Source organism: Stylophora pistillata, chromosome 2, assembly GCF_964205215.1.
Source record: "Stylophora pistillata chromosome 2, jaStyPist1.2, whole genome shotgun sequence".
NCBI lineage: Eukaryota > Metazoa > Cnidaria > Anthozoa > Scleractinia > Pocilloporidae > Stylophora > Stylophora pistillata.
Genome location: NC_142520.1, coordinates 52304557 through 52375137, shown reverse-complemented (window position 1 = coordinate 52375137; position 70581 = coordinate 52304557). Strand labels below are relative to the sequence as shown.

Genomic DNA, 70581 nt, shown 5'->3' with positions numbered 1-70581 from the left:
TTCTATTTTTATTTACTATTTCTATTTTTAATTGTTATCTCATTGTTAATCAAATAAGTATTACGTATTTTCGCTATTACATTATACAGCTATCTAAGTACCATCTTAATTCTATGTCAATTCCCACCGCACCTGAAGAAGGCTGGTTTGGCCAGCCGAAATATAGTGCTCCGTCTTAAAAGTTATCTACGCTGTATTGGTCTTGCCTCTATATTTATATTCGTTATTTTGGGCCGATTAGATCACTCCTGATCCAACGTACAAGAGTATTATTATCGTCCACGGTTGCTTGCTGAACACTTTACAGTTACCTCAATAACACCGACTTTTCTACTGACGGTCAGTTTTAAAGCTTTTGAGGGACAATGGGAATACTGGGCCGGATTCGATTCGGATTCTTCTACTTTGCATTACTCCCTTCAATTTCTTTATTTTAGTGAAAGCTGTTTTCTCTTCTCCATAGCAACCAATTTCTACGCATAGCAATCATTTCTGATCACAGAAATGATTGTTATAACGGATACACTGTTGTTACATAAATCTCATTTTTCGGAAACACCAATAGGCTAATCATGAAAAATACGTCTCAACAGTGTTTGGTGTAGGAAATCAGCTTTTCCTCATTTCATGCATAACTTGCAAGCACGGCAATGCAAGGAATCTTTTTGGCACGATCCAGATTTGTTCAAAATAAACAAGCTGGCGAATGTAAACCGTTAGAGAGCAATGACTGTCTTTGTTTCGAAAGGATTACTTCAAATGATTAATCTAATCCTGTTGGCCTTAAGATGTCTGGTTTTTCCGACGCTAAAACAATTAATTAACATTTCATGTGACAAGCAGGCAGTGTCTTTGGACTGCGAGCTGATTGTCTTTCAGAAATGTTTTAATCCCAAGAGCTTAAAACGTAGAGCTAGGTTCTCTTTTCCTTTAGCTCAATATTTCTGGTTTCAAAACAAATGAGAACTATCACGACAGTTTTTGTGTAGTATGACATTGACTTCTTTGGGAACAATGAAGTGCCCTTAATATTTTCAATTTCCTTTCGACTTATTAACATTGATGGCTGATAATTGAGTGATGACTTTTCCCTTTTGACAAACTGTTTGTGATGAAAGTTGCTTTGAAACATAAATTTCAGAAGTGCCATTTGAACTGAAAACAAGGGATCGTTCTAGCGGCGCTACGGGCATTGAAGATGTTCAAGAAATATCGTACGATCGTCTCTGCTAATGTTTACTGTAGTCAAGGCAGTGAAGGTTTTTTCGAAGCCTTGCTTCATTAATTTAAACGCCAGAAACTCGTATGAATATAAAATATGAGAAATGCAAGCACGCGAACAAATTGATATTCAATTTGTTTGAAGAGATATAATTATATCAAGTTTAATAGCAAGAGATTGATTAGTAATACAAATAGTGTAAGTTTGTTGATTTTTTGTTAGGAGAGACGGTTTTGACTTTTTAGGAGCTGCCTTAAAGCATTGTCCATGTACTGCTGCACACGATTTTGATTATTCAACAAAAAATTCAAGGCAAAAACCGTTAAGACTTTATTTCGCTCTTGTCAAAAGTTGTGACCTGACAACGTACGCTATTAGTGAAACAATTTCGATGCGATCGGCCGAGTTGGATGACTTTGAGCTTTCGACCTCACTGAAGCACCGCCAGAAAAAGAATTAAAACAAGAGCTTTAATCGCAAAAGGAACAACACTGTGATCTCCATTGACCCGCTTGCGGTTCCTATTTGGTGATTAAGTATTACTACTGAGCTCTTGTATTCGATCAAAACACAAGAAAGGGTTTAAAACATTTGTGAGGCGTAATCTACAAGGTTTAAACCCTCATCCGTGTAATCAAGGTCTCGTCTTTTGTGTTCAGTGCCCAAGGCTAAAGCATTTGCTCACTGGTCGACAATGTTCAGGTATTGCTTTTTTAATTGAAGCAAAAATACTTGCAATAAGGTAAGGCGGGAGGAATAAAATGAAATGTATTCCACGTATCGTTGCGTCGATATTTTGCGAATAAGCTACCAAGATTATTCTGCATGCGGGCGACGAAGAAAATTGTAGCTTAATAACTTTGAAAGTTTCGGTAACCGATTTGACGAGTATATGCTTGTGTTTTCATTTAATTTTCTGTCAACTTTTGACCTGTGCAACATCTTCGGCATTAGCGAGATAGCCCTTTCCTCTGGGAAAAAATTACGATATATACCGGTCACGCACGCAAGTAAGTTGAACTTGGCTCACGCACGCAAGTAAGTTGAACTTGGCTCAAGGCCATGGAAGCCAAGTTTAATATAAAGCCATTGTACAAATGTACGTAAGGAATAAGCCGTGAATTAATTGTTGTGCATAAAATTCTGATGCCCCCTTCAAGTTGAATAAAATCCTATCAGCTAGACGATCAATGGAATCAACGAAAATCTTTTATGAAAACTAGATATATCGACTTTTCAGGAAGATGCGATGATAAACATCTAGGCTGCCAAATTACTTCTCCGTCACAATACTCACTGAGCACGGTTTACTACAATAAATGCCAGTAATTACTGATTTGTTTTCGCCTAAGGTTGGACGCGTAATTTTTTTGCTGTCTTTTTGTAGAAATTTGAATCTTGAGTTTTAACATAGATCGTAACATGTCGGTTGTGAGATCCAAACAAATTGAGTGCCTTGTAAATATTTATTTCTATTGTTTTGAGGGCCTGTCGTTCTTGTTAAGAGGCAGTAAATGAACTGTTATAAAGCCACAACAATCCCATATTATAAATGTTACAGGATTTTCCTTCCGTCGTCGCTCACACGCTGCATTCACTTGTCTTATTCGTCTGTCTGTCCGAGAAATTTGTCGAAATCGCTAAGCGCGCGTAGAGTATTCCATTGGCTAGAAAAACAGTGATTGTTCCCTCCGTAGTTTGTATAGAACTACGATGAATACAAAAATCAACAACTTCTTAATACGATACCAAGATATAGTGAGATCAAGAGAAGGGTTATGAGGCGTGTAGAATTTCACGTACATCGAGACTGAGTCAATTACAAAATTGTCAATTGTTGATATTTTTCATAAGGGTAAAATAAGTAAGGAAATATCAGAATTATTTACTTGTTATGTAATCAATTAAATAGTGTATCCAGCTATGATTTGATGCTTTTTTTTGTAGTCTGAAGGTTTTAGCGGCGCTACGTGATGTTCTGTGAAAACCAGCTCAAGCGCATCAAGGAAAAAAAACGCGTCGTGCGTCAAACAGGATTGCAGGCAGTTTTGTACGTTTCGATCGGAAAATGGCCCGGTTTCCTTTTGCTTGAGGTGTCGTTATGATTCCAAAAAACGACATTAGCATAACATAAGTTCATTGTGTCTAAAAGGTGTAGTGGAGAATCTTGTTAAGTGTGGCCTCAGGGAAGAGTAGCTATTACGACACTTAATACCAGGCTTTTCATTTACTGAGGCCATCGAGGCGCTCGCAGCAGAAGTCTTCGTCACAATTATCGCCTGTCCTGTAAGGCTGTGTAAAAAAACTAAACTTGTCAAAGAGGATTTAAAACTGTTAATTAGCTTGGTTTTCGACACTCCATCAATCACACGTCCCGCAGGACTCGTTTGTGGAAATCAACCCCAGGACATCATTGGCTTAACAGTTAATCTCCTAATACAGACCCGAGGGACTCAGTAGACAAGCAGTATTATAACACATCATACACGTGCAAATTAGTGATATGTACACACTGGAACTGTAGTCTGCATATTTAACAAAGACCCCTGACAGGGCCAGTGATCAGTCACTCCAAAAGCCAGTAATCTCTCGCCTAGAGTCATCCAAGACCGGACGGCGGGTTTTCTAACTAACAGTGCGCGCGTATAACACGGAAGGAGAGACACCGACTGTAGATGATCCGACACGAAGACACCAAGTTTAAAAAACTCTTTGTCGGAGGTATTCCGTACGGTACAAACGATGAAGCGCTACGGGAATTTTTCTTGAAATTCGGGGCAATCAAGGAGGCTGTTGTGATTCGAGACAGAATCACTCAAGAGTCTAAAGGTTATGGATTTGTGAGTATGACTGCGTTTAGTTTCGCGCGCGTCGCTAGCAACGAAGCGATTTCTCATATGAGATTCACTGATTATGAAATGATTTCATTTCCAGGTTACGTTTCATGACAAAGATTGCGCAGAAAAGGCGTGTGAAAACACGAATCCCATCATTGATGGTAGACGAGCGAATGTCAACTTCGCCTATCTCGGTGCCAAACCGAAACCTTTCAAAGGTTAGTTTTACAACGATCTCCGTTCAGAACTGCATGCGATCAGTGATCGATTTTACCCGAGAAAACTCTGTAGACATTTCATAACTTCTTATCCCATTATTGACTGATTTCTCGCTTGAATAGCGTTGAATCGAAACGAGACCGTATCAATAACTCAGGAAGACTGTTAAAGTAAATATTTCTGTTTGGCTACAAATGCCAACACACGTAATTTTTCCTCTTTGTTTTTAGGAAATGGAAAGAATGCCATCGCCAGTCAGGGATTTGTCTACAAACCGAATACGATAATGGGGTAAGGTTGCCAGCGATTTCAATATCATTCAGTTGAGACTAGCTGTCAGCAACTCTAATGGACAATGAGTACTTTACGAATTTTTTTCTTTAATCTTAGTGACCTTTTTATCACAAGAGTCGGTTATCTTAGTATGGTATAGAACTCTTTCACCAGACTTGAGATTCTTCAATAGACCTTTAGGATTCGTCGACCGGAAAAAACCTAGGCCGAAGTTAACGTCTACTTGGAAAGAATTCTGAAGAACTTTTGTGTTGCTGTTAATGAAACCACTTTTCATAGCCTTAAAAACGTTTCTTCGAAAAGAATGGAACTAATAGCTGGCGACCTTTCAGCATTGCAAACGGACCACGCAGTTCACAAATGGCTCATAATGCTATAAAGGAAAACAAAGATCACTAAATTACATGGTGTAACACAGAAGACAAATCAAAGGGTCCGACAAGAATTCTCTTATTGTGGTATTCAACAATTATCTGGGTGGTTTGTCAATTATTTACTCGAAAGTCTTGATAATACAAGCACAGTTATTGACCCCCCTTCAAAATAGCGAGTCTACATAAGTCTGATAGCTTTCCGGAATATGGCATTGTGGTTATGTCGAAGTCCTAGAAAGTGTTTGTAAAATGAGACAACCGCGAATAATGTCAGTTCTTTTATTTTGTGAATCAAGTCAACAAATAATAACTACAAACTTTACAAAGGTTGATTAATAAGCGCTAAGTATCTCATCAGTCAGACACTTGTAAACAGCCATGTTCGACATGAAGCCTCTCCAAAGCTTCAAACTGCCTTTTCATCTAAGAAACATGGAAAAGGGTCTTTTCCCTCTTTTCATTTCAAATCGATTTATCTTAGGAAACAAAGAGAGTTAACTTTCATTCAAGACAAATGATTTGAATATTATATCTTATTCTTAAAATGTTTACTTTTGTAAGTGAACAAAATTGAACCTAGGTCTTCTGCAGACCTAGAATAAATGCAGTTCACTAGCCGATAGAATAATTTTTTTCGGAAATTTGAACGCAATTCTTGGGTTAATAACTGGGTTTCAAACACTTTAAATTAAGCCGGCCTCTAATAATGTAGCTGCTCGTTGCACAAACATAATAACAAACAAGTGCTTGTTTTGATCTCCAGGTCACAGCCATTCCCTTCCAATTTCACCAACGGCTTCTCGGCTGGTTTTCCCGGTCAACAGTTTCAAACAGTACCCTTGATCTCGCCTGTACCTCAGTCACCAAACGGACAGATTCCATCCATGCAGCCTTCGGTACAACCAGTACAACTTGTCGAATACAATGGCGTTCCAACAATTGTCTTAGGCGCTGTTTACGACACGGTTTATTACTCACCTCCTCCGTCTTACGTTCCGTCACCAACTCTCTCCGCCAATTCGGTGGCGCCGTCCTTCACATATCAAACCATAGCACCACCAACGCCACCGCTCAGCGCCCCTTCGTTACAGGGACAGCATTTCTTTCCAACACACGTCGAACTAATTGGACAACCACAAATATAAACTTGGTTCCTACTTAGATGCAGCGACTTAATGAAAAAAACTTCCTGGCTATTTTGGGCAAATAACTCATACATAGTATTGATACATTACGTTAGTTGGTAGGCCAGTTTAAACAAGGAAAAAAAAAAACAAAAACATAAAATCATAGGAGTCCTGATCATTCTAATGCTCGGACACTAGCAATATAACTCCCGGCAAGCAGTAGAGTTAAGGATATTATAAACTAAGAAACAAGAAATCAGAAAAAAGATATTTTAAATCGAGTTTTCTAATTTATTATCAGTTCTTAGCGAAATAAGAACTTAATATTTTGCGATCAACTAGGAACTGTTTTATTGCTGTAGATTACAATCAAAACATGTATACAGTTATCAAGAGGAAAGCTAGCAATTAATTGTACAAAGAAACACATCTCTAAGCAAATTGCTCTAAATTCAGGCTGCGTAGATAGGAAGATAGAAACTCTAGCATAGAACTGTGCAAGAATGTAGCAGCATAACCGATGTAGAAAAACAGTAGCAAATTGCACTGTTTAAAAGGCCAAAGAGTCTTAATAAATCACATTCACTTATTAAAATAGAAAAGCAAATATACTTATAAACCACATTATTATTTGTGTGTCTTGCTAGTAAATCCATGTTTGTTGTCTTTAGCAGTAAATTTTTCTACGGAAGTTTCTTTTCACACAGCAAAGACCGAAAAGGTTGTTTTATCTGAACATGTGGTGTATCGGTATATTTTATTCGACAAAATTAGTGATGAAAGCTCTGACCAGTGTTGAAAGTTTCATTGCTGTTCTGGAGCGTGCTATTCTATCGATGCCAACTTGTCTGAAATATAATTCAGTGAACACAAAATCTCCAAAGAGATGTATTTGAGAATTGCGTCACCCAATTTATCAAGGATTATTACATTATTACTACGTCCGGTTGGTGCTTTGATGTTAAGTCATTTCCGATGAAAAACTCTTTACCTTATTATCAGTATCCGGACTAAAAGATACCTGATCTGAACGGTTTGAATTTTTTCACGATTACTTGGGAACTCATGTGTGGGCAAACGTTGGACTACCCATTTCCTCATGTTTTTTTCAGCCGGCAAATAATGCAAGATCATTAACCAAAAAATCCAGCTATAACCTGGCTTATGTTTTATAAAATGCGCGAGTTAGTTCTACAGTGAAAATGCATCGTCACTGACGGTATTCAGAGCACAGGTGATTACGCGTAAATTAGTCTTTTGCAATGTAGACAGATAGACCACAAGAAGGATTACCTCTTAACATTTTAGTTCCTAAGTCACTTAATACTCTTGTGCGTTGAAGTATACAAATTATCATGGCAGGTGTTCGGGAATGCCTTATACATAAAATAGAATAAAATAGATTTCACATACGGGAACAATTGACTCCGACTTGAAGCACGCTGCCTCGCTTTTACAACGCGGCATTTGACGTTAAGTTGTCGTGAACAGAACGCGCTTTTATTATCATCATTACATATTATTTTCTGCCATTTATCAAGGCTGAGACGGAGATAATTAAGAGTTAATTCTTTCATTTGTGTTTGGTAAAAAAGTGCAGCTCTTTAGGCGTATGTGAATACGTGAGTACTTAACTGCACCGATGAAAAACATGATGGTGATATTAATAATAAGAATGGTTCATGCCGGTGCCGGAGGGCTTGTGTCTCCAAACCATGACATTTAATATCTGTATCTAACCTTCACAATTTGCAATGACGCCTTTTACCTTTCTCTCTTTGATGGTAATCATATCCAGTGTTTTAGTGAAGGTGAAATGTTCTTGTCATAGATAATTGGTCCGAAATGTCATTCAGGAGAAAGTTTTCTGATGCAGCGGTTGAGCGGAATCGTGCGTTCTCTCATGCACTGTGCAAGAACCGTGTCAAAAGTTAAGTCTAGAAAGCCGCCTTGATTTCTAAGTGGAAAGACGATAAAGTAATACGATTTTATTTTTTAAAACAAGCTATCCAAGACCGCTTTCTGGCTTATCTTATTGAATATTACTTTACTCAGAGGAACCGAGTAACCGGCTAAAACCACTTTGACAATGTACGTGTCGCCTGCATTCATACGCGTGCTGCATGTTTCTAAATTATTTCCTCACTCCACTCTCAGAACGTGACAAGAGACAAATGGCAACGTAACAGAACCCGCAGGTTTTAAGGCGTTTAAAGAAAGGTTTTTCCGTTACCATGGTAATTTTTGTCATTGAGTGAATCTTTAGCTTTGAAGCAAATCGGTTCCAGGTTTGAGACAAACTTCTTGCATTACTTCGACAATTCATTGTCTGACCGGGAAACAAAAGGTTAAAATTGCGGGTTAGTTCCATACCATTGCCACGAGGCGTACGTGTCTGCATTAACTACAACTACTCTTTTTTGTTCCAGATGAACTTTGTGGACTTTGCACTACGAAACATTGCTTCTTTCACATCAAAGATATAAATATCGCTTCTCTGCTTTGCTTGTGACACATTTCTTATAATTTAAGCTCAAGGAGTTTTGTGTTAAATCAACATTATTTGCTTTATGATAGCTGTCTTTCTCCTTTCTGCTTGAAAATGTATCGATGCTGGGGGAAGAAATATATTTTTTGGACGTTCCTGGAAGTGAAAGGGATAAAGAACAAACAGATTAAGGCCTTACATCTAGTCGGTTTGATCAAAAATACGTTTGATGTTTGACCAGACCACTCGAAAAAAAATTACTTGGCAATTCATGGAGCGCAGGAATTTTAATAGGTCTCGTTTCAATTGATCACCGCAACCACCTGTAACGTTCGTTTCTGCCCAAACCGCTTATTTCTCGAATAATTTGAGAAGTATTGCCTTGAGGCTTTCAGAATGCTTTACTTGCTCAAGTTGACCAGGCTGGTTTTAAATACGTGGAAGGTTCGAGGAAAACAAAATGTTTGGCTTTAGTTTTCTTTTTTTTTTTTTTTTTACTCCATTTGTATAGTCTAGATTGTCCTATTCAAGTCTCTTTTCGCATAGGTTTGTTGACATTGGTAAATGAAAGGGTCTAAGGTTACAGTGATCCAGTATTGAATATGTCCGCCCAGAAATTTCGAGTGTTCTCTTGCTTTCTTTAACCCTTTGGCTCCTGCGAGAGGCAAGCAAAATGATTTCTCCTTACTTCTCCAACTAATTTCGCTCGACGAAGGGCTAACGCTCGAAACATCAGCTTTTAAACCTTTACAGTGGCCAATTACATCATCAACTTGGTTGATAAAACAAAATTACCTAATTTCTCCTCACACGATTCCCCTGAATCAAACGGTAAGGTCATGAGAGTAAGGGAAATGGTCACTAACTAAAGAAGCGTTTAATTGTTAAACAAATTCTCCTTGCCAGCACCTTGGGAAATGTATAGAGAACAGTATGGAGAATATACACACTAAAGTTAGAATGGAAAGAGTTACACAGTGTATTTCTGTTTTCACGCCACGAATACGTGTTGGCCAAAGGTTGTAGACTACAGAATCGCAAAATTAGCGGCGGCAACTTCGAAACAGTTTATCCTTTGAGAAATACTAAACTAACCGCATTACCGGATCTAATTTCCATGACAAAAGTTTCCTTTACGTGAGTTCTACTTTTACAAAACCGACTAGACAGTTCTTCAAGTGGAATGGCCTTGACACGAGCAGTCATCAAGAGGGTTGAATAAAACGGAAATGAAAATTTAACTCAGAAAATTTTCTTAATGAGTGCTATTGACATATAACCTTTGTTAAGATACAACGACTTGAGGGTAAGTTTTTTCTTTAACAAATTGTTTCCATGGAAAACTCGTCAATCAGCAATTTTCAATTGACTGTCGAAATTGATCCGAGACTGGATTGGTTTTGCTTTACTTCGCTCTGTGATTGGTGTAGAAAATCGTGCCTCTTCTCAACCAATCAGGTGCAACACGGCAACCAATCACGACTCGGTCGCCTGCGTTTTCCCGCGCTTTAAGCGCTTTGGTGTGCTATCATTGGCGCTTGAATATAATTTTATTTCTCCTAATTAGCCGCAGTAACAACTCTGATTTCGGGTTTACAACACATCAATCGAAAAGCGCTCTCTCAAAGATAAGTTTTGATATGCCGATTGAAATTCTATCGTGATTAAAGAGGTCAATTAATTTTTTCGTTCCATTTTTTGAGATATACAAAATCTAAAGAAGGAAAGCGTGTTCCAAAGTGGCTGTTATGTTGCCGTGCGATGATACGAACGATGAGCCAAATTGAACGACCTCTTAGCGGGAGTCTAATTTGTGGTGTCATTCACTAATGTTATTACCGAAAGAATTGGAAACAAAATACCCATCCGTTAAACGTCTTCTTAAGAAAAAAAACCTTTGCCTTTTTACCCAAGAGATAATAAACCTAAGACTCTTAGTTAAATGAAATAAATAATATTTTACGCAGATACAAAAATAAGGAACGATCTTCGAAGCAATTAGCATCTGCAGAAATTAGAAAAGAGGCCTGGAAAAATTAAAAATCAGACCTCGACGGTGAGCGAGCACAATTGGTTTCCAGGAGGCATGAGTTAAAGTCTTGCAATAAGCATGGATTCCTTTTCAGGCTTTTTTGTCCGCAAAATTTTCCTTCAGATGGAGCTAACCTGCAAAGGTCATTTCTCTACTTCTAAGTCTCTGAATAACAGCCTCGCAAATGACGCGTATCGTCCAATTAAACTGGAATGACGCTCAAATTGTCCAATTAGTTCTCAAATCGAGGGGCTGATATTCAGCCACATTCTAGAAAGCTCTGATAGTTTTGATCAAGTGGAACTTAAGTGAACTATTTGAAACTCCACGAAAGTACATTCAGTTGAGTCTTGATTGCGAAATAACAGACTCACTTGCCCACGCACACAGATAAGCTATAGTTTAGCGTTTCTATGAGGAGGCAGTTCTGCGGAAGTCAACACTTAAACAGCGTTGCAGATGACAATTCATATTTGAGTCACGTACAACCCTAATGTATTATTTACACAGCTGGTTGATTACGGCCAGTATTATTGATTGCCTGTATACATTTAACAGAATCTTCTTGTATGTCAGTTTTCAAGTGAAAATAGCCTTAAGGCAAAGCGACATATCATTAATGCGGTGAGTAATATTGTTTCTCGTGATTAATGAAACAAAGAAGTTAGCAAATTTATATACCTTTCTTACTGCCTGAAGAGACGTGATATCTTTAAATTAAAGAATTTTGTTTCAGATTCACATACTGTGGACAATTTTCAAAGGTTACTTCATTATCATTTCGCATCTTCACTTACAATGAAAACTGCATTGTAACACTCCACCATCTTTTACGACGGCTATAAAAGGTGGCGGAACTTAACAATGAAGTTTTCCTTTCATTTAAATTTTAAACAACTGGCTTTGCCTGATGTAGATATGCAAACAACTGAAACTTCTAGTATAAGAGTCCTGTTCATTTAAAGGTGTTGGGCTATTCAAATATATTTCAAAAGAGTTTTTACAACTAAATCTATTGTTAATGGACTTTAGCCAATATGTTTAACACGGATTTTGCTGGACAATTCCCAAAATTGGCATAAGAACATCTGTTCTTAACAATAGGTCAGGGTTAAAACTTTCTTAAGTGATTTCTTTTATAGCGCAGTTAGTTTTGTAAATAAATACTTTTAATATCAGCCATTCTTTGACAAGCCAGAGTTCCACATGGCGCATGCGTTGTTCACGTTTAACCTTTTAAGTCTTAAGATCAAAATACAACTTCTTCTTACCGCTTGCGATACGTTTCTCTTCAGTTTATTTCAAAGAATCTGGGTTTGAATCAAACAATGATCCCTTATTTGATAAAATTCTTTCTTCTTGTCAGTCACCTGTTCAGAGAAATTCAGTTTTGGTCCCACAAGGAAACGAATTATAGGGTAATTCGAATGGGGTAATTCGACTTTGAATAAAGGCGTTTAGTTTCTAGAGAAACTGTGGTGCTGCGTCGGTGGGGGTAACAAGGCAAATTGGTAAAATCAACTAAGTTGAAATTGTAAGTTGGCCACCGTAAAGAGTTAAAAAGCTGACGTTTCGAGCGTTAGCCCTTCGTTAATAACCTTTGTTTAATAGATCCGAGGGGATGATGAAATTTCAAACATTGCAGCTAAAAGTCGGGGTTTAAACAGGTGATTTTTAGATACGAGAAATTAAAGGTTTACAGATTTTTATGAAGAATGCTCATTCAGTCTTACACAGGAGAATTCATAGTCAGAATCACAGTTCCCGTTCAGAACAGCCTATCTTACGCAAAATTTACGACCAAAAAAAAAAAAAATTAAAGGGTTAAAGAAGAAATGTGCGAAAGAATACTGAGGAAAATTGGTGCGTTTCCGAACACAAAAATTATTGATACTCTTTCGATTTACCATTTTTTTTTTTGAGCTTTACCAAAGAAGTTATGCGCTTTTAGATGACTCTGAGTCTTACCCGCCCGTGTGTGAGACAACTTGGCTATGACGGCCTGAATAGAGGGTCCCCTTTACTTTTACGTACATACATACATACATACATACATACATACAGACAGACAGACAGACAGACAGACAGACATACATACATACATATATACATACATACATACAGACATACATACATACATACATACATACATACAGACATACAGACATACAGACATACATACAGACATACATACATACAGACATAGACATACATACAGACATACATACATACATACACACATACATACATACAAACATACATAGATACATGCATAGATACATACATACATACATACTTACTTACAGGTATAAATACATACATACATACATACATACTTACTTACTTACTTACAGGTATACATACATAGATACATACATAGATACATACTTTATTAACGATACATACATACAAACATACATAGATACATGCATAGATACATACATACATACATACTTACTTACAGGTATAAATACATACATACATACATACATACATACATACATACTTACTTACAGGTATACATACCTACATACATACATACATACTTACTTACTTACAGGTATGCATACATACATACATACATACATACATACACACATACATATACACTTACATACAGACATACATACATACAGGCATACATACATACAGGCATACATACATACATACATACATACATACAGACATACATACATACAGACATACATACAGACATACATACAGACATAGACATACATACAGACATACATACATACATACACACATACATACATACAAACATACATAGATACATGCATAGATACATACATACATACATACTTACTTACAGGTATAAATACATACATACATACATACATACTTACTTACTTACTTACAGGTATACATACATAGATACATACATAGATACATACATAGATACATACTTTATTAACGTTGTGAGGAGTTAGTGAGGAACCCACACTGTCACTATTCTCTTTTAGAATTTATTTCTCAAAAAACTGAGCAGACAACGAAGTCTACACGAAGTTACACGAAGTCTCTGACCGACTGAAAACTACTCACAATGATTTTCTTATCTCACGAACACACCTTGATCAAAACGTAAGTTGATTGGCTACAAAGTTCTTCCCAACAAAGACAAACAAACTGATTTATCGGAGCGGACAGATCTTGACACTCGATTTCCGGCAGATAATTTTGAATCGTTACAATACTAATTATGTATATGAGAACGATCCTTCGCAGTAAAGCACTATTTGAGCAATAGTGAAAATCAGACCTGAAAAAAATTTCAGGCCTGTACGGGATTCGATAAATCATCTACGGGTTTATATAGAATTAATTTGATAGCCTGCTCCCAGTTGGCTTGTTAGCTCAATTGGTAGAGCGCTGCACTAGTATCGCAGAGGTCAGTGGTTCGAATCCCGTACAGGCCTGAAATTTTTTTTTTTTTTTTTTTTTTTCAGGTCTGATTTTCACTATTGCTCAAATAGTGCTTTACTGCGAAGGATCGTTCTCATATACGTCTCATAACCGCAGTTCACACATATGTTTCATATGTTTGTTGTTGTTTAATACTAATTATCCTGTTTCCGACAACGTGGCTGATACTTATCTATTTTAAGCTAGTTTACAGGTCAGTCACGAAACAAGAGATAAATAAATAAACCTAGAAGCTATATAAAAGTGTTTAAAATGGTTTAGTATTATGGAACTACATAAAATTGTAGAACTATTAAACTTGTAAAAACTAGGTGAAGTTGCGAATAAGGTCTACAAACTTACAACTATATAAAAGGGCTTAAAATGATGTAGTATATGGAGTTACGTGAGACGCGATTACGCGGTATTTTCTCATGAATCGTGGTCAGTGAATTTTTCGTTATTCACGAATCGTGATTAAAAGTGATAGGATCTTTTCATGTCCACGTAAACTACTTTTTTTTTTTACTGAAACGTGACTCGTGAATGAAGAGCTTAATTAAACGTGATTCGAGAACCATTTTGGTTTGCGTGATAAGTCCCGGGTACTTTATTTAATTGTTTTGAAAATATACGTATTATTCTCGAACGGACTTCATATGAATCGACACAAGATAATATAAGACTAGAAAAAAGTAAAGATATAAATTCGTGATTGTGACTTTATTTTTGTGTAATGTGATCGTCTCAAATTTCGCGTGAACGTCAACGAAATCTGAATATTATTCGTGAAGTGTGAAATGACAAAATATCTTTACGTCAAGCTGAGTTTTACAAAGGGTTTAGGGGACCCTTTGAATACTGCGTTCACAATGCGCAGATGTTTGACCTCTGTGTCTGTCAACTTTGTTAAATATTAATAGAATCGTGACTTTTATTCTTAACTATAACTTCCTTAACCTTTGACTCCCATGAGTGATCAGGACAGAATTTCTCCTTACGATTTACAATATAATATCAAGCAGACAAGTGATGAGAATAAAGAAAAATATCAGTAAGGGTCTTATTAGTTGATTCAATACCAAATTCTCAACACTGATATCATAAAAATTGTATGGCAGACACTTAGGAGAATTACTGGTGAGATATTCAGAGTAAAAGGATTAAAACGCTCTGGAAACCTTCCCGCTGGGCTCGTAGACCAGAGCATAATCACATGGTGGGAAGTTGTTTTATCGCTTAGCTGCAATGAATACAGTACACGGTACGCATTTGATTGATTGAAAAACCAACGCAAACTGAAGGAGGCTAACGGGAGTTTTTAAAGACAAGCATAATTTTGTAACCATTTACGTAGTAGCAACCTTAAAGGACTATCATCTTAACGCGTTTAAGCTACAGTTTTTTTTTCTCAAAGAGGTGTAAAAGGGGCACTGATACTGGAGATTGAGGGGGGAGGGGAAAGATAAGGTTGTCGTTTACGCATCTTCTCCTCCCGTAGATTCGTTTTCGGAGGGCTGCTGATAAGAAACTGAAGTTATCCTAAATAACAGAAAAGAAAAACAAGTCGTAGGTATACATGGGAGATGATTTGCAAAAGGGGCTTATCGTAGCTTTTACGATCTGCAAAAGCATCCTGTTCATTACTCATTGTTTCAGGCAACACGATTATTTTTGGGAAAATAAAGTTTTCATATCTTGACAGAGATAATCTAGTTGATAATTCTCTTGTTTTCTGAGGCCGTGTCTACTTTCTTAGGCAACGAGGCTTGCTGGGCTCCAGCATTGTTGACTGCGTCAACTCAGGGGAGGCCAGTTAGCTGAGATAAAACCATTACATTTAAATATTCATCTACACGAAACTTCGAACTCCCAACGAGATGTGCGTCCTTGACCTAATGTTCTTTGAATTTTTATCAGGTAGCTATCATTTCAACCGGAAAAATTTCGTCTTGAATTTGATAAAAATGCAGACGTTTGTTATGTTGGGTGTAATTAACATACAAACGTTTTTAGTGTGAATAGAATGCATGGATTATATTGGCTTGGAGTTCTTACTGCGAGCTCTTTGGAATGTATGTCTTATTTCAGTCTTCGAGCTGGCTTTTTTTGATGAAAAGTTTTACAGTCCAACCTTTGAGGCTGTTTAATACAGGTTCCACAGTTCAGGGGTATCATAAAAAATGATGAACAACGCCATTTTATGCCATAATTGACTATTCATTGCATAGAATTTCCCTGGAAAATACTACTTAATTTTATCTTTGGAGAGAAACATGGCTTAAAAATTACTTGAGAGACTCTTCTTAGTTTTATATGAGTGGTTCAGTATTCAGTGATCGTTCAATACAGGTGGAGGACAATACAAAGAGGCCTTTGGGACTTAGTAAAGGGTGACCGCGACCGCTAAATAGAGGTGAAATTACAGTGTTAATGGGAAAAAACTCGGGACTTTGACAACTGACCGCTTAATATAGGTTTGACTGTAATTTCATTTCCCATTTTCGCCGAGAAGAGGTAGTTATTGTGTCATAGCCGCTGTTTCACTTGTTAAAGATGAACCGCTAAATGTTATTCAGTAGCTTTCGTGGAATTTTCTTTTCATTTTGTGATATTTGAGATGATAATGTCTTGAGCTGCCATTCAACTGCGAAAACGTAATTTTACCTCTCACCAGGAAAGCAAACATCGATTATTTATGTCAAAATACGGCAAACGTGACATAACTACTAAAACAAGTTGTCGTAATCATAAATACTGCCTTGTGTTCATCACTGCATTTCCTCAGTGCGCACAAAAGGACTTAGATTGGAGAGGCAACGTGTTCTTCTCGTTTTTTCTAAGAAAGAACCACGACAGAAGTATGTGAAATAATTCTGTTGCCGATACTTGGAGTAATATTTTTTCCTTATGGTGGAACAACTGATCACGGCTTTTTCTCTTTTCACGATTTTAATTTATTCGGTTCTTTCCGAAGGTGAGTTTAAAAATAGATCGTATCAGCGAAATGCTCGGCTAAGTTGATGATTTATTCTATGCGTTTGGTACTGTTTTCTCAAAGACAAATTTCAATGATCAACGCTTATTTTTAGTTCTTCCTTTAATTCGAGTGACTAAAAAAAAAAATCTTCTATGTTTCTATTGGAAAAATGTATATTCGCGTTGAGTATAATGTTCGTACTTGGCCCGGCTTCTGTGAAAAATGTACGAAAAATCGAGTTGGTCAACACCTCCTTGCCTCTTTGAACAGCATTCATCTCCTTCTGTAAATAATGTGGGAGAGATGTGTCATTTCTTGAGTAGCTGGTACAGAATTTATTTTTCATCTGTTCTTGTGAAACCAACAAGTCGCGATGCATTAAAAACCGCGTAAATTTTGAACATTTTAATTTTGAAACATTTTAAGACAATTAGTCTGAAAAAAAGATTTTTTTTTAATCCGAAGATCCGCATATTAAAAGATATGGCAAATATATATTTTGTTTTACTTATAAGTCGTAGTTAAATTAGCAGGTTAGGTCCTCTTATTATTTCAAGCCATGTTATCATTGCTGTCATTTTCTTGGTAATTTTTGTCCTTTCAAATGTAAATGAATCGAATCTCAGGTTTCATCATGAAGGCACTCTATCAAAAAAAGGGTCATCCTCGGTGTAAAAACCTGACGAGGTTTTCTTTGTTTCATGAGGTATTGTTTTGCTATACGCTATTGTTTATAGTGTTTTGTTGTCTTTGTTTTACGTCACTCGTGAGCTTCACAGGTTTTTACACCGAGGATGAGCTAAAAAAAATCTATATGGCTTTCGGTGATGGTCTTTCTAATGTGCAGCGTCTGCCATATCTCAGCCGAAGTCTTTTTCCTGGTCCTTTTTTTTTCCCGGAATTCTGAAATAACGTCCTGTTATCGTTTAGAGCAAAAGGAACCCGCCGTTAAATAATAAATAGCAAGATCTTAACGATATTTACTTCAAAACATATCTTTTACTACAGATAATTGCCGAATACTACAGTTTTTGAATGCCAAAGATGGCTTAGCGCTGGAAAAACACATCATAACAACAATTGCCTTGAACACGGAGCATTCGTGCAGAGTTCAGTGTTATCTGGAGAACTCGTGCGTATCGTACAATTTTGGAAAGAGAGCTGGAGACGAGGTCTGTGAATTAAACAATTCGACAGATATACAACATCCGGATGATTTAAAGCCGAGGGTGAATTTCATTTACCGTGGAGCTGAGGTATATAATAGTTTCCTTTAATTCAACAATTGTCTTTATGTACCCAGTTCTTAGTACACGATGCCTCTTTCTATCAGTATACTTTGCAGCTATGTGTAGGGGAAAGCTTCAGGACTAGAATTGATTTCACTTCACCACAGGTTTTCCCTCATTGAAAGTAAAAAAGTCACAGCAGTCGGACTAAATTTTTTCTGAGTGGAAGTGCTCCCCACATAGAGATGTCTTCCAAGAGCGGTTCAATCTTGTACTTCCTTAGTGTTTCAAACGCTGTAATCAGCAAATGTCTGCCCTGGACGGGTCACTGAGTTGCAATTATGGACACGACACTTTATTCTCTCTTTCCATCCGGGAACATAAAGGACTGACAGCTGTCAGAGCAGGATCTCAGACAGGAGTAACCCTTTTCCAGTCTTTTCAGACAGATTTAATGTCTATTGCAAAGTTGCCATTTATTGCTCTTCAGAATTCCTGTGGAACCACGCCTTGCGTGAATGGTGGGACATGTCAATCCGGGTTTTTACCACACGGATACCGCTGTTTTTGTGCTGCAGGCTTTACTGGGTTAAAATGCGAAACAGGTAAGATACTTGACAGGAGCTTGGTAACGTCACTTGAAATCTAAGTTATTTTTCACAGTACTTAGCTATTCTGGCTCATTTTGGATCACTCTCTCATTTCATTCCATTTCTAGGAGCCTCTGAAGTCTTTAGGGTATCTTTAAACACCAGTCTTCTCTCGCGAGTATACCAACGTCACGTTCGAGCGACACGCGAGGGACTCTACCTTGCGTGTCACATGCATCGATCATTCCCATGAGACCTAGAACCTTGAGTAATAACTTCAGAGGGGTTACTTTTCTAAGGATATCTGTAGAACTTTTGGTCCCTTATCCTGATCCTTTCTTATTTCAACCATTCACAATTTAAACTGCAGATATTAACGACTGCGCCACTAATCCTTGTCTCAATGGAGGATCATGCCAAGATCTTGTCAATGGATTCAAGTGCACCTGCTCAGAGGGGTACTCTGGAACTCTGTGTGATATAGGTTGGTGATTCTTAGACCCGTTCTTATCATTGAAGAATGAACGGAATATTTTGAAAACGTTCTTTACACGATGAAGGCGGACGTGGTCTCCAAAAGTGGATATTGTCGAGCCGTCAGACATTTGGGATGGGGGGCTAGGGAGGATTCGTTCAACAGCCCGGAACACGGAGGATATTGTACAGAGGGATCTTCTGCATCTAGTGACCCCTTCACTTGGATGACAGGGCGTAAATATTTCTTTTAAATTCCTGTTGTGTTTTACTATTACCAGTACAAATACCTTGTTGTCGATTCTATTGTTGTCTGGTAGGATGTTTTTCCCCCATTATCATTTTTGCTCTCTTGATGTCATAAGCTGGCATGAATGTTTAAATAGTCTTCTTATATTGAGGATTTGAGTGCCTCCGATTGATAATTTTTGTCAACCATATATTTTTCTGATTTAAATTACCCTGGTGTTTTAGTCGTTGATGTTTCTCTTGAGTGCTTATGCTTACACCATCTTTCAAAGGATATTGTCATTGACAATGCCACGTACGTGCTTGAGTTTTTTAAACATATTTTCGTGTCTAGGTGTCCCAGAGTGCAATCAGTACAAGATTCTGAATGACTCTGATCGACACAGCAATTTTGGCCGAGGTGACCGGAAATGTGATAGAAATTTGACTGAAGACTGGTACCGATTCTCCGCTGGGGCTGGAACAAGGATGCCTACACACTGCATACCAGACAGACGTTGTGGAACGGACTTGTCGGGGTGGATGCACGGAGCACACCCAACATTTGACGAAGGAGTTGTTACAAGAAGAGTTTGTTTTCATGGTTTTAGAAATTGTTGTAACAGAAACATTATGATAGACGTACGGAATTGCAGCTCTTTCTTTGTGTACAGACTGAAACCGCTTCCTTTTTGTGCCAGCCGGTATTGCGGAATAAACTAGAGATTGAAACACAAATCTTTGTTTTTTAGGATACTATATATCATTATGTCTTGAGCTTTGGTGGTTTGTTTAACCAGCTGTTAGAGAGAACTAAAGGCGAATTACACAAACACGTCCGTCAAGAAAGGAACGTAACTTTAGAACACTTCGTCACTTTTGAGAATTTTCATTAATAACACTCAGAAGGCCTGATCAAGACTTTGCAGAATAAAACGCGTATAATTTATGAAAAATGTCATTATTTGAGTATGTATTACACTTTCTCCAGTTACTTCAGTTTACAACTCTAACCCAATCAGTATACTGTGAACAACGATACTCACACTAAGAAATTGTCCTTGAAGGTAGAAGTGGCTGTAAATGTAATAAAGTGCCACTATATCAACTTTGCAATGTCTTTGAGTTTTACTGTCGCTAGAGTTATTCTCAATGAATTCCCTTAAGAACGTTGGAATAATTTGTGATACATTTGTATGTATGTATGTATTTACGATATTTAGACAGGCCAGCCCAGTTCAGCTTGAAGCTGGTTTAAGATGTACATCCCACCATCCCACCCCAGGGGAGGACATCCATCACACAGTTATCTCGTGTGTGGGAAAATAACGTCTCCTACCCCCAACCCTGCAGGAGACGGGACCTCCATTTATTCGTCTCTATCCGAGAAGACTAGAATATCCAACCATTTCTTGATGTTATAGAAAGGTAGCAAATTCTTCTCAATTATTTTAAGACCTTGAGTGTTGGTCCGGCCGGAGCTCGAACCCTCAACCTCCTGCACAACAGTCCAGAGCACCGTGATCCATTGGGCTAACTTGGGCGAAAATTATACAGAAAGTATCGCACCTGCTCTGAGCCCACGAGCTATTTGTCTCATTAATTCCTTTTATAGTTTAAGGAAAACGCCACAGGGAGTGTGAAATCGGCTTACAAATGGAGACTAGTTTCTCATAGCGGATGTGAGAGATAGGGTGCATAATGGCATTTTATAGAAGTGTATTATTCCTATCGGGGAGGTCTGCCCTTTCTCACACAACATATCGTATTTCTTCGTTGTCTTTGCCTTTCAACAGTGAAGGCCTGAAGTTTTACAAACTTCTTTTTATGCAGTGACCTAAACAACATTTAAGCCGTTTAATTGCTGGCTATCTTCGACGGACTGGTTCAGTACTCGATCGGTCAGTATTCGAATATCGGCTCTTTACTGCTACAGGTTAAAATTCTCAGGCCATACAACTTCCTAAAATCGAAAACAGAAAACAAAAAAAAGGAAAGAGCGTTTTACGCTGGACAATTTAAATCAGATGATTTGAATATATCAACAAAGTTGAAATGGTAAATTGGCCACCGTTACGATTATAAAAGCTGACGTTTTGAGCGTTAGCCCTTCGTTGGAGCGAATAGAGGAATTGTGAGTTATGTGTGCTTTAAAGGCAGAAAATGGAGCTACGTGATTGGTGGGTACATGGCAACGAGAAAAACAGACTGAATAAGTGGAACGAAAAGAGTTCGTTGATCCCTGTGGGATTTAGACTGCCGGTTTGAAAGATGAGCTTTTGTTCCAGAGTTTTACGGCTTTCCGTGCTACCTAAGTGTAAGGAAAGACCACAGATTGCCATATCTTGCTTAGAATGATTAGGTAAATTAAAATGTCTAGCGACTGGTTTCGATGTGTCCTTGTCATTCCTCTCCACGTTGCGAAGGTGTTCTCGGAATCGGTCACCTAGTCTTCTGTCTGTTTCGCCGATGTAAATCTTTTTGCAATAAGTGCAAGTTATGCAATAGATTACATTGGCGGAGGTGCATGTGAAGTGATCGGTCATCTTAATGGATCGTTTGGGTCCCATTTGAGACTCTTGACCAACCAGGCGCATTTAAAAGTGCTTGGTTGGTCATTAGTCTGAAAAGAACTTCTGACCAAAAATTTCCTATGTTTTTGTCGCGTTTGAATCAAATGAGCGGAGGCTGCGAAAAGATAGTGCTTGTCTCTGGGTCGAAGTAATTTAAAGTTTTTAAGAATGATGAATTTAACTGAGTGGTTGTAAAGGTGAAACGTGAGGGTGAATGGAGTGCGGTCGGAATCTTCCTTTTGTGACGTTTGTAGTGCTGAATGTCGATCAATAAGTTGGGCGCGGTAGTAACCTGCTTGAACGACAGAATCAGGGTAACCACGTTTATCGAAAAACTGGTACATTGACTATGATTTGTGGTGGAAATCAGAGTCATCACTACATAAACGACGAAGTCTTAGAAACTAACCAACCAGGCACTTTTAAATGCGCTCGTGCACGATGCAAAACGTGTCCTTTCATTCACAACACTGAGAAAATATCGGGACGGAAACGATCCATTAAGATGGCCGATCACTTCACGTGCACCTCCGTCAATGTAATCTATTGCATAACTTGCACTTATTGCAAAAAGTTTTACATCGGCGAAACAGACAGAAGACTAAGTGACCGATTCTGAGAACACCTTCGCAACGTGGAGAGGAATGACAAGGACACATCGAAACCAGTCGCTAGACATTTTAATTTACCTTATCATTCTAAGCAACATATGGCAATCTGCGGTCTTTCCTTACACTTAGGTAGCACGGAAAGCCGTAAAATTCTGGAACAAAAGCTCATCTTTCAAACCGGCAGTCTAAATCCCACAGGTATCAACGAACGCTTTTCGTTCCACTAATTTATTCGTGTTTTTCTCGTTGCCATGTACCCACCAATCACGTAGCTCCATTTTCTGCCTTTAAAAGCACACCTAACCCACAATTCCTCTAGTCGCTCCGACGAAGGGCTAACGCACGAAATGTCAGCTTTTATAATCGTAACGGTGGCCAATTTACCATTTCAACTTTGTTGATATATTCAAATTATTTCGTTACCCCCACCGACGCAGCCCCAAACAGTTTCTTTAGAAACTATCAGGCTTTATTCAATTTAAATCAGTTGTTTTTTCTCTCTCCTCTTCCTTTCTCGTTTCCTTACTCTTGTTCCAAAATGTTCAACGGGAAAAACCTTACGAAAACTGCACGCCCGGTTAGCTCAATGGATTGCAATGGATAGAGCGCCGGACTGTTGTACGGGAGTTCAAGCCCTGGCCGGACCAACACTCAAGGTTGTGCTACCTTTCTATAACATCAAGAAATGGTTAGATATTCTGGTCTTCTCGGATAGGGACGAATAAATGGAGGTCCCGTCTCCTACAGGGTTAGGGATAGGAGACGTTAATTTCCGACGCACGAGATTACTGTGTGATGGATGTCCTCCCCTGGGGTGGGATGGGTGGGATTTATTGGGTGGATTACTCGCATGGTTCGTATATGTTCTCTTGTCCTACCCTACTGCGGTAATGCAGTAGCAAAAAAAAATGGTTAGAATGGCATTCACTCAACAGTATTGATTTGATAGCACTCTCGTGTTTGCAAAGTAGAAATTGAGTGATGATTCGTACGCCCATGAGGCGAGAGCGTGTTCACGAATGCCTTTTGCAAGCCAAATAGAACATTTACAGGACGCGTAATACTATAACTATCTGCTGAAATTATACAAGACACTAATGAGGCATGCTTTACTTTAGGCTATAGCGCCCTAATTTTAGTGAGTATTTCAGTCACTCTAATTTTTAGTAGAGGCTATTTCCCAATGATTTGTTTGTGCAATGTAGTCAGTAAACATCTGATATTAAATATGCCACTTAACGTGTCTATCGAAAGACAGAAAGAGGAAAGGGGTTGATTAGAAAGGTGGGCGGCCTATTAAAAACTTATACAATACTGGTCATTATTTTCCTTGCAGTTTACATTTCTTTGGGTGGAAAACTTACAAAGGTTTTTAAATGTTAACCTCACCTCTGGTAAACAGCTACAATACAACACTCAGTTGAGTGATTAACAAGGACAACTCACCTCCGAGTTGCCGAAGACACAAAATGCGCATCAAAGGTTTAATTTCCGACCAGTTTTTGGTATTTTGGTAGAATTGAACTAATGTTTTGGTTTCTTTGTGGCATATTCTGGATAAGAAATTATTCACCTTAATGTCGGGAAAAGCGCTGCATACATATTTCCCCTCATTTCGGTAGACATTTAAATATTGAAGTAATTCGTCAGGCCACAACACAGTAACACCTGAAAATTTTTGTTTGTACAAAGCCCGCAGATTGTCACTACCGTCGACAGTTTCCATAGCTGTCGCCCATCTTTTTCGAAAGTAATGAAACTCAAAGAGTTTCGGTAGATTTAAAAAAAAAGTGGTTGACAGCTATTATTACTTTCAATTATAGTGAAAACCTCGAGGGAAAAGTTTTGTTTGAACAAAACCTGCAGATTGTAACTACCGCGACAGTGTCCATAGTTGTCGCCCATCTTTTTCAAGATGGGCGACAACTAAGGTAGATTTGTTTCGGTAGATTTGGGCTATGCTCAAAGAAAATTGTTCCAGTGGTGCAATAATATCTTTAATAATTCAGAGTAGAAACAGGTGGGAGGCCTAATTAAACTTTATTGGTCAACGAAAGTATGCTAAATCATGTTACGAATGGACCAATCATTGCTCAGCCTTTCATCCTGTATTTTCATAACAGGCACGAAAACTATTTCCTCAAACTCAACACGAGGTTTAGTTTCACACTGCGCCCATTTTGTTGACTGATCGATGGAGGCTTTGAAAATTGTCCTCTTCATCCTTTTTCAAGAATTAGTGTTTTCAAGTTGCTGTCTTTGCTTCTGACAAACACTCCATTTCTTCTAATTCTGCTCTCTTCAAGACACGAGATAACACTCGGCTGAAAGGCCATGTTGTTAAACAGTTTCCATCGTCAAGTTTAATGTCATGTAACCACTGGTGCCTCAGAAACTCTTGGTGTACTTCAACAAACTTCATAAAGCCATCCGAGGAGAACAAGAAAGGAGTGTGTGAACTGAACAAACATGGAGACATCGATGAAAATTCAAATGTTGATTATCAGAAAGGGGCAACATTCTCTATGCTCCTAAAGGTACGTACTTTTTATTAAGGCTATTCAGTAAGGCTCAGAGGACGAAAAGTTCCTCTTTCTTTAATTTTTGTGATGCTATTGAAAATGCTTGCCGAAAAACGTAACAGGCTAAAGTTAGAAAAGGATTCTTTACTGTATTTGATTTCTCAGTATAAGTGAATTAAAGTCTCTCTCGAACAACCATTATATTCGGTTTTTTTCCACGAGTTTCAAATTGTATGCTTTCGAAAAAACAAAACGGTAAATCCTAATTCTTCAAAGGTTGAAAACCATTGCTTAAAACGTTTTTACTTTAGCACGGTCTCGATCTACATTTTTGAAACGAGAGAACTTTGCGTAGGAAAGATCATATCTCGTTTATGATATTTTTGCTCTTTAGTTTTTAAACGGCGCAAGTTTTCATTTCGATTTATTTCTACAGGAACATCACCTTCCCTGTGCTGAAGGCCTCATTGGATCTCAATGTCAATACGGTAACTTACACGACTCGGGAAGTCAGAGAGCCAATAAGTAAAATCAACCAAACAAAATGCTCTATTGCCGGTGAATATTCTATCAGTATTGGACCGGGCACTGTCCCGAATGGTCCCGAATGATACCACACTTCTGTCCCTTTGAACTTCAGTCGTGTAATATATCTCTTATTAACCAAACTTTCTCGGGACTGTACTGGAAGAATATCGACCTTCGGTCTTTTTTGTACGGACCTCGCTGCGCTCGGTCCGTACTGTCAAGACATCGGGCCGATATTCTCCCAGTACGGCCCTCGGGCTTGGTTAATAAGATATATTTACATTTTGAGATTATGCCTGTAACTTCCTTCATTTAAGCTGACCTGACCTGGACTGTTTCAGTAACATAATGAATTTGACTCTGTCAGTTGTGAAATCAAGGAGTTTTGCTCTTGCCAACTCTTTTTCCACCCATTTGTTTCTCCTACCATAACTTCGAGAAAAGATGGAGAAAAAGACAGATCGCTTTTCGACTCCTACACTGTCTGGGTTTGGATTTCCCGAACTTGTGAACGTTTCTTGAGTACCAAAGAGGGATACAAAAGAAAAACACTGGAAAAAAATGTAGTTCCATAGTATATTTACATCACATTACTCAGTTTAATTTACGGCTGATGACTTCCTGTGCCGAACACTAAAATACTTATTAATATTTTTCCCATAACTTCACTAACAGCTGATGCCCTTTGACACCTAAACTTCCCCCCTCAAAATACTTATATTAAATGAGATGACTTGCTGATGCTAGATACTGAAGACTGCGCCACTAATCCATGTCTCAATGGAGGATCATGCCAAGGTCTTGTGAATGGATTCAAATGTTATTGCCCAGAGGGATATTTCGGGAAAATGTGTGAAACAGGTTTGTGACTCTACGACAGTTTTTGCAGAACAAATGTGGTACCCTCTACCAATGAAACCTTCAGTTTGTATACACTTAGCAGAGATTTCGTAATTTAACTCGCAACACGCTTGTCGAGGTGTGTGGTCTGTATCATATTGTTTCACGGTTATATTATTCATCAAGTATCATTACATTCATTCATTCATTTAATTGTTAACATTTTGCAATAATTTCCAGCCCTTATTCCTGATGAACTAATCTTCATGTTTCGTATGCAATGTACTCCATAACACTCTAGATAACATCTCTTCTCATTGTGAAGGTAATGGGAGCCCATTATTTCAAAATTGCCAAACATTGACCATGTGTGTTTTTTTTACCCAGTATGACCACTGTAGCTTGGAACAATAAAAAGAAGGGGTCACCGGACTTGTTTTCATGCAATAGCTTTCGTGGGTTTAGCAATTTCCACGCGTGTTCTCGCGCATTTAAAAATCTGGATTCTATACGATCGACATTTGCTCATGATAAGTAGAAATGAGTGCGTGCAAATGCGTGCGTGATGATCCGTAGTCGCGAGAACGTGTTCACGAATGTCTTTTGATATGAAAGACACTAATGAGGCAAGCTTTACTTTAGGTTATAGACTCCAAATTTGAGTATTCCAGTCACTTTAAATCATAGTAGAGGCTATTTCGCAATGATTTGTTTTTGTGCCTTGTGGTAAACATCTGATGGTAAATATGCCACTTAACACGTGTCTATCGAAAGAGCTTCCTGTGAGGATAGGAAGGGGGCTAACTAGAAAGGTGGACGGTCTATTAAAAACTTAATAAAAGCTACAATGCTGGTCATTATTTACTTTGCAGTTTGAATTTCTTAGGGTGGAAAACCTACAGTGGGTAATTAAATGTTTAACTACACCTTTGGTACACACGTAGTATATACCACACAGTTGAATGGTTCGTTTCGAGCACGCTGATTGGCTAGTTTCGAAGTGATTGACAAGTACTATTCACCTCCGAGCAGCCGAAGACACAAAATTGCGCGTCAAAAGTTTAATTTCTGACCGGCTATTGGTATGTTGGTAGAAATAAACTAGTCTATACTATTAGGTTTCTCTGTGGCATTTACTTGGAAAAAAAAGTATTCAGCTCTGTGTCAGGAAACGCGATCGATATATATCCCTCCAATTTGGTAAAATTTTAATTATTGAAGTAGCTCGTCAGGCCATGATAACACAGTAGCACATGAAAATTTCTGTTTGTACAAAGCCCGCAGATTGTCACCACCATCGACAGTTTCCATAGCTGTCGCCCATCTTTTAAAAATTAATGAAACTTAAAAAGTTTCGGTAGACTTAAAAAAGTGGCTGACAACTATTAATAATTTCAATGGTGGTGATATCCTTGCGGCTATGTTCAAAAGAAAAGCGTTTTAGCGCTAATGGGTTTTAGCCTAAAAAAATTCCTTTAATAATTTAGAATTGAAACAGGTGGGAGGCCTAAGTACACCTTATTGCTCAACAGAAGTATGCTAAATCATGTTACGAATGGACCAATCATTGCTTAGCATTTCATCCTGTATTTCCATAACATAGGCACGAAAACTATTCCCTCAAACTCAACACGAGGTTTAGGTTTGCGCCCATTTTGTTGACTGATGGAGGCTTTGAAAATTGTCCCCTTCATCCTTGTTCAAGAATTAGTGTTTTTTGTTGTCTTTGCTTCTGACAAACACTCCATTTCCTCTAATTCTGCTTTCTTCAAGACGCGAGATAACATTCGGCTGAAAGGCCATGTTGTGAAAAAGCTTCCATCGTCAAGTTTAATGTCATGTAGCCATTGGTGCCTCAGAGACTCTTGGTGCACATCAGTAAACTTCATAAAGCCATCCGAGGAGAACAAGAAAGGAGTTTGTGAACTGAACAAACATGGAGACATAGATGAAAGTTCAAATCATGATGTTGATTATCAGAGAGGGGTGACGTTCTCTATGCTCGTGAAGGTACGTATTTTTGATTAAGGCTATTTGTAAGGTTTAGACGACGAAAGGTTTTTTTTTCTCTAATTTTTGTTATGCTACTGAAAATGCTTGCCGAAAAAACGTTACAGGCCAAAGTTGGAAAAGGATGGTTTACTGTAATTGACTTCTATTAGTAAATTAAAGTCTCTCTGGAACAACCCTTTTACTCGGTTTCTTTTCATGAGTTTCAAATCTCAAGCTTATGAAAAAAAAACGGCATGTCCTAATTTTCTAATTTGAAAACCATTACTTAAATCGTTTTTACTTATGCACAGTTCAGATCAACATTTTTGCAACGCACAACTTTGTGTTGGGAAGATCATACCTCCTTATGATATTTTTTGCATCTTACTTTTGGAACGGCGCAAGTTTTCATTTCGAATATTTTCTACAGGAACATCACCTTCCTTGTGCTGGAGGCCCCACTGGACCTCGATGTCAATACGGTAACTCACATTTTTAGATTATACGTGCAATTATAACTTCCTCCATTTAAGGCAAGCCTGACCTAGAATGCCACAGCAATAAAATCAATTTGACTCTGTCAGTTGCGAAATCAAGAGGGTTTTCCTCTTAGGCAGCCATTTTTTTTTACCCCATTTGTTACTGCTACCATAACTTCGAGGAAAGATGGAGAAAAAGTCGGAGCGCTTCTCACCTCCTACACGTGTTTTTGGGGTTGGATTTTTCGAATGTGGGAACGTTTCTTGTTTACCAAGAGAGGATAAGGAAAGAAACTTGAGAGAAATGTAGTACCATGGTATATTTACTTCACATAACTAGTGAACTTTAAGGCTGATGAAATTCTGAGCCGAACACTACAATACTTAATCATTTTCCCATAATTTCACTAACAGCTGATGCCGTTAAACACCGAAATATCCTTTAAACAATATAGTTTGATTTTAAAATTAATGAGATGATTTGCTGAATGATGTGAGATGTTGACGACTGCGCCACTAATCCATGTCTCAATGGAGGATCATGCGAAGATCTTGTGAAAGGATATTTCGGAACAATATATGAAATAGGTGTGTGACTCTAGGTTTTCGCTAAACAAATGTGGTACGTTATACCAACGCAACCTTCAGTTTGCATGCAGGCTCAGCAAAGGAACCTCGTAATTTAACTCATAACACATTTATCGAGGTGTGCGATCTGTATTTGGCGGATATACTATTCATTCAGATATTTATTCATTACATTCATCCATTAATTAAAACTTTGCAACAATTTCCGGCCATAATTCCCGATGAACTAAGTTTCCTGTTTTGTATGCAGTGTACTCCAGAACACTCTCGATAACATCTCTTCCCATTTTGAAGGTAATGGGAACCCATTATTTTAAAATGACTACATCTGTTTTGTACGCACTATGACCACTGTAACTTGATGTTTCAGCTGTTGATCTCCTTCCTTAGTGCGCATGTAGCAATATCCTCGTTGTAAAAATATATCATCATTTTCAGCTTTCCCAGAATGCAATCAGTACAAGATTCTGAATGACTCCGATCGACACAGCAATTTTGGCCGCGGTGACCGGAAATGTGATAGAAATTTGACTGAAGACTGGTACCGATTCTCCGCTGGGGCTGGAACAAGTATGCCTACACACTGCATACCAATGCGACGTTGTGGAACGGACTTGTCGGGGTGGATGAGCGAGCCACACCCAACATTTGAGGAAGGAGTTGTTACAAGAAAAGTTTGTTTTAATGGTTTTAGTAATTGTTGTTACAGAAACATTATGATAGACGTACTGAGTTGCAGCTCTTTCTTTGTGTACAGACTGAAACCGCTTCCTTTTTGTGCCAGCCGGTATTGCGGAATAAACTAGAGGTTGAAACAGAAATCTTTGTTTTTAAGCATACTGCATATTATTATGTCTTGACCTTTGGTAGTTTGATTAACCAGCTGTTAAAAAGAACTAAAGGCGAACGACACAAACAAGTCAAAAATGGAACACAACTTTAGCAATGTAGAATATTTTCAAGGCATGATTGAGGCTTTGAAGAGTAAAACGAGTAAATTTATGAAAAATGTCATTCTTTGAGCATGCATTATATTTGCTTTAGTTACTTAAGTTTACAACTAACCCAATCGGTACATTATGAAAGACGATGTAATTCTGATGCTGACAAGTTTTACGTGTAGTAAAGTGCATCTATCTTAATTTTGCAGTGTCTTTCTCTTTTACTATCGCTAGAGTTATTTTCAATCAATGCCCTTAAAAAAGGTTGGAATTATTTGTGATGCATTTATTAAAATGTGACGAAAATTATACAGAAAGTATCGCACCTACTCTGAGCGCACGAGCTATTTGTCTCATAAATTCCTTTTATAGTTAAAGGAAAACGTCAAAGGGAGTGTTAAATTGGCTTACAAATGGAGAGCAGTTTCTTATAAAGAATGAGAGAGATAGGGTGTACAATGGCATTTTATAGAACTGTATTATTCCTATTGCGGAGGTTTGCCCCTTCTCACACAACATATAGTATTTACCTGTTGTCTTTCTGCAACAGTGAAGGCCTGAAGTTTTTCAGACTTCTTTATTATTCGCAGTGAGCTAAATAAAATTGAAGCCGTTTCATTGTTGGCTATCTTCGACGGAGTGGTTCAGTGCTCGCTCGGTCAGCTCCCAGTTGGCTTGTTAGCTCAGTTGGTAGGGCACTGCACCGGTATCACAGAGGTCATGGGTTCAAATCTCGTACAGGCCTGAATTTTTTTCAGGCCTTATCTCCACCTACTAGATAAGTAGGGTTTATTTCTGCGAGGAACGCTTTCTTACGTTTCATGAAACCTCAGTACACAGACATAATTTTCACATTTTCAAGATTCGTCGCTCGGTCAGTATTCAAATATCGGCTCTTTACCGCTACAGGTTAAAACTCTCGGGCCATACAACTTCCTGAAAACGAAAAAAAAAACAAAACAAAACAAAACAAAAAAAGGAAAGAGCGGTTTACGCTTGACATTTTACACCAGAGCTGTTTTTTCTCTCCTCTTCCTTTCTCGTTTCCTTATTCTTGTCCCAAAATGTTCAACGGAAAAAAGAACCTCGCGGAAACTGCACTCTCGTGTTTGATAGGTAGAAATGAGAGCGTGCGAATGCGTGGGTGATGATTCGTAGGCGCGAGAACGTGTTCACGAATGCCGTTTGCAAGCCAAATATAACTGACATCCATATGGCGCGTAATACTATAATTATCTGATGAAAGATAGCAGACACTTGTGAGGCATGGTTTATTTTGGGCTATAGAACCTAAATTCCAGTCACTCTAATTTTTAGTGGAGGCTATTTCGTGATGATTTGTTTGCGTGGTATGGTAAACATCTGATGGTAAATATGCCACTTTACGTGTCTATTAAAAAAAAACTCCCTGTGGGGGAGAGGTAGGGGGCTAATGAGAAAGGGGAACGGCCTAATAAAAGCTTGGTGAGAACTACAGTGTTGGTCATTGTTTTCTTTGCAGTTTACATTTCGTAGGGTGGAAAACCAACAATGGGTAAAATGTTTAATAATTACACCTTTGGTACACAAATAGCAGACACCACACAGATGAATGGTTCTTTTGGGGCGCGTTGATTGGCTAGAATGGAAGTTTTTCACAAGTAATTTTCGCCTCCAAATAGCCGAAGACACAAAATCGCGCATCGAAAGTTTAATTTCCGACCAGTTTTCGTTATGTTGGTATCATAAACTAATTTTTGGTTTCTTTGTGGTATTCAATTTTGTGGTATTTAACATTTTCAAGGCGATACGAAAGCATAACATCGCTGTCGCTCCGTCGTTGCAGAGCGGAAGCAGGAACGAACAGATAAGAAGAGCGGAAGAAGTCACGACATCTAGAATATTATTCGCTGCAGTCGTTTGTGTATGCGCCTGTTGGTTACCAACAGTTATCATTCTTGTCTTAGACTATTGTTTCAATTTGTCAGTTCCCACTGATTATGGATATTTAAGAGTATTAATTGCCTTAATAAGCACATTCATTAATCCTATAATCTATGGAGTGATGAATCGTGCTATGCGAAAAGAATTTTTCAAAATGTTATCATGTATGTTGTGAAAATGGAGACGAATTTTAACCTATTTTCGTTCATAAAAGTTTTCCTTTCACATAAAACATGAACAAATCGCTGTAAATCGTCCAAGCAGTTTCTTAATATTCAAAAAAGTGAATTCCTCGGCCGTAATGTCAACGAGGACAGAGGGACTTTCTTGAATTATGCTCTCTTCGTGTTTCATATTTGTTTTTGCTCTCACCTATAGCAGATGTGTCCACAGGAACACGGTTTCTTTTTTGCATTTCCCAGGTGGCATGGGTATTAGAGTCAACAATTAATTACTGACTGGACAGCGGTTTCGCATTTAATAGCATCGTTTGACCTCAGAATGAAGCACCTAATACCCGGCACAATGAACCTCGCCATGAGAAAAGCATCTCTGATATTATAGACTGTGAAAAGGAAAATCAAGGACAGAATAAAATAGAGCTTAAGTCACGTAGGAACAAAACTCTCAAAAATAGTTTAAACACACAAGGAATCAATTGAACCCGTAAGCTTAAAAATGCGTGTGACAACAAGTTTATTCAGTACATTTTCATTGAAGTTATTTCGAAAGTCGTCTCTTTGTAGAAAGTGTATTCTTTTGATGTTACCGTTGAATATTCAACGAGGTACATCACCCTGTCATCATGGCGCACGTTTCCGCCCCGTGGTCCCCCAGATCGGGTTCCTCGAGGTGCAGGTCCTCTAACATTTCCTGGAGACTAATCCGTGGATCCTCATCGTCGTCATCTTCTGAAGCGCCTTTGTAATCACGATCTGAAAGTAATTTTGTTTAACTTAGTTATCTGACCAGCTTTGGTGTTCATTCTGATATGAGAATTCACTCGCACGCAACTGAGGCACCCACATCACGTGATCAAAAACAAGGGGCATCTACTTGGATAACATATGCTCTATCCGGGAAACTATGTGTGAAAATTAGAGCACAAATGGATTCCAAAGTAATCGCAACGTCCAATCAGAATTCAGCTGAACTTCACAACCAAGAGGAATATATGTAAACAAGCATATATGGCCACAAGCGTAGTACAACGCTACATACAAAGTATTACAAGGATAAATTCGGTGGTAATCACTCACCGACATATATGTTAACATGCTGTCTGTAGGTCTTGTCTTCCTCCAGATCACCAAGGAAAGCATCGTAATCCCTGCACAGAAATATTACTTAGATTTAATTCGCATTATGTCACACAAATCACCTCTTGCTTTAGCGTTGAGTAGGAACATTAGAACAAAAGGTCTGTTCTGAAGCTCAGCGCATGTGCATAGTGCGTAACTCACGTCCAAATCTTAAAGGAGACAAAGACGAAGACGAAGAACATTCGCTCGTATCTTCAGATTTTCATGGGTCACTCATATCTCCTCTTGGTCCCTTTCTCGTGACTAAAAGAACATCAGATCTCTATTCACCAACCACCCTTCCAATAATTTTTACTTAACGAAAAATGGGATTACGTCGAGTACCAGACATGCGCCGAGCAAAGCGAATACTACCTTAATAAAACCATCAAAACAATAACAGTACCCATCCAAACTGTCTTGATCAATTCCTGTCATTTCTTTCTCAAGACCCTTCAACTTCCAGTTTCTTCTTCGCCGTCGCTTCTTCTTGTCACCGTAGGATTTCTTCACCAAAATCTGGAAGTTTCGACAACGAAAGTCTCGTTAAAGAATAACGCCACCGTTTCTGCATCTTGTAAAACTTAGCCTACGTTTTTCTGGTGCGTCATTTGAAATCTGTTTTAATCCTCTCCATCCTTTTTCTTCTTGGCTTATCATTGGCTCTTGAATGTTTTCATTTCTTACCAAACTGAAATTTTGAAGTCTCCTTCAAAGTGAAGATAGTCTTCGCATGGCACAAAATTTGACTCAAGTTCATCATTTTTCATCTGTGTCAATCTTCTTCATCAATGACCATCCTTGTTCATTCTTCGCTTATTATTGCTTCTTTTATGTTTTCACACCATACAAAATTTATATTTTGTAGTCTCCTTGAAGCTGACCGAAGTTTTCAAGTTCATAAAAGAGACTCATTTTTTTTAAGTACTTTCTTGCATTATTCATGGCTGTTCTTTTGGCTGTCACTTGCAACTAAAAACTCAACCAAATCAGTTACAAACATAGCGAGATCTCTTACCACATCTGGGACTCGTTCGGGATTCATCTTGCCCAGATTCTCATCGCTTACATTCGTCGTTGTGAAATCAAATCTATCCGGCAAAAAAAAAAAACAAGAAAACCACATCAAAACATAACAAAAACAGAGTGTTTTAAAACAAGCCACACTTTTTCAAAATTTTCCTTGTTAGGTAATTAACAATGGTATTAGTAAAAAAAGGAAAAAAAAGAAAAAGTGAAAGCATATTTTATGATCAAATTTCCATCAACCGAAGGTCCAGCTCAAAATTTACCATTCCTTTTAAACCTAAACGTCCGCACAAAAATACAACTCGTTTTCTTTGAGATTCCATGTTACACTCGTAAGATAGAACACAAGTAATTTTCAAAGAGGAGTACGTAACGTTAGACGCAAATTGATGAAAGAGAGGGAGGGGGGGGGGTGGGTGGGGATTGGTCTTACCCCAAAACAGTATCCCCCGTCTTCAGGAGATGACCCAGGTGACTGCGGCAGTGATACTGACAATCATTCGTGCCCAGGTCCTGCATCCGTGCTACCCATACATCTGCCAGAACATGCTGATGAACCAAAGAAAAAAAGGAACAAAACCATCTTAATAATAATTGAGAATCATTTGTTTAAGTCAAAGCGAACATCAATAACATTTTTAAATGGTACTTGCTTAACCAGATCAGAACCACCATTTTAATGGTATAATTACATTGATAGTTATGACTAAAAATTATACCCATAAAAAATTTAAGATCTTTGATTCCACAGAAGCCAAGTCTGACTTCAAGTGAACAACAAAAATCTCTTCAAGACCCCCCCTTAGTAGCATGATGGCAGAAACCCCCACAGGAGTAGGGTACTTTTCATTAAAATCAGTACTTGAATTCAAACTGACAGGTGGTTCATGGATTTGATTGGCAGGTGTCAAATAATTTGATTGTCAGGTGTCAAATAATATCTCATGGATGTTTGCGGTTTAAATAATTGCTGGAGCATCTGCTGTCACCTCGACTAAATCATAGTAAAGCACACAGTTAAGCACTTATCCATGCACACAGAAATTTCAGATACCCTTTGACTGAGGTTAGTAGTTGATGCAGATATATTCTTTGAGTTGACTGGCTCAATCTGGAGCACCATGTACTCAGTGAATTGCTTATATGTGCAGAGGCTTTTGAAAGGCAGGCGCCAGTAGTTTGATGCTGAGATTTCTGCAGCTAAATGACAAAGAATAACAGGAAATAGTACATCTTAATGGACTTAATCTATCATTTCATCACATTGTGCGTTTTAACTTTCTCTATTTTTCTACGACGAGTAGACCCTCTTTTTCAGCGAAGTCCATTGTGCGAGTAAAAAAAATTCAGTGAAAAAAAATTAAATGTTAGTGGGCTATGGGAAACTCTTGAGTGAGGCACTCGAATAAAAGTAGAAGCACCTCACTCATGGAACTCCTGTGATGCAAACTGACATCACTCCAAGAGTTTCCGGTGGCATGCTACCCTCAATTTCTTTTTCACTGTCAAATTTTTTAGTAGCATGACAGACTTCCCTGAAAAGGATGGACTGCTTATAGTCTAAATTTTCCACTGATCATGAGGTTAGCCTTGTTTTATTGAAAGTTATTAAACATTCTTAAGAGATGTAGTGGCCTTCAGTTTAGCACCCAACTCTGCATTGAAAGGCTCCAGGTTCAACTCTTAGATGGTTTACTTTGATGTATTCTTAGCAATAACAACTGGCACAACACACCTTGGTCTCACAATGCCACTCTCCACTTATGAGTAAATAAATCAATACTGGTGAACCATTAACAAAATCTACATTGTACAAAAATACTAGGGGGGGGGGAATTCCCTATGGTCACCTAGCATCCCACCATAAAGGGGGTGCAATCACTTATGTTCCCTTTATGTGGCAGAACCCTGGCATAACCATCAGCCTTTGAGCCAGTCAACATCTAAGACTAGGTTTGCTCCCCACCCCCACCCCCCCCCCACATTCACACTCCTTTACCCTAACTCTTCAACATTCAACATAATTTGGTGTAAGTGGTGAATTTAGTTGTTACCCTCCATTTGGTTACAGCATCTGTCAGTATGTGATTACGAGAAAACTAGGGCTCTGATGTGAAAACTTACTTTGTAATGTTGCTGGATCAATAAATTGTAGATTTGTGCTGACTCGGTTACAGATGACATTTTGACTGAAAAATACAAAACAATGACGACTTAAACACCGATAACAACACACACTCTGTAATGACTTAAATAAAAAACGCTCACAAATAAATCTCTTTCTGCAGTCACCAAATGAAATCGTGTTTTTCTAACCCTGGCAGCATTCTTCTGAGGCAAACAAGTCATTATTTTCAAAATTTTCAGATGACTTATTTCCTTCCTTTGCAATCTTTTACTATCACAAATTTATTTCTCTGCTTTTAAATTAAAGGTTTCATTTGCTTCTGTTACACCTTAGAGACCCAAAAGTTTTGCACATGTAAACTTAATGTTACTTAATGTTTTGAGAGCTACATACACTGAGCCAGCAACTTCTAAGACTGCCAATGTCATGTTTTAATGATTTTCCCTTTGTTGAAAATTAAACTTTAACTCCAATATTTAGTTACAGTATTTTAGGAAACTTTCACATACCACCCACCCCCAGAATGTTGTGAATGGGTCAACACAACCTCAAGCCAGCTGATAAGATTTTTCCCATGAACAAGTTTTTACCTTATATTTCCAAGAGATCTTGAAACTTTCAAAGGCAAACAGACAACTTCCTCCTGGAAAACATCATTGCAATCACAGTCAATTATCATTAAGCACAGTAGATCAGAATGTTTCTTAGCTACCACCCAGCCTAACTCTCTGAGTAAGTTTTTATGGCCTGAGCAAGAAATTTCCCACATATAATTTCATAAAATTTTTAATTACATTATTCTCCTCTGTGCCATTACATTTCTTATTGAAAACCTTGACTCAGAAATCTCTGATGTTCATAGTGATGCTGGTTTTGTACAAGGTTGCTCCAACACGACTTGCCTTATTGTTCATATATTTCATGTGCAATGAGCAAATAACTCACAGCAAACTCCATAAATAAAAATGAGTGGTGAAATGTTAAGCCTTTAGCAGTTTAGTGAACTCCTTCAGCAACAAAAATAAAAAAAACCTAAAAACCACCATAATTTATGGTCTCTACATGGTACAAGCGCATGAGTAATTTTTGGAATGAAGTGGATTGACTGAACTAGAATCAAAAATAGTATTTCCACAAACCCTGCAGACAGGGACAATTTCCACGGAGAAAGTGTACTTGTAGTTGTATGTGTTATTGTGAATGTCATGGGAGATGAGTTTCTCAGATGTTTTGTACCTGGAAATAATTACAAAGGTTAAGTACTGTAAATCCAGGGGGCTTATTTATTTCAGGTACTTAGGGGGGGAGGGGGTGTGTTATTTGAGGGAGGAGCTTATTAATTTAGAAATCCATAAAAGACTCAATAATTATTTTATGATCTAACTCTCTCAATGGACCTTGTTTAGCCATGTTATATTTTTAGCATTGCTCTATAATTTCATATACCATATTCTATTGATGCCAACATGATAACATCACTCAACTAATCATCATGATCAATTTTAAATGACAAACTAACATTACAGTACTTGAATAAATTACAGTACTTGAATAAATTACAGTACCTGAATAAATTACAGTACTTGAATAAATTAATCATACTTAGTGACATGGAGAATTATTTTGAATTGTTACTTTTTTTAAGGGGGGGGGGTTGGGGCTTAATAAATTTCTTCCCCTAGAGAGGGGGACTTATGAGAGGATTTATGGTAATCAAAACAGAAAAAAACAGCCACATCTATAAGTACATAGATGTGTGTTTATAAGTTATTATTAGTTTATTACACGACTCAGGCAGTCAGAGGGCCAATAACTAAAACCAACCAATCAAAATGCTTTATTGCCAGTCAATATTCTCTCAGTATTGGACTGGGCACTGTCCTGAATGGTCCCGAATGATACCGCACTTGTGTCCCTTTGAACTTCAGTTGTATAATAAATCTCTTATTAACCAAGCTTGCTCGGGACCGTACTGGAAGAATATCGGCCCTCGGTCTTTTTTGTATGGACCTCGTTTCGCTCGGTCCGTACTGTCAAGACCTCTGGCCGATATTCTCCCAGTACGGCCCTCGCGCTTGGTTAATACGATATATGTATTGTTACATTCTTATTACTTATTACTAGGCTTGTATTTCCTAAGTTTTTTTGTTTTTGTTTTTTTTTGTATTCTTTAGGGTGAAGCTAATAAAATAAAATAAAATGTTATGAACTAAAACAGCCATGCACACAGGTGAATGGGAACTGACCGATATGATAACCAAATACTTAGAAGCTGCATCTCAAGAAATCTAAGGCAAACGGGGTGGGGGGGGGGGGGAATATACAGAACTTCTCCTTACCTGCATGGAACAACAGACTGTAGGAATTCAACAAACTTTCGAGCATCTGCTCTAGATGCATAGAAAAAGTCCACCCCATCTAAATGTGATTTAATAACAAAGCAAAGTTAGTTAATTAATGTAGAACAACAAAAGCAGGGAAGACACTTTAGGACCTCCTCCCTTCCACCCAAGTCATCCAAATTTTAGTGATTTTTTCCAATTTGTCTCTCATACCTGATTCTTGCTTCACCCTCACAGTATTCTGATGGGCTCCATGTTTCAAAATCAACTGTTCAAGATAGAAGAATGTCTTCCTGTGTGATGTCTAAAAGAGCAAAAAACATATTTTTGTGGCATTCTCAAATACAGTAAACATTTTTTTTTTCATTTAGCTATTACATTGTATCCTAGAAATAACTATACTTTGGTTTGCAGAGAGACAGACTTATTTAAGTACTGTTTTCCCTGCTTTTGATAAGATTTGAAATAGGTGACTACCTTGGTACAGTACCCGCTGGAGAGCGACTCGAGTGTGACCTGAGCATGGTGACCGCAACTTGAGCATGGTGAAATATACCCAGCGACTCACAACAGAATACTTGCCAGAGCTCCGGTGGGTGTAGGGTCCTATTGAAAGCACTGTGTTTAGCCCTTTGGACTCCTAGTTTCAGTTGTTAAAAGAGCAGATAATGCTATCAAATGGATAAACCCCTACCAGCTGATAAAGGGTTAACAAAAATACTGCACTATCCAGCTGATAGCAATTTTTAGAGTGGATAGCGTTATCCATCCTTCAAACAACTAGGGCCTGATTGAAGGTTCTGGAATCAAGCATCATCAACAATATCCTGTTCTGTTTGTGGACAAAACCATAAATTCTCAGAGCCTCAAACAGTTGAGAGAACTTGTTGAATTATTTATAGGATACTTGTGAAATACTGACCCCCATCTAGGAAGGATAAAAACATTCTGTGTATCTACATGCCACAGAAACTGTGATAAGCCACTGTTGTGATAAGCGAATGAGCTCGCAAGACTAAATGCTTCCATTCTCATTTCACCCACATTTCAACTTAATTAAATTTCTGTCCAAGACTATTAGCTATATAGTTTGATCCACAGTGCAAAGCCCAGTCAAATTATCGTTTCCCCATTCTCCCATACCAAAAGCACTGTGAGTACTTTAAAAAAACGTACTGTTTACAGTACCTTCTGTCTGACTTGGACAACAGCCTTCCAGTAATCCTGAGCGGCCTGGCGATGACATGCATCACACATCTGATTTTGCACAACAAATTCCACAACAAACACCTGTTGCAGTATCGTAGAATTTACTACCTACAATGGACAAAGTTTTTCCAATCAGTTTTACACTTTTTACCTGATGAATATGAATGAAGGACATGATTTCTGGTTGTGTTTTTTTTTTAATTTTTCAATTACTTAGAATCTTAAAGACAATATTTCTGAGTAATGGCATATTCATCACTAAAACAATGAAGACAACAAACCTCTTTCTGAATAGTTAACTTCACTTTGATTCTTTTAGAATGAGGCTCTGTCCAAACAAACCCTGCATCCACCAAGCGAACCTGAAGTAAGATGAATTATCAATAAGTACATGGTTACAACAGGGTTACAAATGATAATTCTAGTAATGTGCCAGATAACACCTTGGCAATGCCACTAATCCTTAAAGAATGCATGATTTTCTCCTCATATAACAAAATCTTAGCATCCTGAAAGTATTTTTGAAATTTTCTTTTCAACTTTAGAGTAAAGTGTACATCTCACTTTTCTACCGACTGAGTTGCAGTGACAGTAACTCCTTTGTGTCCTGACTGACCAAAAGTTAATTTTTTCCTCATATAATGATATCAACTCAGATACATAATGGACATGAGCAAATGATAAAGGGAATCGCTGGCAAGGGCCTTTCATAAGTATCTTACAACCAATTCTAGAATCTAAAATACAAGTAAATGTATGGCAGTCAGAAAAGACTAAATCTTTGGAAGTTGACTCGACATGAGGACCCCTACAGCACCTTATTCAACCCTTTTAGTTTCTTCAAACACAGCGCTAGAAGTTCTCTTGACTCTAATGCACATGTTGTCCATTGGCTTGGTGGCTGAAGGTATCTGAAGAAAAGACAGAAAATGGAGAAGAGGCGTTTGTAAGGAGGGGCTAATGTGTATGAACCAGTGAGCTAACATACCGCCAAAACCTGCTTTTTACCAGAACAATAGTAATTAAGAAAATAACAATATAATAACAATGATAATGATGATGATCTAGCACATTTTTTAAAATTTGATATCTTGTAGGTACAAAGCACCCAACTGAAGATCTTTTATGATAAATTTACGTATATCGTCCCTTTTACCATGCTTATCTTTAGGTAACTACCCTATATTAAAAAAAAAAAAAAAAAATGCAAAAACCAAAATACATGAAAGCTACGGTGCCACAAAATCTGTTAAGAAAACGAGTTTCCGTCCATTTCTAAGCATCGATAAGCGGTCAAGATCAAATCAGTTTGAAAACCTTACCTTTCACATGCTTTGCAGAAATATAAATTACTTTGCTTGGGAATTCCTTCGGTAATGTCGACTTGAGTTCGAAGGCACCCAACGCACATGTTAGATGGGTTCGGAGTTGTAAGCACACCACATTGACAGCAAAGGCTGAAGATAGAAGTCGAATGAAATATTTACAACGAGTGCTTCCCTTAAACGACTAGTTAAAAGTATAAGGTAAGCTAAGTTTGGCTAATAGTTTGTGTTAAATTACCTGGTTTGGTTTTCGGAAGACGGGATTTCGTCCATATACTCCATGTTAGATTGTTGCTCAAGAAGAACTGTGGGTAGTATTGCGCAATATGGCATAAGAGTTTATTACTCAGTGGTATAGGGTGGGGATAGAATTACACGTAATCCACATAGTCAGGATGACTTAGATAAAACAGACGAAGTCGATTTCTGTTCAAAATGGATCAATAAATTCTGCTATAACCCCGAAGATATAACGATTTCTTTTCAAGTGTTCTCCTTGATTATCATCCAAGCATCGCATCTGTAATGTTCTCGATTTCTCGTCATCTAAAGACGAAAAAGGGCACTAAAACTCTTTGAAATACCTCGTGTATGGCTTTATGACCAATCATGTTACAATCTTGCAAATTGGAACCATTCTTTTAATCCCTTTACCGAATTAAACGTGGGAATGGGAATAGGTCTATAACAGGCTGTTTTTGTGTTTCAATTCCATGTCACTACAAATAGCGCAAAGAGCATTCTGGCGTACAACGCAGTTTTGAACGCGGGCGCGCGCTGTAGAACGTAACGACACAGACAAAACTGTATTTAACGAACTGAGAAAAGCTGCAAATCATACTTGCAGATGAAAGTATCCGTGAGCAGTAGACATTGAATGTTGGGGTTGGAATTGTCGTTTTTTAACCCTGATTTAAGAGAATTTCATTTCGCTCAAGTCAGTACTAAGGGCGTTATCATAGATTAAGAGAACCATGAATTTGAAGATTTTGGAAGAAAGTTCAAAACGATCCAAGTCACTCAAACGGTACAGCTTAAATAGAAAAATCAAAGAGAAAGAAAGGTTTGTACACCATAGGATGTATACATTTATTGATTTGTAAACTGTTTTAATTATGTAATATTTGCATGATTGGGTTTTTCTACTGAGATTTAGCTTTAACTGACAAAGGAATGATTGAAACTTTGGATGTTAACCTAAAAAGTATATAAAATAATTGTAAGCTGTTTGATTCCTTAAAAGGAATTTGATCCCAAATGGTGATCAGAATGTATCCTTTCTCTTCACCTGTGACTCAGTTTTTAGCTCAGTTTAAAGTAGTGCACATGCCCTCTAGAAACTGGACTTGATTCCATTGAAATGTGCGCCGGAGAATCTGAGATCTTCACTTACTGACCCACAACATTTTGTCATATATTTCAAAGTTTGTGATGATAAATATTCTGCATGTACTTTTTGAAAAGGAAAGAACAGATGACGGAATCTGTTGAAGACGGAATGCAGTCCTTATCATGCGCCTCAGCCTGTGGGACTGATGATGCAATTGAAACCCGGGAAAATATTGAGAAGGATATTTCGTGTCTTAAAATGAGGAAAGAAGACTTCACCGGAAAGCACGAAAATGTAACATCGGCCGCTGCAGTCACGGTCGTTAGCCAGGAGCTAACAATAGGTAAGTTAAATATTTCCTTGCCCTAGACATGAGATAATAATAGTAACCTCTTGATATTTTTGTTGTGTCACGATCTCTAGGGACGGTAAAAAAGCTACATCAACCAGCGCACAGTGTAAACACTTACGTGACGTTACAACATTCTTCTCCAGTCATCTCTGTGCGGCCTGACATCAAAAACCCTCTCATGGCTCCTTGTGGTCCGGCTGCTTCAAGAAGTATACGCATTGCAAGTCCGATGAAGAACAGTTCTTCCAAACAGCCGCAGAGCCCATTTCCTGCCCAAGCGCAATGCACTGGCTACCCTCCTAACTATTTGCCACATCACGAACATTTTCAAGCGGCACCCAGATACTTTCCGGCTCCAAATCTACCCTATAACGGAAATTCAACCATGCATTTAACATTCATGAACATTCCACAAAACAACCCTGTCGCGTATGCTCACACCTATATGACGCCGTTTCAAAGTCCAGGATTTCATGCCAGTCAAATTGCGCATACTCAGGTCAGGATGCAGCGGAGCAGAGAAGCTTACAATGCGTTTACCGCATATGGACATCCATTTGGAGTGTTCTGGAGTAGACAGAACTAAACTTCTCCGTTAAATTGAATGATCAAGAAGGCTTAGCTTTACACAACGAACAATATCATGTGTGCCTGTCCCGTTGGAAAAGGCCACGCCCTAAAGAAGAACGGAATTTTACGATAAATATCTACATAACGGAGGCTAGCTCTGAATAGTTAGAACTTCTTCTTTCTTTCATTAAAAAGCCTGAGATATGAATTTGGGAAGTCTTATAAATGAGAATGTTTCACTTTGAAATGGATAAGATTCAAATTTATTTTCTGTTTGAGTTTTTTAACGTCATAATCTTACATTTATACTTCTTAATTATGATATTTTCTTAGTCTTATACTAACAACTAATTTCTTTTGTTTACTTTATCAGTCAACGTTACTTGTAAAGAAACAGTTATAATTGGAGAGTTCTCGTACTTGCTTGATAATGAAATAATAAAATAATCTTTCTCTACTTGCCCCTATTTAAGAATTCTTTTTTGAGGTAAATATTGTTCTGATAATCTCTCAGACGAGTCCGAGCCTAAAGGCGAGTAATTGCCAGTTCAATCCGAAAAGTTTAGGGACCCCACCGTGCGCCTCCAAAAAGTGCATTCGTAGAACGAAGACAAATATAGAAAAGAAAAGTAAGCAGATGATAATCCGTGCAAAATCGAGGTATTAAGACCAGTTTTAGAATGAAAAGAAAACTCAAACGGTTCATGTGTGACAAAGACATTCTTCTCATTCCCTCGGCTTTGCGTCACATAATCACGTGATAATCCCTGTTGCTTTTGCTTTTGGATCGCTTAGTCGCTCGCAAGCTGTTCAACCGTTTCTTTCCCTGCGACGATGTGGCTGATTTTCGAGATCTTCGTGGTGTACTTTAAAGTTCTTTTCTATTGGCTGGAAGCAGCGTTTCGTCGAATTGTCCCTCCACCAAAAAAAGACATCGAAGATCAAACGGTGTTGATCACAGGTGAGGCACAGCTTGCAGCATTGTTAAAGGCGTAGCTCGAAGTTTGGTGAGCAATTCAACTTTGAATGTTTTTTTATCGACGTTTTACACGTCCATTTGAGGTATTCTCCAATTAAATTTATTAGAATACTGATCCAGCGACCCTCAGAAGTAATGTAAATGTTTTTTTTTGCCTTCTTACTGATCAGAATGATGGAATATAATTATATCAGAATGAAGGATGGAGGGTGCACAAATTGCGTGTTAGTTTACCTTTGCGTGTTTTTTCGATGTTTTACACGAGCATTTGAGGTATTCTCTATCTCGATCTTCCAGAAAACCAAACCACTGACCACCAAAAGCAATAAAGTTTTTTTCCTGCTTACTGCTGCTGTAAGATCATTGATTAATTTAAGATAAAATAATTTGTAAGTCTGATTTTCATACGATTATATTAAATGCTAAAAGTGTTCGATAATCTGTTATTCCTGTAATGATTTTGAAGGAAGAAAATTTCAGATCTCAGTTCACTTAACATCGCAAAGTGTTCACTTTTTATATCCAAACAATAAATGTCCCCTTTGCTAATGTACCTTCGTCAATGTTTTCTTATTATTTGATAGGCGTCTTGTATCTTTTGAACATAATTTATAATTTATAATTTATTTAAATTTGAACGTACAGCTATTAAACACTGCTGATAAACTTCACTTATGTAGAATTTATCAAAATTTTTGAGTCCTTGTTACAAATGGTCTTGGAAAGCTGTTCTTTACATTCCGACATGATTTAGATATTTATACTTTTGAACTTAAAACAATAAAATATCAGCAGACAAAACAGAATGACCAGTTTTTGAGCCAAGACCTGCGTTGCCGTTGCATAGATTTACTTTTGGAAATTTAACTTTGCACTAATTATATTTCTGGGACTTTAAAAAAAAATAGGGGCCAGCTTCTACCCATTGAAATATAAGCTGTGTATTTACACGTCTTTTACTTTGCCAATTTTCTCTCGAGGTGCTGGTGGTGGGATTGGCAGATTACTTTCTCTTGAATTTGCTGCTCATGGTGCAAAACTTGTCCTGTGGGACATAAACAAAGGTAAATGATAGAAGAGGAAGATCACACGGTACCCCTGGGTAGGGAACAGTGTATGCTCTGAATAATTAAAACCAGGAGACCAGGGCATCTCTGTAAACTGGTTTACAGGCTAAAAGATGATCAGTATATTGTAACAAAATCTTGTCAGAGAGGATTGTCAAGTTTAGTTAATAATGATCGAAAAAATCTTGTCTTGATTTGAACTATTATTTTTGTGTAGATTCGAATGAAGAGACTGCTGCTCAAGTCCGTGCCCTTGGTAGGGTGGCTCACACCTACATTTGTGATTGCAGCAATAGAGAGGAAGTCTATCGTGTTGCTGCAAAGGTACAGCGTGAAGTTGGTGAGGTGGACATATTGGTAAACAATGCTGGGATCTTGTCTGGAAAGAAACTGTTGAATCTTAAAGATGTTGAGATTGAAAGAACCATGAGGATCAACACTTTGGCACACTTCTGGGTAAGGTTTGAACTCTCTTAGTTCTCCCAGAATGTTATCATCTTGAGTGTGTTATCTAGAATTGGGACTAAACTTTTTTAAGGGACATGTTTACTAATGAAATAGAAGGGAAAAATTTTATGAATCAGATCCATAGTAAGCATGTGTTTCAAAGTTTGATTTAAAGTCTGTCACCAGCTTGCTGACATGGCATCTCTGCCTTTTTTAAAAGGACATGTTTGCTAAATAGAAGGGAAAAATTTTATTAATTGCCTCCCGGTTAGCTCAATTGATAGAGCGCCAGACTGTTGTACGGGAGGTAGTGAGTTCAAATCCAGCCAGACCAACACTCAGGGTCTTTAATTAACTGAGAAGAAAGTGCTGCCTTTGTAATAATATCTGCAAATGGTTAGACTTTCTAGTCTTCTTGGATAGGGACGATAAATGGAGGTCCCGTCTCCTGCAGGGTTGGGGTAGGAGACGTTAATTTCCCACACATGAGATTACTGTGTGATGGATGTCCTCCCCGGGGTGGGATGGGTGGGTAAAAAAAGGGGTTAGGTGTCAATTGGAATGAAAGTTCTGTTCCTTTCTCCTGCCATTCCTGTGGCGAATCAATAAAACTTAAACTAAACTTGAACTTAAACTAAACTTAAACTTAATTGGATCTATAATAAGCATGTGTTTAAAAGTTTGATTTTAAGTCGTCACCAACTTGCTGACATGGCATCTCTGCCTTAAATGTAATTTTTTTTATAAATCTTTTATATCCCAACATCAGTTGCATAAAATAATATCTCAGTACTGTTCTCCATACATGTCCTTAAAGGTGCTAGCAGGGAGAATTTTTGTTTTACAATCAAGAGCTAATATTTTGTTTATTTTAATGACCTTTATGTAAAATTTGGGGTGGTATAATTTTGTAAGGAGAAATTAGATGCTGGTCACTCTTAGGCGTCGAAGCAAGAATGGAAAATCAATAGTTTTAACTTTTTGTTGCTGCAGACTGTGCGTGCATTCCTTCCAGATATGCTGGAGAAGAACAAGGGCCATATTGTCAACATAACCTCCATAGCAGGCAGTTTTGCTTCAGCCAACTTGACTGACTACAATGCGTCAAAATTTGGTGCCACAGGTTTCAGTCAGTCGTTAGTCTTAGAGCTGCGTGAAATGGGAAAAACTGGCATTAAAGTGACTTGTGTTCAACCATACACAGTAAACACTGGATTAGTGTGGTATCCAAAGGCTCGGTAAGAACTGTGAACTATTCATCTGGACTGTAATGGTGTTCCTAACTTGTTCAGAGACTGGATAATTTTCTGCCTAGAATGCTCTTGGAAAAAAATTGAAAGGCCTGAGCCAATTGTGTATCGGTGTACTCTGGTAATTATTTTTTGTTTTGTTCTGTAGATTTCCATCACTGTACCCAGTCCTTGAGCCAGACTATGTGGCCAAAGAGGTTGTGGCAGCCACTCTTAGAGATGAGGAAATTCTCTTAATTCCCCGCACTCTTGCTTTACACTTCTTTTTGACTGGGTTAGTGCCACCAATATCCTTTATCTTTTTAGCTGTCACACTATCCTTGCATCTATAGATGTCAACTGTAGATAGGTTGTATTCTAAGAGCAATTGCTGGAAAATAAGCTGTATGTTCACTGATTGTTTATGAAAGGAATGACATATATTGCTTGAGGTAGGAAATTCTAGGGGACATCCTCAACTGCTCTTGGATGGATGCCAAATTTTGATGGCCAATGGGCCCACCTCGATTCAATACTTGCTCTTGCCAAAAAGTCCCAACTTGGCAGCTTGAATGTCAATTGTGAAAGATATTCAGTTTTTACACTCATAACTCAGGGACTGTACTGTCAGTCATGTTAATGTGAGGTAAACATTTGGACAAAAGTATACTTTCATTAGATTCTTCCTTTCTTGTCAGATTTTTTTTTCATACTCAATTATTTTTGTTCTGACATTTTCTTCCTCTCTTTAACAGTTTTATTTATGTATCTACAAGTGTTTGCTACAAGAGCCACTTCATGATGTTAATTTGATTTTTTTTTTTGTGGTTGTTGTTACAGGATTCTACCATTTAAAGCTTTACTCATTTTGAGTGACTTCCTTCAAGTTGGAGTCTATGAACACATTCCTAGAGATGAAAAGAAGTCGGAGTAACCTATTAACCATATAGCCTGCGAACAGGCTATTAACCACAAAGAGTGACTGACTTCTAATGTGCCAATCAATTCAAAGTTTTAACATCCCCACCCCACCCTGGGCAACCCACAGGCATTGACTGTTAGCCATGGACAGAGGTGAATTTATACCCTGCCTGGGTGGGGGAGTTTGACCAGGGGATAGGTATTTGAAAGAAACACACGGTCTTGAAAAGTTCATATGCCCCCAGAATTGCCTGGGGGCTGGGGATATTGAAGCTTTGAATTCAGTGACAAATAATTTCTCCTCACAATAACACCCTTCAACCAAATACAAAGGTCACGAGAATAAAGGAAATAATCACCAATTTAAGAAACACTGGATTTTTAAAAATTTATTCTCCTTGTCAGTACCTAGAAAACTCAACTGACACCTTGTGATTTTTTTAACTAACCAATTTATAGCGAGTTTGCATTTCAGCAAAAAATATACAGCCACAGATTTATTTTATTATACACTTAAACACTGGGTATATGGTGCAGTATTCTTTAAGTAGAAATAAAAGCATGGAGAAATTTGCACTCGTGAAAATCACTGGCTCCTTTCGCTTTTTTGTACAAAACAAATATGTAAATCAATCAAATCATCATTAAATTAGTCAATCATAAAGTTGCTCAATCAAATGGTCAATCAGTCATCAGTCAATCATCAGTCAATCAATCAAACAGTCAATCAGTTATCAGTCAATCATCAGTCAATCAATCATCAATCAATCAATCAAGCAAACAGTCAATCATTAATTGATCAAATCAATCTTAATTACTTGCCACAGTGTTTCCAAATATTTTACATCTATTTGAGTAATAGGCTTCCTTGAGCTCAGTTCAGCTTTTCTTTGAAGGTCTCGTTATAAAAGATTTTATTAAAGATTCGTTCTGATGAAGGGCTAATGCTTGAAACGTCTGCTTCTTAACTCTTTACGGTGACCAATTTACAATTTCAACTTAGTTGATATAACAAAATTAATCAGTCATCAATCAATCAATCAATCAAACAGTCAATTAGTCATAAGTCAATCATTAATCAATCAATCAAACAGTAAACACTCATCAATCAATCAGATCTTACTTGCCATAGTTTTTCCAAATATTTTACATCTATTTGAGTAGTGAGCTTCTCCTCAAGCTCAGTTCAGCTTTTCTTTGGAGGTCTCCTTATTAATACCATAAACTGTTCCTGAAACATTTATCTAGTAAGCACTTTTTATGGTGGCCAACTACATTTTATCGTGTATCTGCAGAATAATTATTCAATAATTTTCTTGCATCTTCACGCCTGGATGGATAAATACTTGTGTATAGCTTAACGACAATAACCAAAGTCACATGTAATGAAACAAAGCATTGTAAATTGTTAGTTGCAAATATCTGGGCCGTAATTAGAAAATTACGATTAAAAAATTACAAAATTGCGTAAATTATAGAGTTTAGTCGGCCGACTAACTGCATTTTCGGTTTTCTGATAATAGATAACAGCCCATAAGCGAAAATAGGGACCAAGCAAGAACCAATGAGAACACTCGGATTTACGTCAGGATTACCTTGCCCCTTGCCGGCCGAGGAAATAGATATTTTAATTACAAAAGCTCAGTCCAAATCTAGCTCTGCACAGGAGATAGGCCTTTGCCCTGGAATAGTGATGTGATCAAGTTTGAGTTTCAGCGCTTCCTTTGCGTGTAAAAACGATGTCCTTGTGAAATCTACAGCGACCATCATTATAATGATGTCGGGAATCTGTGATAAGTACTCTTTGAGAACTTTCTCGAAATGAGCCATGCCTTCTTTGCTGCCTTTTTCCATTGCTATATTCGCAATTTCACGAAAAGGACTGTCATCTGGCAGACAGAATTCAGGTGGAATTATTTTGTGTGTACTTGACAAAAACGTATTGTCTTTATTCACGTATTTTTCAACGATGTGGACTAAAATCCAGTCGCTTACAAATTCACTGATGCCCACTTGTCGGACTTCCTCTTTACAAAGGTGTGGGTGCTCAGCCTCAAATTTATTTTTCTTCCATAAGACGAAGTCTATGAACTTTTGAGCCAATTGTTTAGCCTCACCTTGAAGACTGCCAAGGAAAAGGGATCTAAAACCTTCCCCAATGTCGTATATCTTCTTTAAATTCCTGTAGGCGGCAGGGCGAAGTTCTGTAACGGTCACGTCTAGAATGTCGATCCAACTGACGTCGAATTGAACTGAAGAGGTGGGATGTCCAGGAACACTGTCGATGTTGGAAAACATCATTTTCCAAACATCAGTTGGATTCTTTCCAGCTTTAAGGCACGAGAAAATGTACTCCAACAACTCAATTAGTTGTAAAATCTGTACCTGTTGGTTTTTTTCTTCAACTTCCATCAGTGCGTGGGCGAAGCTGGAGCCCTTCACTTTGAACAGCATGTCTTCTACGAGATATTGCCGCAATTTGTTCTCGTGTGCTTTGGATAGTAGTAGAGATGAGGGCATGAAGAAATTTGGAAGCTTTTCCTCCTTTATACCTTGCAAAATAAGCTCTAAAACACCGGTGATCGTTTGAGATCGGAACTCCTCTTCCCAGGCGTGGTCATCTTTGGTGAACAACTGGGACAAGAGAACAGTCTTAAACATATACGATGGTATCAAGGAGTCCCTCAATCCCAGCTTCATAGACACATGATCTCGTAAGACTTTCAGGACTTTGTAACATGCTTTGAAACCTTCTGGAGACGTCACCAGAATTTCTCTTTCAGCCACAGAAAACGAGATGCGCCACTCATTCAACCCGGCAGGAACGGCATGGAATCCAGTCTTCAGTGTAGTATCCCGTCTACCTTTTGCTGTACTTCGGGGCGTAGATCAGTTAGATGCGGAACAGGAAGCTTGGATATGGGAAAGTCCAGAGCTGGTGTCAAATCGACATTCACTTTCAAGTTGTTATACGCTGTACCCCCTGTCCAGTGAATATCAAGGGTCGTCGATGGTCCATGCGTTTCGGAGTATGTGACGCCAGATGAATTTTCCTCTCCACTGTCGCATAGTATTCCACGATACATCAGCCACAAACGTCCCTCTGACTCTTCCTGGGGAGCTCTGTAGATGCTCAATCCTTCAGGAGTTTCTACTTTACTTATTGATTCCATGATGAGTTTTTTGAAGTGACGGGAAAGTAAGTGTGGGCTGAAGGAGCCTTCATTTTCATCGCTGAAGTCTTTCCACCGATCATCGTCAAGAAATAGCTGCACGTAGCCGTCACCCTTCACACGGGAGTTCTTCAAGGTTATTGGTTTGTCTGTAAGAGGGGTTATCTTAACCATGAAGTCGAATTCATTCGGCTTGCAAACTTTCGTTTCTTCGTAGACACTTCCGCTTTTGACCAATGTGTTCAGAAATCTTGGATCACGCTTTCCTACATCTTCCATGATGTTGGTGATTAGTGTTTCGAGTCTCTCTCTTATCAATTCGGCTTCGCTTTCGTCTTGAAACTTGGCTTTCGCCTCGAAATTTTCTAAAATTGCGGACATGATAAGAGCTCTTGCCCTTTGCGTAAGGACGCGTTTTCAACAGAACGTCACTGAACCTCTGAGCGACTGGGGTCACACAGCTCCCTAGTAAAGTATATTAACTGACTTTTGCATGGGGGGGGAGGGAGGGCATTTTAATCGGTTCCAGGAGGAAGACGTATAGATGACGTCATCATGTGCAACGTTAACTTCCTTCTTATTTTTCCTTTTATTACCTAAAATGCTCTAATATTACCTAAAATGGATAGATTCATGTCGCCGCGTGCCTCTTTAGCAAATACAAGAAAATCATTGATGCACTTCATGCTTTTTATTACCTAAAATGCATAGATTCATGTTACAGTGTCATTTCAGCGAACTGTGGTAAGAACATAATTGATGCGCTGGCCGAGAGTGTCATTTTTTGGTTCATAGGTCAAGTACCATCTGTGGTCTGTTTCTGAACAGATGCAAGAAAACATGGAATCTATTTAAGGAGGGGGACATTAGGATTTTCAGTTTTGCGGTTTTGGCTATTTTTTAGATTTGTATTTGTCCAAAGTATTAATGATTTTTGGATTTGGTATCATTCCGAGGTCTGAGCGGCAATTATGCGCCTCTAATGATCTCGAACAGCCGTGAAACCTCTATATGCTGCTCTTGTCACCACTCTATCGGATCGACTGAGGTTTTGATAACTTGGATGAGAAAATTTATCGATTTAGACAGTTTTGCATACACGATTTAGACAGTTTTCGATTTTGATCGATTTTTTTTTTTTGCGATTTTTCGGTTTTAGATGATTTTTCTACCGTTTTGCGGAATCTGGTGGACTCCAATGAAGCTGTCTAGAAGCTGTCACGCATGGATTACATAGGAATTTTTTCGTGCGATGCTTTGTTCCTGAGCAGTCGATGCATGATCGAGGAATTTGTGTTTCCGTGATAATTTGGCCATCCCTTGAGGGTGTCGTATCGAAACTGGTCTCAGCATGTTTGCAACACTAATGGGCCATCGAATTTGTGCTTATCGAAGCGGCACAATTTTGACTTCCCTAATTGTATCATAGACTATAATTGACGTAAAAGGCAAAGATGGCTGTTCTGATTTTCACTAAGAGAATATTGAGCACTTGCTCGCCAAAATTAAGCTTGTTCCGCAGACTACACCCGTAAGGGTAGGAGGGAGGGAGGGGGGAGGGAGGGGGAGGGAAGGGGGGAAGGAGGGGGAGGAAGGAGGGAGGGAAGGGGGGAGGGAGGGGGAGGGAGGGGGGGAGGGAAGAGAGGCATATTTTAAACATATGCTCGAAAACAAGTCAAGTTAATTGAAGCAAATAAATTCTTATAATTCACACGAATATTTACAACTGAGATAATCTAATGCTGACACACTGTAAGGGAGATTCCGTAAATACGCGGGTAAAGAGAGAAAGTATACATTGAGACATTCCTCCATCAAAGGAAAATCACACGGCTCTAAGACTTAGAGTTGTTGTTTCAAATGAATATTCAATATCCTTAAAATTCACTGAGGTTTAAAAGTTTGGTTTTTTACCTTTTAAATATTTCTTTCCCTACCGTCAAGAACTTTCCGTTTAAGAACATAATTGATGCACTTGCCGAGTGGGGGCATATTTCAAACAACATATGCTCAAAAACAAGTCAAGTTAAGTGAAGTCAATTAAATTCTTATAATTCACACGAATATTTACAACTGAGATAATCTCATGCTGACACACTGTAAGGGAGATTCCGTAAACACAGTAAAGAGAGAAAAATATATAATAAAACATTCCCCCATCAAAGGAAAATCACACAGCAGTAAGACTTGGGCAAGTTCGTTTGAAATGAAATTTATACATCCATAAAGTTCACTTAGGTTTAAACTTTTTTTTTTTCACTTTGTAAACATATTTTTGCCTTGTAAGTATACTTCAAATATTCTTTAGTAGGTAACATGTTTCACCAGGAACAACTAGCAGTAATGTCGCAATATGATTGGTCAATTTGTTGTGCTGATAAGAATACACTGAGACAGTGCTGCTCTCGTCAGAGTACCGCGCAATGCTTCAATCAGCTCTACAAGGGGACGATGAAACGTTTTATTTTACGCCGATATTGTACAATATTGATATCCGTATCCAACGATATACAACAAAAGAAGATTTTTAGTAATCGATTCAAAGCATTTCAACAAATGTGAATCTAATTGGTGACCAAGGATGCCAATGGACGTTCAATCTGCTTAATCTAGATCCAACTCTGGAATTGAGATGTGCTCCAGTTTAAGTTTTAATACTTCTTTAGCATGAACAATTATGTGGCTGACATAGTCAACAGCACCGTCCAGTAAGTACTCCTTGGGAACCATGAATAGGTACTGCTTTAATTTCTGTTTCAGTAAAGCAAGGCCTCTGCCACTGCCCTCTCTCGTTGCCATTTCAGCAACACCCTGGAAGAAACCTGATGACGTAAGTTCAGGACGGATTGCTTTATGAAGGCTTGGCAAAGTTGAGTTGTCGTCCTCGATGTAACAGTCAACAAAATCATCCATCCAATCAAAGGCAAATTGATGAAGGGAAGTTTTAGTAATTTCATTTTCTGTTAGACGCTTGTGTTGACGCTCAAAGTTATCTTTCTTCATAAAGAGCAAGATCTTAAACTTATGAGCCAACAAGTTCAGTTCCCCTTTGAGTGTGATTAATAACTTCCTGAAAAACTCTTCCGTAAAACACCATATCTGAATTAACTTGAGATATGCCTTCTCACTAAGCTCTGTGCAATTAAGGTCGGTAATCTCATTCATGAACCAACCATGCTTCCTGGAGTTTGGGACGTTGTCGATGTTGACAAAAACTTTATTCCAAACAACAGAAGGATTCTTTCCATGGAGAATACACGAGATCATGTAGTCGAGGACATCAACCATTTCCAAGACCCTTATCTGCTGTCTTTTTTCCCTGGCCTGGTTCTTGGAAAAGACCATTTCCATCCCTCTCATCAAGCGAAGCATTTCCTCCAGGACACACTGTCGCAGCTTGTTCTCGTGATCGGACGGAGATAGCAGGTTATACTTCGGTAAGAAGCAACTCTGAATCTCTTCCGCTTTTATGCCTTGCATAACAAGTTCCAAAAGGTCGATAATCAATTGGGAACGAAGTTCCTTCTTCCAACAATGTCCCGTCGTGAACAGTTGAGACAGGAGAACCGTCTTGAACATGTATGATGGAACAAGGGATGCATCCCATCCAAGTTTCTCAGACACAACATCTCTCACGACTTTCAGTACTCGGTAGCACTCTTTGAAGCTGTCAGGAGAAGTGGCCAGAACTTCTTTCTCGACCATAGAAAACGAAATGCGCCAACTATCGAAGCCCGCGGGAACGACGTGAAATCCGCACCTCTGAAGAATGCCATTCGCTCCAGCGGAAGGGGTTTCTGCCAACGGAACAAGCAGTTTGGATATGGAGTAATCTATGGACAGTGTCAGATCAACACTTATCCTTAAATCCTTGTAACTACTTCCTCCTCGCCACTGTACATTAAATGTCGTAGCTGGGCCATGATTTTCAAAGTACATAGCACCAGATTGGCTTTCTTTACCACTGTTCCCGAGCAGATCTGCATAAACAGGCCACCAAGTTGCTTTAGATAACGATGGTCTCGTTCTGTATACGGCCAAACCTTCAGGTACTTGGATATCGTCAAGCGATTCACTCACAAGCCTCTTGAAGGAGCGGGATAGCAAATTTGGACTGAAAAAGCCATCGGCATCTATGCAGTTATCCCAATCACAGCTTTTAAGGGAGAGCTTCACATATCCATCACCTTTGTCGCAAGGACAAAGAAATGGCTTGTCCGTGAGAGAATCCACTCGGATCATGAAGTCGAACTCATCTGGCCTACAAACTTTCGTCCCTTCGTAAACACTTCCGCTTTTGACCAATGTACTCCGAAAACGGCTGTCGCGCTTTTCCACTTGGGTTAGAATGTTGGCTACGAGTATTTCGAGTTTCTCTCGAATCAGTTCGGCTTCGCTTTCGTCTCGAAACCTAGCTTTTTCTCCAAATTTCTCCGCAGTGAACGACATGATAGCGAAATAGTCTTCGCTGACGTCAAGAACTTCGAAATTTTAACATTCTGATGTATGCGGTTTCGCGCGTTACAATATTTCCGGTATCTATTGTCTTGCGCTAAACGACGGAAGTCGAACATGTGCAACTCAAACATCCCTTTTTTCTTGGAATATAACAGAGATAAGATAGATAGCGAGAGATAATCTCAGAAATGGGAGGCTTTAAGTCCTCCTTTTTTTCTCGGAATAACTACAAACAATTGAACAAGCGGAAATTGTCCTTCAATGGTAGGTAAAAAGGTAAAGCCTGTTTACGAGCCAAGTGGCCCATCGGGCCGGCGCTTAAATCCGGTTTGCGTCGTATGAAGCGACAGGGAGTACTTCTACTCACCCTGGATGGAATACTAGACCATCGCAGGGTTACCCCCGGCGTTAAATTTGCCGCTACCCATGTAATCCTCATGGGGTAAGAGAGGCAATGTGAGAGTAAAGTGTCTTCCCGGAGAACACAACACAATGTCCCCGGCCAAGGCTCGAACTCGAGGTAATTTATTTCAGTGGAGAATTTACTATTCAAAACTTTAATTTACAAAGCTTAAAATGATACCAGTCTAATTGAACACGAATTTATCCTGAAAAACAAAATAAAAGGAACAAATAAAATCAAAAGGGGTCAGATGGAAAACGCGGGGCAGGGGTCTCAGAGTACGAGGTCCCAGAGTATGGAAAACACGGGATCCGGTTGAAACCGCGGGGTATCATTTTCTTCATCAAATTATGAATTTCCGTCATAAAAATGAAAAACCGAGGTTTTGAACGAAAAACACGTTTCAGGCCGAGACGGCGAGTTGATTTTCATCGAAGTTTAAGCTCACAAAATTTCGACTTCTCATTTCTAGCGAGGAAAATTCATATTTTGGCGAAAAGTGGCGCCCCATGTTTTCAACTTAGACCTTGCGTTTTCCACCAGACTCCGCCTTTTCCACTAGACCCCATGTCTTCCACACCCCGTGACCCCGCATCCCCGGCCCCGCGTTTTCCATCGAGCCATTAAAAGGTGGTTTAGCTTGTACAAAGGTAACATGGAATGAAAAGCGAAAGCTATCCTCATAATAGTTATTTAACCCTGGAAATGTCAGTTGGGAATGCACTCTGACTTCCCATAACCTAACGGTTTATATTTCTCTTAGCAGCTGTGCGAGCTGAGACAGTTAATCTTTGTTGATCTCAGTTTTATTTTTTAAAACTTTCATAGATCATCGACCCTACGAAATTACAAGGTTAATTATGCATCTACAGGTAGCGTAAACTTTAAATGTGTCTGTACAGTTTTCATAGAGTTTTTACAGTCGTATACACAGTCACTGATTTTGGTTTGTGACAGCGTGACAGCATGACACCTATGATATTATCATCTCTTGTAAACAAGTTTGTCTGGTTGTGTGAACTGCGTCATGGGTTGTCCCCCGATTCCACAAGTTCCAACACCAACCTAGAAAGGAAAGAAGAACTATGTCAGTGTTTTGCACATCTCAAATAAATAATCAGAATTATTATTGGTGTCAGCTTCTAAAAATGCCAAGATATTTAGTTGCAGCACTGTCCTCTAACTAAGATGCTTGACCATCTCTTTAGTACATAAGCAGTTCCAAGCATGACAGGCAGTTATGCATTACCAAGAATATCTGGTGTGACTAGCTTCATCCTCAAATAAGGTCTTTATGCTCTTCAAGATTGTTCCAAGTGCATAAACTACATTTTGAATAACAATGCCCCTTTAATCATTAAGAATATCTGGTGTGCCTAGCTTCTTTTCAAATCAGGTCTTTATGCTCTTCCAGATTGTTTCAAGTGCATAAACTACATTTTGGATAGCAGTGCCCCTTTAACCATTAAGAATATCTGGTGTGCCTAGCTTCTTCTCAAATCAGGTCTTTATGCTCTTCAAGATTGTTCCGAGTGCATAAACTACATTTTGGAAAACAGTGCCCCTTTAATCATTAAGAATATCTGGTGTGACTAGCTTCATTCTCACATCAGATCTTTATGCTCTTCAAGATTGTTCCAAGTGCATAAACTACATTTTGGATAACAGTGCGCCCATAATCATTAAGAATATCTGGTGACTAGCTTCATTCTCACATCAGGTCTTTATGCTCTTCAAGATTGTTCCAAGTCCATGGACTACATTTTGGACAACAGTGCTCCTTTAATCATTATAATATCATCATAATCCATTATCCAATACCTTGATCATTATCATAAGCAATACTATTGTCTTTAGAGTGAACAGTTTTGTCATAATAAGTCTCATTTCTTTTATCATAATCATTACCATTACTATCAGTGTAACTATTGTCATTATCATTGTTATTAAAATCATTACCAAGACATGACTCCGCACATTACAGTATATGTAGATTGCCTCACCTTTCCCTGGATTGATTCTGGGGAGGCAAAAATGCTCTTTTTTGACACACCCTTTAAACTCTTTCCAGATTTGCTGGATCCACCTCCCTAAATCAAGCAGAAAACAAAAACAAAAAAACCAAACAAAAGTCTACTCACCACAAACAAAGAAACAAGACAATGCTATGCTTACTACATGATGCAGTGTGTTATGACAACAGAATAACACAGATAAACCTCTAAAACTGCTATTTAATGAGCTCAATTTCTAAAAACATACAACAATTGATCAACAACTGCAAAGAAAAACTGTTGAGACAACTAAGCTACATGTACACAAGCCAGTTTATCCTATTCCCCTGGCCCTTTACTCATTTTCAATGTTATTAAATAAATGTTTTTACCCTTGGAAAACATATTTTGCCATAATTATTTAGGTGAACAAGAAGAATTAACTTTGACAAAGCAAGGGGAGAAGGGTGTTTCTTTTTTTTTAAATGTCAGGTGGTAATATTTGGTGACATCTTATGCCTGAGGACAAATTGTATCAACAGGTGTTGTTTCTGATTGTAACCCTCTACCCTCCCCAGGTCAAGTCTACAATACAATACAATGTTATTTATTTCGAGAGGGTAGATACATGATTAACCCAATAAAGAGTTTTCTAACACATGGCCCTCTAATAAACCCACCCAACCCACCCCAAGGGAGGACATCCATCACACAGTAATCTCGTGTGTGGGAAATTAACGTCTCCTACCCCAGCCCTGCAGGAGACGGGACCTCCATCTACTCGTCCTTATCCGAGAAGACTAGAATATCTAACCATTTCTTGATGTTATAGAAAGGCAGCAAATTCTACTCAATTATTTTAAGACCCTGAGTGTTGGTCCGGGTGGGGCTTGAACTCTCGACCTCCCACACAACAGTCCAGCACTCTACTCATTGAGCTAACCGGGAGGCGATTTAATGTGACAGAGGTTACAGTTACGTGTAGTGTGCGTCTTACAGGTCTAGCCACCCATAAAGGCTCCTGTTTATACCCAGTTTCTGTAACATGAAGCTAGCTGCCTCAATGTAGGTTAAGCAACACCCCCTCCCCCTGAGAGTTCACCTGTACCCATTTAGACTACTTGTGTGATGACGGTCTGTGATGAGAGTCTAGCGTCGAGCCAAACAATAGAACACAATAATTTGGCTATGGCTTGAATCTGGAACCCTTGATTTGGGGTCCCGCCAAAAAGCGTCAGACCACTGCATCCCTCAACTACACAAGCGAGAGTTTGGTAAAGTTATTTTCATGATCATGTACCCATACAAGCACACATTCCCATGACACCTTTGCAAAACCTCATCCAGGTTTTCTTACAACAAGGAGTAAGTAAAATTGCTGTATACATACTACTACAGCAAAAGAAAAATTGACTATGATGATAACACTAGTAATTTAGGTAAAATTGAAGAACAGCTCCCCAAAATATCTGTCGGCCAACTGTTGGCTGTTCAGAAACGAGTAAATAGACTGTCATCTTGGTAAGTTTGAGCTTTCACAAATACCTCAAAATGAATTTTGACAAACACCATGCAATAGAAGTAAATTTCGAGTGCAAGTGTCTTAATCGCCCAATAATGCATTGCAAACCTCATTATTGACCATATCGATCTTCATTTATGTGAACTTGAGGTGTAGTATTTGACCGACACATTTTGTTCTGATGAAATTGGAAGAGTTTAGTTACTTCGATTTAGCAATAAGTATAGGTAGTCACATGATTTTGAGCACACTTTGGAATAAATAAGCACGAGTAAATTTTTTCAGACTCACAAAATTTCAAAATCTCGGTGAACAGTTGGACGACAGTTGGCTGAGAGATATTTTGGGGAGCTCTTCTTCAATTTTAACGTAATTTAAATTATAATAAAATACACACCCAGACTTACTTTTGAATTATTAAAGAAATCCAACCAGTTCTGCTTGTCTTTTTCCCTTTGTTCTTCAAGTTCCTTACATAAGATGAACATAGCCATTCAATATTACAGTTATCACAGTGACTGTTGATTAACACTGACTGTCAGACTAATCATTTAGGAATATAATACCGCGTAGAACAAAAATTCTGTAGGCTCTTAATTTTTTAGATCTGCAATATTTCGGTGTCTTGCTGGAACAAGGTTTTGTAGTTTGATTTGACCAAATCTCTGAATTCTCTTCTTTTACAACACCTCACCTTGGCCCTTTGTTTCTTTTTCATCATTTTCTTCTTTTTCTGTTCACGGAGAGCATCCTCATCAGCCCTGCCAAGAAAAAAATTACATAAATTAATAAAACAGATGTCTTGAAATCATTAAAATAGACTCTGTAATTCAACATGAATCACACAAATTTAATAAGCTTTGAAAGTTGACGATAAAAATGCTTCAAGTCAGAGCAGATGACATTAGTATCTCCAGTGACCAGTGTCTAAATTCTCCCCACAACATCACCCCCTGAAACTCACATTACAGTCAAGAGAACAAAGGAAATTATCAATAATAAATAATAATAATAATCCATTTGTATAGCACCTTTTCTACAAGATTCAAAGGCACTGTTTACAAAAATTGGTAAAGCTATGTAGAAAGTAAAAATAATCACAAGAAATTGACATTAAAACTAGGCACTAAATACACAATAGATAAATAGATCACCAATTAAAGAAGCTCTGGTTGTTTAATTTATTCTCCTAATCTGCACTTAAGGAAATTAGGATATTTTCCAATTGTCAAATTTTGCAAATAAGCTACTTAAATCTTTCAGATATAAAAAAAAGGAAATCCTCCTGAAAAGGCTGAGTTCGCTTCCGGTATCACCTTAACTGATATGAAGAGATACAGAAGCTACACATACATGTTCATAAACAACAGTACCTGGATTTCTTTGATGTGCTTGGCGCTGCCACAATGCTGGTTTCAGCCACCCTTTTAGGTGCAGAAGAACCAGCTTGGTCTTTTTCTCTTAGTGATGAAACCTGTATTAAATTGAAGTGCACTGTTTCAACACTGTTTGATTTCTCTTGACTTTGGTTGTGAATATTTTATAGTAAAATTTTTCCTTCTCTTTCCTACACTGGTATATTTTGTTCTTATGCATTACATGAACATGTACAGTATGCATGTGTTTTCATAACTTCAACAGATCACAATAAGGAAAAATTAAAGTCCACCATGAAATCAACAGTGACACTAGATCCTTATAACCATCTTTTTCTCTTAAAATTGTTCCTTTCCTACAATTATGTCAACTGGAATTTAACTTCATGTTTAGGGCTTTGAGGATCACCAGAAACCTCTATTTAGTTTGAATAATCATTGGTCTTCAAACAAGAACCAAGCTCCAAATTTTCATTTTCTCTGAAGAACAGCATCTAGCTTCAATATGCACAAAGGACCTTTTAATAGAACCCTTAATGTTCTGGGGTTATACACCAACTAAAATTGCACTAGTGAGCAATTAACCCAACATCCTCTGTCTACGTTTCTCAATACAATGCAAACTGAAGTAGATAGTGTACATTGCAAGTAATCTGATAACAGCCAACACTTTAAATGAGAAGAGGTCAGGTATATATAATATATATAAAAGAAAAAAAATTACTTCAGCACAAAGACCAGCATGTACAACTGTAGTGGCTTGAAATACAGTGCAACTTTAGAAGAGGGAGAGAATCAGGACAACACTTTTCACCTTGGTGGCACTTTGAGAATAAATCTGGGCTTAACCCTTCAACTTCCAAGATGGACCGAGGCAGATTTTCTCCTTAAAATGGCCACACAATGTCAAGCAGACAAGTGATGAGAATAAAGAAAGATATCAATTTAGGGGATTATTAACTGATCCAATACCAAATTCTCTAAACTTGCATTATAGGAAATGTATAGCAGACAGTAAGGGGAATCACAAAGAAGATCTTGGGAATGAAAGAGCTAAGGGGATCTGGGTTCCAGGGTTTACTCCTCACTACTGACCTTTACAATTTCTGTATTTCCATATTTTTCAAATGAAACTGTGCATGTTGTAAAGTCTTCTGATATACTATCAATAGTTGCATCATAGTAACTGAAAAAAAGAAAATAACCATTATGCCCTAACTATGATCAAACTCTAAAACACAAACACACAAACTAAAGAAAGAAAAGGAACAAAGTTGATGCAAATTCAGCTTCTCTGTTCCCAACCTGCCTGAATCCAAGGGATCGGTCCTAAGATTCACTCCTACATCTCTCTCTGGCTGTAGTACCATTCCTTGTTTATTAGCAACCAATATTTGGTGCCTCAGTATTACCCCTTTGAGCTGTAAGAGTGACTAGCATCTAAAATCTCCCAACGGTATCACCTCTGAATCACTCATTAAGGTCAGGAGAATAAAGGAAATGATCACCAATTGAAAAAGCTCTTGATTGTCACACAAATTCTCCTTGCCAGCACCTTAGGAAATGTGTAGAAAACAGTATGGAGAATATGCATACTGATGTACAAAAGTAAAGGGTTAAGGAGCCCATTCGAAAAAGTATAAAATGTAGGAAACATGGTCGTTCCTCCAAACGTACCTTCCATCCTGACTCCACACAGCTTGACATTTTTGTCCAACTTTCCATTTCAAGGCAGCTGAGGGAATGACAGTTTTCTAATAGAAATGAAGAACATCTATGTAGAAGATCTTAAATTTGTTTAACATGAATCTCTAAAAATGTAAAATCTCTCTTACATATTTCATTATTTGTGATCAAATAAACTTTGATTTCATCATCAGCTGATTCAATCTGGATTTCTTGAGGTCTGATAGTTTCCTTATATGGAAATCAATAAAGTATACAATGTGCTTTTCAACCAATTCAACCTCACTGACATGTTTTTTGTTTTTTTTTTGTTAGTTTGAAGATTGTTGTAATACAGATTGAACAAGGGAAAAAAAACTCAAACTTGTCATTTTGACCAGAAATTTAATTAAAACTACAACATAAATAATGTCTCATCATAACTACGACATAAATAATGTCTAATAATTTCAATGCCGATCTTAAGTTCAGTAAACTTCATATCTACAGTTTTTTGTAACACTTCTTACTAACAGTAAAGATAACAAAAGAACACATATACAACGTAAAGCTTACCTCGTTCACCTTCAGAAGATCTAATGTAAGATTTATCACCTCCTGATATAAAAAATAAACAGCAAGAAAATAAAATAACCATGCGTATTGGAGGGAAAGGGTAACTTTTCTGCAATGGTTTGGTTTTGTGTGCGTTTTGATCCAAGAAACTTTTTTTGGGTTGACGTATTGCAAACACACTCGATGGCCTTACGCGAAAGAGATAATGTACCATCAAATAAAAACATTCAAAGAGTAAATTCTACCTGTAAATCTTGTTTTAACTTGATGAGTTCGTCATTATCTGGATCCGTAGTCAGCGCTGCTTCGACCTAGTTCAAGAGGACGAAGATTTCAATTTTTTTTCTTCTCTATTATAGACAATTTCGAAAGAATACTCCAATAAAGCTACAAGGGACCTATCTTTTTCCTTTTTCTTCCTTTCAAATATAAAAAAGAAACTCGCCTGTCTGAACTGAGCACGATATTCAGTAAGATTCGCTTGTAATTCTTTCGCATCCGCCATGTTTGTTTCACTGAGAGTTAAGCGCGCGGTTCCTAAGCTTTCAATGTCCCGGATAGAAAACTACATTGTGAGCGGCTGCTAAGCTGTCGTGGTCTTTAATCGAACACCAACACGTGAAGTGACACGTCCCACCAGGTTGTGTTATAGTTTGTTTTTGACGGAAATGTCAGACATCAAGATACCAGTTGATGTTTTATTTATAGGATGAGGGAGCCAACTCGGGATATTCAAACAGATATTTTATAGTGTTTTTTAATTCATAATGGGCGGCGCGGCGCCTCGCATATGTGCATGGAACTTTACGTCCCGTTCGCGCCTTCCCTTTTGGGTGCAGTTTTATCTCAGTTTCTCTTCTGTTTTCTAGTATTTTACGAGCGAAGCGCAAACTGTGATTTGCGTGACTCTTTTTGCAAGATGCTAATGCCAAGGCCGCACATTAATTACTTAAAACGAAGTTTAGTCACAGCGGTGCGTTTTTGTGGAAATCTTTACCTGAGAAAGTCAGAGAAATCAGAGCAATAGGTAAATTTAAAAAGCGAATTAACTGTGTATTTGTGTCATCGGATTCTCACTCGGCAGTCTTGTAAAACAGGATATTGATAGTTTTAACTAGTTTAATTTTGTAAATAGATAGATTGGGACGCTTTCTTTTTACTTGGGATTATTTTATCGAGTTTAAAATAAAGATACTGGTATTACAACCGCTATTACTACGCCCGTCTCGTCTTACAGTTATGCTCATTATGGCTGTCACAATGTCCCCTGAGGAGGGTCCACCTTCACGGAGAAAAACGACGCCTTCTGGCGCCCGAGACACGCCTATATTCTACCTCAGGTAATCGCTTGGAAATTGAACATTTCATGAGATTAAAGGAGGCATCCCAAGATTTTGATCATCTTGGATTTGATGATTTCCAGAATGTGGTCTCTTGTTTTGGCTGCTCAACCGGTTTATTCTTTTTCCCGAAACCTGCTACCTCTGCTGATGGGGTGATTATCATGCTGTTTTACGAACTTGGTCGATATTCTACAAAGTTTCTGCTGCTTTTTCTCTCCAGCGCGGATTCTGACATGGATCTCGTAAACATCATGAATTGTGTCACCCCATGGCCTTCATGTGCTGTTCCAACAGCAAGTTCGCAAGACGCAGACCTTGGTAAGCGAGTAGGTTTGTATGGAGATTGAAACACCAGTGAAATTTCCGTTGGAGCATGTGGGTTGTTTCTTTTGAGCTCCACGAATCGTACGTCATTCACTGCTTGCTGGGCTGGTGGAGCATTAATTTCTTCGTAAAAGTTTCTTCACACCATTCCAAGCACGAGGGTTTCTGTAGCAATACAGTATGTGATTCGCCAGGGAATTCAACTGCATAAGTAATTCCCACACCAGGAGAGCTGAGCTTGGACGCAGGACAGGGAAAGCTTCTCTCACCGTTTACATCACAATAGCCGCGGGAAAAAGTGACAAAAATATGGATCCAGTTAAAATGGCGAATGTCTTGACAAGTCAAGTTTCGCCTTTACCAAGTCAGTCACTGGGCTGATTTACCGACTTAGTAATCATCAATATATAACTGATGATTATTTATGTATATTTTAGTGACACTTTACCTATTCAGTGATGATTTTATCTCGTAAAAAAAATTTAATGTATAATTCGTAATGCACTAGTTACCAATCTTGTCAATATTTTGACGTTTTATTTACACGAGGATTAATGTCTTTAATTATAAATGCACGACCCCACAAGCTTGTAGCTTTAGATTTTGATCGTGTTTAAATAAAGGTCATCTATCCATCCATCCATCCATCCATCCATCCATTTCACTTTTTTTGCGCTTTCGAAATCCAGCGTAAACCATAGCGTAAAAAGACGCGATTGCTTTAATGGCAATTGTTCCAACGACGCACTAAATAACGTAGAGGGTTTGTGAGATCTTCTCAGCCACGCCAACAATTTTCATTAAGGGGGCTGGAATTGTTAAAAATATGGCCATGAGCCAGACGACCACCTTCAGAATTTCAATGAGGCGTCTTCTTACAATGATCTTGTAATCAATCCATTTTACCCCTGCCACGCACCTTTCCCAGCTAAGAACTGTTAGATGGAACAAAGATGCCATAGAAAAACAGTACATCGAGTAGACGTTGAGGATGTCTAATAAGCAAATATGCTGAGACCAAATTTCCCTGACCATTAAGAAAAAAATGGCGAGAGGTAACCAGTTCGGGCCATAACCATTTCTGGATATCGTTTTCGAGCTTTGTGATTGGGTGAGATCAAAACCAAAACAAAGCAAATTTGGCCGAGAGGTACTGGCAACAAGAAGAAGTTGAATCTTTCTATTTTTGTGGCGGCCATGTCGTAATGTGGTAGTAAGCCGAAACAGAATTCTCTAGTAAGGACTGGACGTAAGATATCATTAAAACGATTCATTTATTTCAAACATTCAACATGCATGCCGTCCAAATCCTCGCATTCTAGAAGAGTACAGTGGATTCTCTCAAGTACAAATTCTTTGTAACGCTGTGGTCCTTCCACCCAGAGTGTCTCAGGAATAGAAGCTCCTCCGTCAGCCTGGATGTTACTGTTGAGTCTCCATTGATTTTCCTATTTGGGGTTACAAGAAAACCGATTATATAAGGGTGAACTGAATAACGCGCACTGATAACAATAGGGACGAGAGAGGTGTGACATCGCGGAATCGGAATAATTTCATTTCTCTCCAGTATAGATCGAGGAAAGACAATATCCTGCTTCTCTCCGATTTTTAAATAGGCATGCATTAATTTTCAGTCCAACAAGCCTTTACGAAACAGTAACAATAAGGTAGGAAAACAGTCACTTGCCCTGCCGAACCCTGCTGACCTGCTGCCCTTTGACATCTTCTAAAGTGCATGTCTTTCTCTGCGATTTGCTGAATATCTGGACTTCTCGTCGAGCCTCTGAAATGCATACCATTTCTCATGGAAGAAGACAAGCCGATGCTTGCGGGTCATACGTGTTATCATCTTCACTTTGAATAATAAGCGGTGTTCCACGTAGAGCTTTGGGATGTGTCTAAAACGAAGACCCATAAACGAAGACCTAAGACGCAAGACCCACTGGTCTAAAACGAAGACCCTGTGGTCTAAAATGAAGACCCTATGGTCTAAAACGAAGACCCACTGATCTAAAACGAAGACCCTGTGGTCTAAAACGAAGACCCTGTGGCCTAAAACGAAGACCCTGTGGTCTAAAAGGAAGACCGTGTCGTCTAAAATGAAGACCCTGTGCGAACTCCACAGAGAAATCGCTTCCACCCCGAACAGATCGAGGATAGATGAATCTCTCTGCTGTCAAGATCGACATTGATTTCAAAACGTCTTCCAGAGCTCCAATTTAAAAGATTCTTTGTTTTGCAGCACTGAACCTAGTCCGCGGCAGATTTGTGCCACAGAGACGACAGTGTCTCGAGATATGAAATGTGTTCATCCATGCTATTAACCTGATCTGAAATTTACAATGTAAGCTTTATGAGGTCCAATATGTAATTGTCCTTTTATTCTAAATTTCCCGGCCATAAGGTATGGTTAAAATTAGTGGCTTACGCAATACTCCGGCGATGGATCTGGACAAAGGGAATCCGCCTAGTAGTTTGCGCACTAACAGACTTTCAACATCCGTGCACTCGAACAAAAACCTCGTGCACTCGATTGGAATTTAGACAGATTGAAAGCAAATTTATTCTAGTTTTTAAACATATTTTTTTCAGGAAATTATAAAAAAAAAAAAATGTTATATACCTGAAAACCTCAACTAAAGAGAGGTTACTCCTCAATCGAACGCTTCGCAACAAGCACCTCCACCCGACTTTTCATCTGAATTTTTCTGTCTCGTCATCGTGGCCGCCATCAATTCTTAGCTCAATGTGTGTAATAGTTTGTCTTCTGCAATTTTGCAAAGTTTCATGGGATATGGCCAAGGAACAAAGTCGCTAGGGCTCGAATTAAATTAATGAATGGGTTTCCTCTAGGTCCCACCACGACACCCATATTGGTGACGTCATCAAGTATCCAGAAATGGCTATGACCCGGACTGATAACGGCATGTTTACTGTACCCACGGGGAGATCTACAATAGCTAAACTGCACAATAAAATGTTTTAGTTCGTTTGGAGCTCTTTCACTTTCTTTATGGCTGTGACGACTAGCGCGTTCAACGCCATTGTTGTGGGCTAATTGTGAAATGAATAACCTGCTCTCTGTTTTTTTCTTTATGTGAGTGCGAGGTGCATGTTTCTTTTTCCTTTTATGGTAGCCTTAACGAAAAAGGTAATGGGGTTTCCTGAGCCTACTTTAAAACGGGAAACGCGACGGAATAACACGTTGCTTGAATGCTTAATCAACGAACTAGAATTAGCTTTAAAAGATATTACAAAGTAAGAAAAGATTTAGTTCTACAATGATGGACTGCAATAACTATTTTGTCAGGATATATCGACACAATAGGCAATTTCCGAATTACTCTTTGAAAACGAGGCGTGGTGCTCGGCTATTTGTATGAAAATGAGTTTGATTTGCACGTAATTTAAAACTTGTGATCATAAGAAAGGATAAGCACCAGGACTCCCTTTGAAAAAGAGGCTAAAGGTAATTCGGAAATGGGCTTTCCACACAGATCAGAATAATATACTACCGAGGAGACGGAATCAAACTTTCGTCCAATTGTTTCTCTAATCTACATCGGCAATTGCGTGGCACAATACTTTTAGTTTTTGTTATTGATTTTCATAATCTAAAATACCTTTTTCCTTTTTGTAATTAGGAATCTCAACAAATCCACATAATTTGAGTCCATCGTGTTGACGGTTAAATCGTCGGTTGCTCCTCTCAATATCTCCTTGCTTCCCCACTTTTAAATAGTAACAATGTGAATCCCTCAATATCTCTTTTTTAATAATCAACGCTTCACTCATTTTCCATCTAAAACATCATTTAACTCAACCAATCTTTCGATTCAATCGAACACTTAGTCACCGGAGTAATTCAAGCTGTTGTCAACTTCCGTTTTCCACCATGTGAAAACCAAGGAAAAATGTATGAGTGTGCAAGCTTCAAATTTCCACCGAGAATGCCAGAATAAAGAAACTAAAGTTGTGGACGAAGTATTTATAGAAAGTGAGATAAGGGTTCATTTTAATATCACCGGGGATCCTTTAATCTGATTGGCTCTCAACTGTGTGATTTATTCACGAATCGCACCATCTTTTTTACTCTAAATCGCATCTTTTTTCCCAGCCAATGAGTAAGATTTTCTTAAAAATACAACAACTAATTCCTCGTTTAAGGAAACTAATCAAGTTGCAAGAAAATGTAAAGCAACTTTGTAACTTTCTACAACCAGCTCACTACTGGATCAGTACAACATTTGTACAGACTAAAAAATCCTGTATCTGAGCCACTGAGTTTTGCGATTTCAAAATGGATGCAATGAAGCGGTAATCAAACTTCGTGTAGTGAAATTTTGGTCTGAAATTTTGGTCATACTTGGGATTTCAAATCAAACTTGTGCTGCGCACTCGTTTGATTTTGAAGTAACGCGTAGGATTTCAGACAAAATTGCACTCCACTCAATTCGATTGCCATTAAAAATCATGCAAGTATTGAAAAGAGTAATTCGCTATACTCGTTTGATAAATTTACCAGTCGATAATAAGATTTACCTTTATTGTTTTCATACATTTAATCGCTTATTAAAGAATATGTCAATTCTATTTTCTAAATCAGTGTCACAAGATCACAAAACTTAAATGATGAAAGCCATAGCTTCCTATCTCAATTGCCTGAGTGGATGTTTACAGATGGGAACCGAACCACCACTGAGTAGTCGAACCTTCTCCTCCAGTGCAGCGGAACTTGTGGTTGGTGACTGCATAGAACCCAAAGTTGTCTTCACTTACCAATGCGCCAGCCGTTGGATTAAAATCGCAACCAGCAGCGCTACTGTCGATGTGCAAGGATAAAGCACCTGCCACCTGCCAGAATTTGGCTGTCGTATGTACGCCGAAGTGCCCGCGGATGTTGACGTACTCCACCTTCTTGCACTTGCCACTCCCAAGAAAGTCGATGATGTTGAAATCCCTAAAGTTGCCTCGAACGTAGTCTGTGAAATCGACGCCATGGCT

General features: G+C 38.3%; 8 protein-coding genes across 9 annotated transcripts in view; 4 read left to right on the top strand and 4 right to left on the bottom strand.

Annotated features, from left to right (window-relative positions):
- The first annotated feature begins 3300 nt into the window (after positions 1–3300).
- LOC111345042 (uncharacterized) lies at positions 3301–6697 on the top strand. The gene is made up of 4 exons (XM_022952295.2): positions 3301–4062; positions 4157–4277; positions 4509–4569; positions 5710–6697. Exons 1-4 carry the CDS (start codon positions 3898–3900, stop codon positions 6089–6091), a joined length of 729 nt encoding a protein of 242 aa, XP_022808030.1. The 5' UTR covers positions 3301–3897; the 3' UTR covers positions 6092–6697.
- Positions 6698–16755: 10058 nt separating this feature from the next.
- Positions 16756–30792, top strand: LOC111345030 (uncharacterized). The gene is made up of 10 exons (XM_088749657.1): positions 16756–16993; positions 18005–18252; positions 18716–18830; positions 19186–19299; positions 19873–20234; positions 24942–25238; positions 25660–25711; positions 26499–26612; positions 29561–29650; positions 30089–30792. Exons 1-10 carry the CDS (start codon positions 16927–16929, stop codon positions 30454–30456), a joined length of 1827 nt encoding a protein of 608 aa, XP_088605783.1. The 5' UTR covers positions 16756–16926; the 3' UTR covers positions 30457–30792.
- Positions 30793–33193: 2401 nt separating this feature from the next.
- Positions 33194–42197, bottom strand: LOC111345041 (60S ribosomal export protein NMD3). Its single transcript, XM_088750530.1, has 16 exons — positions 42087–42197; positions 41846–41980; positions 41341–41434; positions 40805–40885; positions 40503–40631; positions 39528–39618; positions 39312–39390; positions 38112–38208; positions 37563–37615; positions 36969–37033; positions 35899–36044; positions 35278–35393; positions 34834–34906; positions 34222–34334; positions 33774–33844; positions 33194–33449 (listed from the first exon to the last, which is right to left on the bottom strand). Exons 1-16 carry the CDS (start codon positions 42179–42181, stop codon positions 33307–33309), a joined length of 1581 nt encoding a protein of 526 aa, XP_088606656.1. The 5' UTR covers positions 42182–42197; the 3' UTR covers positions 33194–33306.
- Positions 42198–42213: 16 nt separating this feature from the next.
- Positions 42214–44567, top strand: LOC111345033 (uncharacterized). The gene is made up of 3 exons (XM_088750579.1): positions 42214–42911; positions 43313–43521; positions 43602–44567. The coding sequence occupies exons 1-3, from the start codon at positions 42823–42825 to the stop codon at positions 44114–44116; spliced, it is 813 nt and encodes a 270-aa protein (XP_088606705.1). The 5' UTR covers positions 42214–42822; the 3' UTR covers positions 44117–44567.
- A 300-nt stretch (positions 44568–44867) lies between these two features.
- On the top strand, positions 44868–49315 carry LOC111345038 (short-chain dehydrogenase/reductase family 16C member 6). 2 transcript variants are annotated; one of them, XM_022952290.2, is made up of 6 exons: positions 44868–45061; positions 46060–46143; positions 46364–46602; positions 47587–47831; positions 47992–48117; positions 48663–49315. In XM_022952290.2, the coding sequence occupies exons 1-6, from the start codon at positions 44935–44937 to the stop codon at positions 48754–48756; spliced, it is 915 nt and encodes a 304-aa protein (XP_022808025.2). In that variant the 5' UTR covers positions 44868–44934; the 3' UTR covers positions 48757–49315. The 2 variants fall into 2 exon arrangements, with proteins under 2 accessions (XP_022808025.2, XP_088606700.1); XM_088750574.1 differs by lacking the exon at positions 46060–46143.
- A 4632-nt stretch (positions 49316–53947) lies between these two features.
- Positions 53948–56417, bottom strand: LOC111345036 (cyclic GMP-AMP synthase-like receptor). The gene has a single exon (XM_022952288.2). The coding sequence runs from the start codon at positions 56363–56365 to the stop codon at positions 54521–54523; it is 1845 nt and encodes a 614-aa protein (XP_022808023.2). The 5' UTR covers positions 56366–56417; the 3' UTR covers positions 53948–54520.
- Positions 56418–56877: 460 nt separating this feature from the next.
- LOC111345037 (survival of motor neuron-related-splicing factor 30) lies at positions 56878–64459 on the bottom strand. The gene is made up of 10 exons (XM_022952289.2): positions 64356–64459; positions 64156–64221; positions 63911–63952; positions 63347–63423; positions 62765–62855; positions 61667–61767; positions 60988–61054; positions 60701–60763; positions 58781–58867; positions 56878–57842 (listed from the first exon to the last, which is right to left on the bottom strand). Exons 1-10 carry the CDS (start codon positions 64413–64415, stop codon positions 57762–57764), a joined length of 735 nt encoding a protein of 244 aa, XP_022808024.2. The 5' UTR covers positions 64416–64459; the 3' UTR covers positions 56878–57761.
- Positions 64460–70104: 5645 nt separating this feature from the next.
- LOC111345039 (uncharacterized) overlaps positions 70105–70581 on the bottom strand; it is a 1780-nt gene continuing 1303 nt past the window's right edge. Inside the window, exon 3 of the mRNA XM_088750575.1 lies at positions 70105–70581. This exon is cut by the window's right edge and continues 357 nt beyond it. Coding sequence (XP_088606701.1) covers positions 70252–70581 — 330 coding nt within the window. The 3' untranslated portion in view covers positions 70105–70251.

Coding starts and splice junctions, on each gene's coding strand:
- LOC111345042 (XM_022952295.2), top strand. CDS start 3,898: ATGATCCGACACGAAGACACCAAGTTTAAAAAACTCTTTGTCGGAGGT. Junction 4,278..4,508: donor CAAACCGAAACCTTTCAAAG/GTTAGTTTTACA, acceptor CTTTGTTTTTAG/GAAATGGAAAGAATGCCATC. Junction 4,570..5,709: donor AAACCGAATACGATAATGGG/GTAAGGTTGCCA, acceptor TTTGATCTCCAG/GTCACAGCCATTCCCTTCCA.
- LOC111345041 (XM_088750530.1), bottom strand. CDS start 42,181: ATGCCATATTGCGCAATACTACCCACAGTTCTTCTTGAGCAACAATCT. Junction 40,632..40,804: donor AGTTAACTATTCAGAAAGAG/GTTTGTTGTCTT, acceptor TGTCCATTGTAG/GTAGTAAATTCTACGATACT. Junction 36,045..36,968: donor TGATCCAGCAACATTACAAA/GTAAGTTTTCAC, acceptor TTTGTCATTTAG/CTGCAGAAATCTCAGCATCA.
- LOC111345038 (XM_022952290.2), top strand. CDS start 44,935: ATGTGGCTGATTTTCGAGATCTTCGTGGTGTACTTTAAAGTTCTTTTC. Junction 46,144..46,363: donor CCTGTGGGACATAAACAAAG/GTAAATGATAGA, acceptor ATTTTTGTGTAG/ATTCGAATGAAGAGACTGCT. Junction 46,603..47,586: donor ACACTTTGGCACACTTCTGG/GTAAGGTTTGAA, acceptor TTGTTGCTGCAG/ACTGTGCGTGCATTCCTTCC.
- LOC111345036 (XM_022952288.2), bottom strand. CDS start 56,365: ATGTCGTTCACTGCGGAGAAATTTGGAGAAAAAGCTAGGTTTCGAGAC.
- LOC111345033 (XM_088750579.1), top strand. CDS start 42,823: ATGAATTTGAAGATTTTGGAAGAAAGTTCAAAACGATCCAAGTCACTC. Junction 42,912..43,312: donor AAAATCAAAGAGAAAGAAAG/GTTTGTACACCA, acceptor CTTTTTGAAAAG/GAAAGAACAGATGACGGAAT. Junction 43,522..43,601: donor TAGCCAGGAGCTAACAATAG/GTAAGTTAAATA, acceptor CACGATCTCTAG/GGACGGTAAAAAAGCTACAT.
- LOC111345030 (XM_088749657.1), top strand. CDS start 16,927: ATGGTGGAACAACTGATCACGGCTTTTTCTCTTTTCACGATTTTAATT. Junction 18,253..18,715: donor TCATTTACCGTGGAGCTGAG/GTATATAATAGT, acceptor ATTGCTCTTCAG/AATTCCTGTGGAACCACGCC. Junction 29,651..30,088: donor CGGAACAATATATGAAATAG/GTGTGTGACTCT, acceptor CATCATTTTCAG/CTTTCCCAGAATGCAATCAG.
- LOC111345037 (XM_022952289.2), bottom strand. CDS start 64,415: ATGGCGGATGCGAAAGAATTACAAGCGAATCTTACTGAATATCGTGCT. Junction 63,424..63,910: donor ATCTTCTGAAGGTGAACGAG/GTAAGCTTTACG, acceptor CATTTCTATTAG/AAAACTGTCATTCCCTCAGC. Junction 60,764..60,987: donor AAAAGAAACAAAGGGCCAAG/GTGAGGTGTTGT, acceptor ATCTTATGTAAG/GAACTTGAAGAACAAAGGGA.